The 60,948-nt window shown below is 46.7% G+C and overlaps 1 protein-coding gene across 1 annotated transcript; it reads right to left on the reverse strand.

Moving 5' to 3' along the window:
• Positions 1-37,658: 37,658 nt before the first annotated feature.
• On the reverse strand, positions 37,659-55,203 carry LOC138353792 (fap1 adhesin-like). The gene is made up of 19 exons (XM_069307199.1): positions 55,084-55,203; positions 53,864-53,995; positions 52,736-53,008; positions 51,068-51,220; positions 50,579-50,710; positions 49,439-49,600; positions 46,889-47,020; positions 45,239-45,370; positions 43,784-43,915; positions 43,334-43,465; positions 42,941-43,075; positions 42,761-42,892; positions 41,993-42,124; positions 41,600-41,734; positions 40,622-40,813; positions 38,882-39,013; positions 38,432-38,683; positions 38,012-38,353; positions 37,659-37,877 (listed from the first exon to the last, which is right to left on the reverse strand). The coding sequence occupies exons 1-19, from the start codon at positions 55,201-55,203 to the stop codon at positions 37,659-37,661; spliced, it is 3,171 nt and encodes a 1,056-aa protein (XP_069163300.1).
• Between the last annotated feature and the right edge of the window lie 5,745 nt (positions 55,204-60,948).

Below are 60,948 nucleotides of genomic sequence, written 5' to 3' on the forward strand. Positions count from 1 at the left end.
TATTCTGTTTGGCAATAAATCCTCTAATCAGATAAATCTCAAAATAAACAATACCCAAATTTGTAACAAATTAGATGGCAAATTCCTTGGCGTTCTCATCGACCACAAGCTGAATTTCCAGGGTCACATTCTAAATATATCAAAAAAAGTTTCAAAAACTGTTGGCATTCTTTCCAAGATCAGATATTATGTACCCCGCCCTGCCCTGGTTACTCTCTATTACTCCCTCATCTATCCATACCTCAACTATGGTATTTGTGCTTGGGGTTCTACTACCCAAAATCATTTACGTCCTCTTATTACCCAACACAAAGCTGCTATTAGGACAATATCCAACTCTGGCCCCAGACATCACTCGGTACCCTTACTCAAATCTCTGAATATGTTAGATATTAAGTCACTGCACATTCTCTCTTGTGTATTATACATATATAAAATGCTGAACTGTAATGCCAATCCTGACCTCAAAAGCTTCATTGAAGGTTGTAACAGAACCCATGAGCACCACACCAGGAATAAATACAGTTTTGATATTCCTAGAGTACGACTTAATCAAACTAGAAATGCTCTACAAATCAAGGGACCCAGAATGTGGAATGACCTTCCCAACCATGTTAAAGACAGTACCTCTCTCAACCAGTTTAAGATAAAAACTAAACACTACCTAATAAATTCCCTGTAACCCACCTCACTCCTTTATTGTCAACCCATGTCTGTTATTTTATTTTTAATATTTTTTTTTTTAATCAACACTGTCAACCTATTGTATTTGTGCTGCTTTTTCAGTCATGTTCCCCCTTTTTTTTTATCTTTATTTGTATTTGTTCTCAACACTTTTTATTCTTTATGCTCAATTAGTATTAAGTTCTAGATATTAATGTTTTTCTTGCCCGAAACGCATTGCGTAATAGTGGCTTTAGGCATTGTATGTACTAGCTCTATCTATATATCAATCCATTAATGTAACATCACTTGTATGTATGTACCTTACCTGAATACCTGAAAACGCTTTGCGTAATAGGGGCTTTAGACATTGTATGTACTAGCCAAAGAATCTGCCTTTAAAGGAGCCGTTGAGTGTAACCTTGGATTGTCAATGAGCAATCTGAGAGCAGCAGTACACCGAGAACTTCAACAAGATCTTGTAGATCTGAGGCAAAGTGAAAATGACACCAGTAATTCCATCTATCATCATACTATCATGCAAGAGGAGCCACACATCTATGGATCATCCAATAAAGTCAGCAGACTTCTAGATGTTAATACTGCTCGGCTGAGACTCGGTTACAAGTATCTCTAGGAATTCTCATTATCTGCTGATGTAGACCTGACCAAATGTAAACTGTGTCAACAAAATTATTCGCACACTCTCCGTCACTATGTGATGGAGTGCGAAAAGATACGTGAATTTAGAGACAATTCAATAACCAATGTTCCAGCGATGTATCAATGTTTCATTCAAAATGATCTGCTACCAGAAACTTTAGCCAAATATCCCCAGTTTGCTAACTGTAGGTAGTAACTGAGTGATTTTAACCTATCCACCGCTGCCCACTGGATGGGGGGCGGTGTGCAGGACAAACATAAAAATTGTGACACTAGCTCTCCACATATGTCAGTTGCTTAATTTAGAACCTGTACTTGAGGTCGATCCCGAACCCATTGTTGATGTGACGACTTATATTGAATTTTGTAACTAGCTCGTCAAGATTGTAACTTGCTTAGCTAAATGAATTGTGGGGTTCAGTCCCTGAGCCCATTATGTGCCTCTGTAACCCTTTCCACTATCGCCAACAAGATGGGTATGGGGTGCATACTAAATGAACTAAACTAACTCTATCTATAAATCCATCGATGTTTGTATCTCATCTTGTATGTACTTTACCTGAATAAACATTTGATTTGATTTGATTGATTTGATATAGACCAATATCAAACCTACCCATACCATCAAAAATATTTGAAACAATTATCTACAAACATCTTTACTCCAACCTCGTAAAATTGGACATACTCAGCCCCTGTCAGTTTGGTTTCCGCTCCCAAAAGAGTACCAACGATGCAATTATTAGTCTCCTTGATATAATTTACTCAACCCTTGACAAAAATGAGTTTCCGATTGGACTCTTCATTGACCTGAGAAAGGCTTTTGATACTGTTAATCACAACTACCTCTTGCGTAAACTCCATCATTATGGAATCCGAGGCCATGCTGTGGACTATATCCAATCCTATCTCAGTGAAAGAAACCAATCTGTAGCCATCAATGATATAACCTCTCCCACTCTACAAATAACCGTTGGAGTGCCAAAGAGCAGCATCTTGGAACCTCTCCTATTTCTTATATACATCAATGATCTGCCTAATGTCTATAACATTCTTAAAACAGAACAGGGTTTGCACTTTGTTATTATTCTGATAGCAGATTTTTGCTGATGATACTACCCTCATCTACTCTAACCTCAACCCACACACACTAATTAATGTTGTTAATAATGAACTAAAAAAAGTCCACTTATGGATGTCAACCAACAAACTAACACTTAACATAGAAAAGAACTACTACATCTTATTTGGAAACAAATCAACTAATGCAATTCAGCTTCAGCTAGACAATGTTAACGTTAGTAATAAAAATGATGGAAAGTTTCTTGGCCTATTCCTAGACAAGAGACTCAACTTCAGCACCCACATACAACACATAACTAAGAAAGTCTCTAAAACAGTTGGTATACTCTCCAAAATCAAATATTATGTACCTAACTCTGCTCTTATCTCACTATATTATGCACCTATCTATCCCTATCTTAATTATGGTATCTGTGCATGGGGTTCAACCACTACAAACCACCTCAAGTCCATCATCACCCAGCAAAAATCTGCTATCAGAATAATAACAAATTCTGCTTTCAGACAACACTCAGCCCCCTTGTTTAACTCCCTTAACATGCTAAACATAAACTCACTCCATATATTCTCTTGTGTCAACTACATTTACAAAACCCTGTTCTTAAATGCAAACCCTGCTCTGAAACTCTCCCTGGACAGATGTAATAAGACCCATTATCACCACACCAGAAATAAATATATCTTTGATATCCCCAGAGTAAAACTTAATGTGTGTAAACACTCTATGCAAATAAAGGGACCCAGTCTATGGAACTCACTCCCCAATGAATTGAAAAGCTGTCCAACTTTTGCGTCATTCAAAAAAAAAAAAAAATTAAAAAGTACCTAATTTCATCTTCATAGTTTCCTACCTTTGCTTTAAAATTGCTCTGCCTTTCCTTTCCAAAGATTTTTTATTTTTATTCTTTTTATTTTTGTCATCTTTGTTGTTGACATTTTTTGTTTTTTACTCCTAATTATATGTTCTTAGTTAATCCCCTTGTCACTAAACCTAGGGTTCTTTATTACCCTGTTATATTTAAAGTAACTTGGAATTTGTTTCCTAGTAATCATTTATTGGAATTAATTAATAGTATAATTGTTTATATAAGCATCTACCTCAGTATCATAGTAAAATCTTCCACATAAATATAATCTCACCCTGTTCATTTTTCACTTAGATTTATATTAGAGTAAATTTCTAGATTCACTTAGATCTATATGTAATTTTTTTTAAATTATCTATTTGTGCTCACTTTGTTGTCTTAGGTTCATACTAATTATAGAATTTTAACTAACCATTACTAAGCTAATTACCTTTAAGATAATTTTACTTTATAATTATTATTTTTTATTTTACATTTATATTGTCAGTCTTCACTGATTTTTTGTTTTTCTTCTTTTATCTAACTTCTGTGTCCTTCCAAGCTATCTATTGGATCTTTATTTTACTTCTAATTTGTTACTATTTTATGTGTATTTGCTAATATTCTTGTGTTTTGCTATAATTACTTTGTTTTTACAGCAGATTTAGTATTTATCTGTTTCTGTAACTGCTTGTCTTATTGTATCGTGATCCCTCTGCATCTCTATGCACACTGATATTGATCTTGATCAAAATCTTCTGTCTCATATCTACACCAACCAGCACATTGATCATCATTATTGCAAGTATTTCACAGCACACCAGGCAAAAAACAAACTCCAAAATAGCACCTGTCTATCAGTTTACAACCAAAATGTTAGATCACTTGGTAAACATTTTGACGATATAAATGCATTACTCACAGCACTAGGTACTAACTTATCGTTCATTATTTTAACAGAAACTTGGCTAAATAAAGACAATACCCAACGCTACAACTTAGCTGGTTATAAAGCCATTCATAACTGTAGGCCTAATAAAAAAGGTGGTGGCACAGCTATATATTACCAAGATACATTTATATGCAACAGTGTCATTAGTGATAGAGATGACTACTGTGAATATACTTTTGCTCAGTTTACAATTAAATCCTTTAAATCCTCTTTGACTATTGGAGCCATCTACAGATTTCCCAATACTAACATAGCTTCTTTCTCAGACAACCTAAGGAATCTTATTATAAACAACAATCTCAACAAAAACCACATCATTCTGGGAGGAGACTTTAATATTGACCCGGGTCAACAAAATTGCTCTCAAGTTGACTATTTCCTTAACAGCATGAACTCCTGTATGCTAATCCCCACAATCACCAAACCTACCCGAGTCACTCAAACATCAGCCACTACCTTGGATCACATATGGACACACATAACAGCTCCCCTTGTATCTGGTATAATCTACGACAGAACAACTGACCACTATCCTACCTTTCTTATAGCGAACATGGACATAACACCACCAAAAAGCAAGAAACTTTCATTTAGACTACACAGTGAATCAGCTTTAGTCAATCTTGCAAATGCACTTCACAATATTAACTGAGATTCTGAATTCAATAATACCCAGGAAATAAATTCATTAGCTGACCTCTTCCTCTCCAGAACTAGAAGCCTCTACAACCTTCATTGTCCCCTTCTTACCAAGCAAGTAACTGACAAAAGATTAAACAATCCATGGCTCACAAGTGGCATTCTCAACTCAATCAACAAGAAACATGAATATGAAAAGAAACTTAGGATTGGCCTAGTCTCAAAGGAAGTAGCTAAAAGGTACTCATCAATGCTTACCAGTATCAAAAGAAAGGCAAAAACTTTCATATTATGTGAATATATTCAATGAAGCAAAAGGCAACATGAAAAGCACATGAAAAACAATCTCTAGTATCCTAGGAACTAAACAACACTCACATAACCAAATAAAACTTTATAAGGATGGGTATACACCGTCAACTGATTTAGAAATGGCAAATTAATTTAATAGTTTCTTTTCATCGGTTGGTGCTAACCTTGCCAGTAAAATCCCACAGACTCAGACACATATTAACACATATCTCTCAGGCAGCTATCCAAACTCTCTTCTCCTTTCACCAATCAGCCCGGCAGATGTTGTGTCCATCATACATTCTCTAAAAACCAAGGCAGGGAACACCAGTGAAATTCCGTCCATTGTATACAAGAGCGCCTCCCATGCCCTTGCCCCACCCATAGCTCTACTGTTCAACAAATCTATAGTGTCACACCTTCCCTGATATCCTTAAAAAAACAAGAGTAACGCCAATCCATAAAGGAGGCAATCCGGCGGACATAAACAATTATAGACCAATATCAAATCTACCCATTTTATCAAAATTATTTGAAAAAATTATCTTCAAACAGCTCAATTCCTACCTCGTAAAATTCGACATACCTAGCCCCTGCCAGTTTGGCTTCCGGTCCCAAAAGAGCACCAATGATGCAATCATTAGTCTCCTTGACGTAATCTACTCAGCCCTTGACAAAAATGAGTTTCCGATTGGACTCTTCATTGACCTAAGAAAAGCCTTTGATACTGTTAATCACAACTACCTCTTACTTAAACTCCAGCATTATGGAATCCGAGGCCTTCCACTTGACTACATCCGATCCTATCTTAGTGACAGACACCAATGTGTAACCATCAATGATACAACTTCTTCCACTCTACCAATAACCGTTGGAGTGCCACAGGGCAGCATCCTAGGACCTCTTCTATTTCTTATATATATCAATGATCTGCCTAATGTCTCTAATATTCTTAAACATATATTGTTTGCTGATGATACTACCCTCATCTATTCAGACCCCAACCCACATACACTAAATAATGTTGTGAATAATGAATTAAAAAAAGTCCACTTATGGATGTCAACTAACAAACTAACATTAAACATAGAAAAGACCTACTACATCTTATTTGGAAGCAAATCATCGAATGCAATTCAGCTACAGATAGACAACATTAACATCAGTAATAACAATGATGGAAAGTTTCTTGGCCTATTCCTAGACAAGAGACTCAACTTCGGCACCCACATTCAACACATAACTAAGAAAGTCTCTAAAACGGTTGGTATACTCTCTAAAATAAGATGTTATGTTCCTATCTCTGCTCTCCTCTCACTATATTATGCACTAATCTACCCCTATCTTAATTATGGAATCTGTGCATGGGGGTCTACCACTGCAAACCACCTTAAGCCCATCATCACCCAGCAAAAATCTGCTATCAGAATAATAACTAACTCTGCTTTCAGACAACACTCAGCTCCCTTGTTTAAATCCCTAAACTTGCTAAATATTAACTCCCTCCACACATTCTCTTGTGTCAACTACATTTGCAAAACCCTATTCTTAAATGCAAACCATGCTCTGAAACTCTCCCTGGACAGATGTAATAGGACCCATTATCACCACACCAGAAATAAATATCTCTTTGATATCTCCAGGGTCAAACTTAATCTGTGTAAACACTCTATGCAAATTAAGGGACCTAGTCTATGGAACTCACTCCCTAGTGAATTGAAAAGCTGTCAAACTTTTGTCTCATTTAAAAACAAAAACATAAAGTACCTAATTTCATCTTCGTAGTTTCCTACACTGAGCTTTAAATTTGCTCTGTATCTAGTGTTACCCAATCTCCCAATCTTTATGTATTTATCCCAAACAACTTTATCATTGTGTTCATTGCTGTCTTCTTTTATGTGCTAGTCATATGCTGTATTGTGCCTACTAATTTTTGTCAACTACCATTCAAGCTGTCATTGCAATCAATCTGAGCTACCTATGTGCTTTAATATACCTACAATTTTCTCTCATCTTTTTTTTTTTTTTTTTTTTTGCTGTATGTTATCATTTTTATAAATTTTGCAAGTATTTACCTACTTAAAATTTTCTAAGATTAAGGACCTGCCCGAAACGCTGCGTGTACTAGTGGCTTTACAAGATTGTAATTACTATGCTATGTATCCTCACAATCCTAATGTACCTTCTTGTATATATATAAATAAATAAATAAATAAAAAAATAAATAAATAAGTGTTACCCGTTACCGCACATCGGAGAAACCGGTATTGAAAAGTGAATATTCTTTTCACTGTCCTGACCTTAATTTTCTATGTACGTATTTCACTTTTGTACCAATGTGTTCGCAATAGAATGTTCTAGAAGAACATATGTATAAAATGTCATACAAGAATGCATTAGATCGGCACCAAATAAAGAAACTTCGTCGATTATACTCGACGTGTCAACAATACAATAGTATTACCACGAAGATACAAGACAATGCTGTTCTCCCAAATAGGCTATGTGGCTGTTAGAGAAAACGTAAATTTTATGTCAAACATTTTCATACTATCCCGAAGTCGATCGGATCAGAATTTAATTTTATAGATGGGGGGCGGTGTGCAGGACAAACATATAAATTTTGACACTAGCTCTCCACATATGTCAGTTGCTTAATTTAGAACCTGTACTTGAGGTCGATCTCGAACCCATTGTTGATGTGATGACTTATATAGAATTTTGTAACTAATTCATCAAGATTGTACCTTGCTTAGCTAAATGAATTGTGGGGTTTAGTCCCTGAGCCCATTATGTGCCTCTGTAACCCTTTCCACTACCGCCCACAAGATGGGTATGGGGTGCATAATAAATGAACTAAACTAGAAATATTTGTTCGTCAGACATAAAAATGTCACCTGCAGATTTTCAAGATTTTCAAGGGGAGGAACCTACCTTGAGGTTACCTTGAGGTGCTTCCGGGGCTTAGCGTCCCCGCGGCCCGGTCGTCGACCAGGCCTCCTGGTTGCCAGACTGATCAACCAGGCTGTTGGACGCGGCTGCTCGCAGCCTGACGTACGAGTCACAGCCTGGTTGATCAGGTATCCTTTGGAGGAAAGTGTTAAGGATATCAGGGAAGGTATGACTCTCTAGAGATTTATTGAACAGCAAAGCTATGGGTGGCGCAAGGGCATGGGAGGCATAATTCTTGTATACCATGGACGGTATATCACTAATATTCCCAGCTTTGGTTGTTAGTGAGTGAATGATGGACACAACATCTGTAGGGCTGACTGGTGAAAGAAAAAGATAGTTTGCGCAGCTGCCTGAAAGATATGTGAACAACATATTGTCCAAGGTGTTGTCTCTGCCTTACCATTTACCTAATGTTCTCTCATTCATATAATTTCCTCAGTAATCAGTCAAGTCTCCATGCACTTATGCAAGCATCTACCTCAGTATCATTGTAAAATATTACTCTTAAATCTAATTTTACCCTATTCTTTTTTAAAATTTAAATTTAATTGTTCTGATTTATGTCATTAATTGAAATTAATTATTGATCTCATTTTGTTCCCTTAATTAAGTTCATACTAATTATAGGTTAAAGACCTAAGCTAAATATAAATAATTATCTAAGATTATTTTACTTTACAATCATCATTTGTCAATTTTGTATATATTCATATTGAGAGTCTACTGTTTTTTTTTTTTTGTTCTCTCCACCAACCTTGTGTATCCTTCATGGCTATCTTGTGATCTTTATTCTACTTCTAATTGTTTCAATTCTTTTGTTTACTTGCATTTATTATTGTGTTTTGCTATAATTATTCTCTAATTATAGCAGAATTTGTATTTATGTAAGCATTTACCTCAGTGTCTTAGTAAAATCTTGCAAATAAATATAATCTTTCCCTGTTATTTTTGTTTTTGCTTATAATTTATAAATTTTATTGTAATTTGATTTATACACAATTTATTTTAATTATTTACTGAGCTCATTTTTTTTCTAAAGTTCATACTAATTATAGGTTCACAACTAAGCTTTATTAAATAATTGATTTTTAAGATTATCTTTACATTACGATTATTATTTGTCTCTTTTTTTTTGCTATATATTATTCTTGTCAGTCTACTTTTTTTTCTTCTCTCTTGACCTAACTACTGTATCCTTCCTGGCTATCTACGGGAATCTTTGCTCTACTTCTAATTATTTCTATTTTTTGTGTATCTACGTTTATTGTTGTGTTTTGCTACAATTACTTTCTATTTACAGCAGTTTTGGTACTTAACTGTTCCTGTAATTGCTTATCTTATTGTATCGTGACATTATTGTATCTATATGCTAATTGATATTGATCCTGATCAAAATCTTCTGTCCCATACCCACACAAATCAGCACATTGATCATCATTATTGCAGGTATTACACAGCAAATCTTGCAAAAAACAAACTCTTAAATATGACCTGCTTATCAGTTTACAACCAAAATGTTAGGTCACTTGGTAAACATTTTGATGATATAAATGCACTACTCACAGCACTAGGTACTAAATTATCATTCATCATTTTAACAGAAACTTGGCTAAGTAAAGACTATACCCAACTCTACAATTTAGCTGGTTTTAAAGCCATTCATAACTGCAGGCCTAATAAAAAAGGTGGCGGTACAGCAATATATTACAAGATACCTTCACTTGCAATAGTGTCATTAGTGATAGAGACGACTATTGTGAATATACCTTTGCCAAGTTCTCCAGTAAATCCCTTAAATCCTCCCTGATAATCGGTGCCATCTATAGATTTCCTAATACCAACATAGCTTTATTCTCTGACAATGTAAGGAATCTTATCATAAATAACAATCTCAACAAAAATCACATCATTCTGGGAGGTGATTTCAATATTGACCTGGGTCTTCAAAACAACCCTCAAGTTGACTATTTCCGTAACAGCATGCACTCCTGTATGCTAATCCCCACAATCACCAAGCCCACCCGAGTCACTCAAACATCTGCCACTACCCTGGATCACCTATGGACTAATATAACAGCTCCCCTTACATCTGGGGTAATTTATGACAGAACAACTGACCACTATCCTACTTTCCTCATAGCAAACATTGACACATCACCACCAGAAACCAAAAAACTTTCATTCAGGCTACATAGTGAATCAGCTTTAGGCAATCTCTCTAATGCACTCCACAATATTAACTGGGAATCTGAATTTAATAATTCACAGGATATAAACTCATCAACTAACCTCTTTCTCTCCAAAACTCTAAGCCTCTACAACACTTACTGTCCCCTCCTTACCAAACAAGTAACTGATAAAAGAAAAAATAACCCGTGGCTCACAAGTGGCATAATTAAATCAATCAACAAAAAACATGAATACGAAAAGAAATTTAGGAGTGGCCTAGTTTCAATGGAAGTAGTTAAAAGGTACTCGTCAGTGCTTACCAGTATCATAAGAAAAGCAAAACTTTCATATTATGAGACTAGATTCAAAGAAGCAAAAGGCAACATGAAAAGCACATGGAATACCATCTCTAACATCCTGGGAACTAAACAACACTCCCACAACCAGATAACACTCTCTAAGGATGGCCTTACACTGTCATCTGACTTAGAAATGGCGAATGAATTTAATAGCTTCTTTTCATCGATTGGTGCTAACCTTGCAAGTAAAATCCCACAGACTCAGACACATATCAACACATCTCTCAGGCAGCTATCCAAACTCTCTTCTCCTCTCACCAGTCAGCCCGTCAGATGTTGTGTCCATCATACACTCACTAAAAACCAAAGCTGGGAACATCAGTGAAATCCCATCCATTGTATACAAGAGCGCCTCCCATGCCCTTGCGCCACCTATAGCTCTGCTGTTCAACAAATCCCTTGAGTGTCATACCTTCCCTGATATACTTAAAAAAGCAAGAGTAACGCCAGTTCATAAAGGAGGTAATCCGTCAGACATAAACAACTATAGACCAATATCGAACCTACCCATACTATCAAAAATATTTGAAAAAATTATCTACAAACAGCTCTACTCCTATCTCGTAAAATTCGACAGTCTTAGCCCCTGTCAGTTTGGATTCCGCTCTCAAAAGAGTACCAACGATGCAATTATTAGTCTCCTTGATATAATTTATTCAGCTCTTGACAAAAATGAGTTTCCAATTGGACTCTTCATTGACCTGAGAAAGGCCTTTGATACTGTTAATCACGATTACCTCTTAAGTAAACTCCATCATTATGGAATCCGAGGCCATGCACTGGACTATATCCAATCCTATCTTAGTGATAGACACCAATGTGTAGCCATTAATAATATAATCTCTCCCATTCTACCAATAACTGTTGGAGTGCCACAGGGCAGCATCTTGGGACCTCTTCTTTTTCTTATATACATTAATGATCTGCCTAATGTCTCTAACATTCTGAAACCTATTTTGTTTGCTGATGATACTACCCTCATCTACTCCAACCCCAACCCACATACACTAAATGGTGTTGTTAATAATGAACTAAAAAAAGTCCACTTATGGATGTCAACCAACAAACTAACACTTAACATAGAAAAGACCTACTACATCCTATTTGGAAGCAAATCTACAAATGCAATTCAGCTTCAGATTGACAATGTAAACATTAGCAATAAAAATGATGGAAAGTTTCTTGGCATATTCCTAGACAAGAGACTCAACTTCAGTACCCACATACAACACATAACTAAGAAAGTCTCTAAAACAGTTGGTATACTCTCCAAAATCAGATATTATGTTCCTAACTCTGCTCTCATCTCTCTATATTATACACTAATCTATCCCTATCTCAACTATGGTATCTGTGCATGGGGTTCAACCACTGCAAACCACCTCAAGTCCATCATCACCCAGCAAAAATCTGCTATCAGAATAATATCAAATTCTGCTTTCAGACAACACTCAGCCCCCTTGTTTAACTCCCTAAACATGCTAAACATAATCTCACTCCACAAATTCTCTTGTGTCAACTACATTTACAAAACCCTGTTCTTAAATGCAAATCCTTGTCTGAAACTCTCCCTGGACAGATGTAATAGGACCCATTATCACCACACCAGAAATAAATATCTCTTTGATATCCCCAGAGTCAAACTTAATTTGTGTAAACACTCTATGCAAATAAAGGGACCCAGTTTATGGAACTCACTCCCTATTGAATTGAAAAGCTGTCCAACTTTTGCATCATTCAAAAACAATACTAAAAAGTACCTAATTTCATCTTCATAGTTTTTTACCTTTTACTTTAAAACTGCACTGTATCTATTGCTACCCAATCTCCCAATCTTTATGTACCCAATCTGAACATCTTTAACATCGCGATCATTGCTGTCTTCTTATATGTACTGTCAATCTGCTGTATGGTGTCTATTAATCTTGTTTAAATTACCAATCAAGCTGTCAATGTAATCAATCAGAGCTTTAATATACCAATGTGCTTTAATATACTTACTAATCTCTCGCATCTCATTTTTTTTCTTGCAATGTATTTGTTATCATTTTATTAATTCTGATAGAATTTACCTACTTAAAATTTTCTGTTAGAATAAGGACCTGCCCGAAAAGCAGCGCGTACTGGTGGCTTTACAAGAGTGCAATTACTGTACCATGCTATGTATTCTCACAAACCCAATGCACCTTCTTGTATATAAATAAATAAATAAATAAATAAATAAATAAATAAATAAATAAATAAATAAATAAATAAATAAATAAATAAATAATTAAATAAACATGTGTCTGAGTCTGAGGGATTTTTCTGGCAAGGTTAGGACCAACCGATGAAAAGAAGCTTTTAAATTCAGTTGCCGTTTCTTGATCTGTTGCAGGTGTATAAACATTCTTGGAGATTTTTATCTGATTATGTGAATGTTGTTTAGATCCTAGGATGTTATAGATGGCTCTTCGTGTGCTTTTCATGTTGCCTTTTGCTTCTTTGAATCTACTCTCAAAATAGCAAAGTTTTGCTTTTCTCATTATACTAGTAAACAGTGACGAGTACTTCTTAACTACTTCCTTTGCAGCTAGGCCAATCCTTTTTTCACATTCATGTTTCTTGTCGATTACTCCGAGTATGCCATTTGTGAGCCAGGAATTGTTTATCCTTTTGTCAGTTAATTGCTTGGTGAGGAGAGGACAATGAGTATTGTATAGACTTAGAATTTTGGAAAGGAAGAGGTTAATTAATGAATTTATATCCTGAGTATTATTAAAATCAAATTCTCAGTTTATATTTTAGATTGCATTTGTGAGATTGCCTTAAGGTAAGTTTCTTGTTAGCTGGTGGTGTTATTTACATGATCGCTACGAGGAGGGTAGGATATTTTTATGTATTATAAGGTATTTTCTTGTTCAATAAGCATACATGAGCATGAATACTTATTTATTTATTTATTCATTTATGTGCAAGAAGGTACATTCGGGGGGGGGGGGGGGGGGGATTAAGAGAGTACGTAGCAATGAAGATTTAACATTCTTGTAAAGCCACAAGCACGCATACCGTTTTGGGCAGGTCCATATATCTAATACATAATTTTAACTAGGTAATATCAGCAGAATTGGCAAAAAATGTTTACAGATACATTGTAAGAAAATTTGACACAATATACAAATATTAGAGTAATACTCAATAATGACAAAGATTAGTAGGAACATTAGGGTAAGATAGGGTTATCAACTGGTTCACTGAAGCACAATTTGAGGATCATTTCAAGGAATAATGCAATAAACTATGCACTCAATATAACAACCATGTTACAGGTGATAACAATAATGACAAAGGTAAAGATAGAATGGCCTAGGTATATATTTTGGGGGGATTTAGTAGCACTAGATTCAGTGTGAGTTTCAAGCACTAGGTCGGAAACTATGAAGGTAAGTTTCTTGTTATCTGGTGGTGTCATGTCCATGTTTGCTATGAGGAAGGTAGGATAATGGTCTGTAAATTTCAAATTCAAATTCAAAATTTTTATTCAGGTAAAAGTACATACATAGAAGATGAGTTATAAACCTAAAGTTGGATTTACAGATAGAGCTAGTACATACAATTCTTAAAGCCACTAATATGCATAGCGTTTCGGGCAAGATGTGGGGGAAAAATCACTTAGACTAAAACTTAATAGCAATTGAGAATAACGTATAAATTGTGTTGAAAAAAAGAATAAAAAAAGAAGGGGGAACATAGCAAAAATCAGCAATTTTAAAAATTGGTCAACAAACGGCATTGTTTAAAATAGCAAGACATGGGTTGCCATTTAGGGGGTAAAGCAGGTTACATGGAGTTTATTAGGTAGTACTTAGTTTTTATCTTAAACTGGTTGAGAGAGGTACAGCCGTTGACGTGATTGGGAGGGTCATTCCCCATTCTGGGTCCCTTGAGCTGTAGAGCATTTCTAGTTTGGTTAAGTCGTACTCTTGGAATATCAAATAGGTACTTGTTTCTGGTGTAGAGCCCATGGGATCTGTTACAACCTTCTAAGAAGCTTTTAAGGTCAGGATTGACATTACAGTTCAAAATTTTAAATATATAGAGTACACATGAGATGATGTGCAGTGATTTAATATCTAACATAATCAAAGATTTGAGTAAAAGTACCGAACGCTGTCTGGGTTAGATATTGTTCAAATAGCAGATATGTGTTGAATAATTAAAGAACGTAAATGATTTTGGGTAGTAGAACCCCAAGCACAAATGCCATAAGTGAGATTGGGATAGATGAGAGAGTAATAGAGCGTCACCAGGGCAGGGCGAGGTAAATAATATCTGATCTTAGAAAGAATGCCAACACCTTCAGAAACTTTTTTTATATATATGTCGAATGTGCCCTGGAAATTCAGCTTGTTATCGATGAGAACACCACGAAATTTGCCATCTACTTTGATGCTAATTTAGATATTGTTTATGCATAGATTAATGTGGTTTGAGGATTTATTACCAAACAAAATATAGAAAGTTTTGTCAATGTTAAGGGTGAGTTTGTTAACAGTTAGCCAAAGATGGACATTATTTAGCTCAATATTCACCGTGACATTTTGAGCAAGCGGGTCAGGACTGGAGAAAATGAAGGTTGTGTCATCAGCAAATAAGATTGGTATGAAGTGTTGAGAGGCATTTGGAAGGTCATTAATGTAGATGAGAAGATGGAGATGTAGATGAGATGGAGATGTAGATGAGTGTTGGAGAAACATCTCTAACATTCTTAAACCTATATTGTTTGCTGATGATACTACCATAATCTACTCAGACCCCAACCCCACATAAAATAAATAATGTTGTGAATAATGAATTAAAAAAGTTCACTTATGGATGTCAACCAGCAAACTCACTAAACATAGAAAAGACCTGCTACATCTTATGTGGGAGCTAAGCAACAAAAACAAATCAGCTTCAGGAAGACAATGTTAACATCAGCAATAAAAATGATGGAAAGTTTCTTGGCCTATACCGAGATAAGAGACTCAACTTCTGCACCCACATACAACACACAACTAAGAAAGTCTCTAAAACAGTTGGTATACTCTCAAAAATAAGTTATTTTGTACCTAACTCTGCTCCCTTCTCACTATACTATGCACAAATCTATCCCTATCTTACTTATGGTATCTGTGCATGGGGTTCAACCACTGCAAACCAACTCAAATCCATCATCACCCAGCAAAAATCTGATATCAGAACAAAAACAAACGCTACTTTCAGACAACACTCAGCCCCGTGTTTAAATTCCTAAATATGCTAAACATAAATTCACTCCACAACCCTGTCCTTAAATGCAAATCATGCTCTGAAACTCTCCCTGGACAGATGGAATAGGACCCATACTCACCACACCAGAAATTAATATCTCTTTGCTATCCCCAGAGTTAAACTTAATTCGTGTAAACTCTCTATGCAAATAATGGGACCTCGTCTATGGGACTCACTCCCTAATGAATTGAAAAGTTTCCAACTTTTGCCTTATTCAAAAACAAAAATAAAGAGTACCTCATTTCATCTTCATAGTTTAATACCTTGTGCTTTAAACTCGCACTGTATCTAGTGCTACCCAATCCTCCAATATATTTGTAACTAAGCCATACAACTTTACCATTGTTATCGTTGCTATCATCTTATATATGCTATCAATATGCTTTATTGTGAATACTAATCATAGTCAAATTATCTATCAATTTATCAATGCTATCATTCAAATAAAATAATAAATAAAATAAATAAAATAAAATGTTTATTTAGGTAAGGTACATACATACAATAAATTTTTACAAAGATTGGTTGACTTATAGGTAGAGCTAGTACATACAATGCCTAAAGCCACTATTACGCAAAGCGTTTCGGGCATGATAAACTTAAATGACAAGCTTAATACTAATTGAGCATAATGAGTAGAATGAAAACAAGAAATGAAAACATAGATGAAAAAGCAGCACAAATACAATAATGTCGACAAACAGCGCTCTTTAAAAAAAACAGACATTGGTTGACAATAGAAGGGTAAGGTAGGTTACAGGGAATTTATTAGGTATAGCTTTGTTTTTAACTTAAACTGGTTGAGAGAGGTACAGTCTTTAACATGGTTGGGAAGGTCATTCCACATTCTGGGCCCCTTGATTTGTAGAGCATTTCTAGTTTGATTAAGTCGTACTCTAGGAATATCAAAACTGTATTTGTTTCTGGTGTGGTGCTCATGGGTTCTGTTACAACCTTCTGTGAAGCTTTTGAGATCAGGATTGACATTATAGTTTAGCGTTTTATATATGTATAATACACATGAGAGAATGTGCAGTGACTTAATGTCTAACATATTCAGAGATTTGAGTAGGGGGTAGTATTTCTAGGGAGTAGAAATCTATCAATGTGCTTTAATATACCTACTAATTTCTCTCAAATTTGTCTTGCAATGTACCTGTTAACATTCTAAAGCATTTTTGCTTGAATTTACCTACATAATATTATCTTTTACATTAAGGACCTGCCAGAAACGCTGTGCGTACTAGTGGCTTTACAAGAATGCATACAGAATGTTATGTACTCCCACAAATCCTATGTACCTTCTTGTATATATATATATAAAATAAATAATTAATCATGTAATGATTCTGCATGTAATAATCTCTCGTGTAAACGCTGACAGAGGCACTGGCACTGTTGAACAAAATTCGGGTTAATTTCCTCTTCACCCAACACTACATGGCCTAGCTGCTGCTCATCAAGGGATAAATGCATGGAAACCTAATATGCCTTAGATCACAGTGACCTTCAACAGTAATCAACCGCAAATTACAAATTTCTATTGTGCATTCCTCTCTACGACCTCGCTGTCAGACGTACACCATACGCTTAACCCAACTCAACCACCAATTACCACGAGTCTACCACTGTAAACATGACCAAACATGGCTACAAACAAGATAGCGGTGCCTCTGGCTCATCTTCCTTGATATCAAGAGACCAGACTGAGACAATAGCAATACCGGGTTCGTCCCCAATGTTGATAAACACAGCGTCTGGCTCCTCCATGCCGCCGCCGTTAAGGAAACAACTGACAGCTCAGGCTATGGAATTCACTCAGTCTATGCTTCCCTTTACAAACTTCAAACCCCTGCGAGGTAACCCATGGCTGAGGAAACTATACAACCTAGAGCTCCAGCAATCTGAAGCAGTTGAGGCCCTCCAAACCACAGTCTCTCGTCAACAACAAACAATAGACCGCCTCCTTAAAATTCAGTCCTCGTCGAGCAACGATAAAGCAATTCATACAAGCAATACTTCAGTATTGCTTGTATGTATAAGTACATACAAGAATACTTCAGTATATACCTTGAATACTTCAGTATAAGTATTCAAGGAATACTTATACTGAAGTATAGAGTTACAACCGTAGGTTGGATTACCTGCAGAGACATACATATGTGTTCTAGGACTGATAGGGTGTTTGAACATTGTTGTATATCAAGGAATATTTATGCTGATATTTATGTTATTATAGCTATAGGCTGAATTGCCTGCAAATATTTATGTTCTAGAGTTGGAAGTGCCATATCATATTGTACTGCATGATGTAACCATTTGGTGAGGCTGATAGTGCAACCTTGTGTTATAAGACTTGACCTACTTGATGAGATTGGTAGTATTAGGTGGTGAGTCAGGAGTTAGGATACCACTTGATGAGCAGAAGATAGAGTCCTAACGGTATTGGAGTGCGACCTGACTACAGTAGTATAGTGTTGGATATATATATATATATATATATATATATATATATATATATATATATATATATATATATATATATATATATATATATATATATATATATATATATATTATATAATTTGCTGGTGTTTGCCCTTGTCCTAGTGAGGCTTACCAGAAAGTAGGTAAGAGAGAGAGAGAAAGAACCAAGAACCACAGCTGTTGACAGGGTAGAACGGAATAATAAAATGTCAAAGGGGATCTTTTTCTTGAGATGATTTCGGTTTTTTTTTTTTTTAGTGTCCCCGCGGCCCGGTCCTCGACCAGGCCTCCACCCCCAGGAAGCAGCCCGTGACAGCTGACTAACACCGAGGTACCTATTATACTGCTAGGTAACAGGGGCATAGGGTGAAAGAAACTCTGCCCATTGTTTCTCGCCGGTGCCTGGGATCGAACCCAGGACCACAGGATCACAACTCCTGCGTGCTGTCCGCTCGCCCGGCCGGCTCCGACCGCTCCCGGACCGGCTCCTATGGTATGTCCATAGAACCGGCTCCTATGGTATGTCCATAGATTGAAGAGATCATATCGCATAAGGAGAGAGTGGGAGTCACAGCGGCTCGAGTGGGTGTGTGCACGTGACAACGAGGCTAAGTATTCAAGCCGCATCCCCTAAATGTGTGACGTTGAGCCCCTCTCCCAGTGCCCGAAGCGCCCGAGGTGATCTGGTAAAGTATACCAGTATAAAGTATAAAGTAAAGTAAAGCACTCTACCGAGTTTTTGGGTTGGTTTGTCCATAAAGAAGGACCAAAATCAACACCATTCCTATAATACTGGACAGCTATGTCATGCCACTCATAGTGTGGGATGGTCATGTTATAATAATAATAACTCACTGTGTCAGAGGACAGGCAACCAGAGTGTACTCATGCACGTTAAGCTAATATGGAGGTTCCCCCCAACAAGGTCGAATTACTGACTCCGTCCAGTATGCAGGCCTGGATGCTTGGTGAACAGACTCATTAGGTGATAGGAGATGCGCCCAACCACTGCTGTTCCGCCTGAGATTCGAATCCGGAATTTTACAATGATAGCCGAGAACGAACCTTACTGTACTACTACAGCCCCTCTTCACAAACAAAGGTCAAAGTCCATTCCATGCACCCGCCATACCCCCATGTTTATAAATGAAAAACGGTTTACTCACGACTCAACTAATGATGTCCAAACACTTCCGGAACAATTGCTTCCCTGACGACTTTTGTTCAAACCACAACGTTGTGAATGTTTCACCCACGTACTACATATACAAATAATATCCAACGGAACCTAAACACCTAACCTAACCAATGCTTAAATATGCACAATATGCTAATATATAACTATTAATTTATGTTTGAGAAACTCCCTATTTTGAATGAACATCATGTTATTACTGATGAATGCGTCTTTGGGGGTCGACCACTGGATGGAATGGACTTTAGTCTTAGGACGGGGTAACTACCGGGACCCTAAAGCAAGCACTGCACGGGTATGTCATACTACAGTGTGGGACGGTCACGTTAAAGCAAGCACTGGATTAGAATATCATGTCACACATAGTGTGGGACGGTCACGTTATTGCACGCACAGGATTGGACTAACATGCCACATATAGCGTGGGACGGTCACGTTATGGGAATCACAGAAGTGGAATATCATGCTACACAAAATAATAATAATAATTTGTATTTACAAGAAGATACAATGGGTTTGTGAGATTACATAAAATTGGTATTTTTACATTCATGCAAAGCCACTAATACGCATAGCGTTTCGGCCACATCCTTAATCTCACATATCAGGTAAGACGAAAAGGTACATTGAAGCAAAATTTTATATCAACATATACCTGCAATATAACATAGTGTAGAACGGTCACATTATGGCAAGCACTGCACGGGTGACCACGGGGAATAGCCTTCCCTTGGAAATGCATAACAATACATAAGACAATAAATAATTTTTCATGTTATTTGTATAAAAAAACCTGTCCATATTCAGTTTACATCCAGGTAAATTTCTCAATGAATTAGATGATTCAAAGTATATTAAAGTTACTCCCGTCAAATAATAATAGATATATAAATTCGCTTACTGATGAAACTTAAGCTTTACTGTGAATATTTCATAATTTTCTAAATAATTATCAAAATTCTTTTAATGTTATATTTATAATTAAAAATTAAAAAAAGTAATTATAAAGTGAAATTAAATAATGAATAACTTTTTATAATCTTGTATAATGTGTTTTGCAGAATAAATAATATATAAAACAATCTAAGTCACTGACAAACTTCGTTTGATAATTAATAAAACATGTAGATACGTATATTATTTTTACTGCCATGTATTTGGCATAATATTCAGTAAATTATTAATTAGGTTTTACAAGGTCTAGGTTCAAAGTAAATAAATGTAGTGAGAACATTAAGTACATCTCAAAAGAATAGAGTCCATTAGACAAAAAGATAGGTTGTTATGCCCACTCATCCACTTGTGCACCTCTATCATGTCACTCCTAATTCTTCGCCTTTCTAGATAAATCAAATTAGGCTTTGTCATTATGACAGGTTTCTAATTTGCTGGATTAACTTTGTCATCCAACGCTGGATGCTTTCTAGTGAATTTATATATATTCTATGGGATGGGGACCAAAAATGAACTCCATAATATAAATGGTTGCCAAACAAGAGCAAGATATAGCTGAAGAACAACACCAGGTGTTTTATTACTAACGCTTCGAAAATAAATCCCAGTGTCCTATTTGCCTTATTACAAACATTTATGTAATGATTTTTGGTTTTAAATTCTTACTATTCATGACTCACAGATCCCTTTCGCAATCTTAACCCCATCTACCTCGTATCATGTAACTCTATTATGTATACCTAGCCTGTTTTCGCATGCATTATTAATTTCTTCCCACCTTAGACTCGGTTATTAGTATCTATGGGAATTTTCATTACCTGCAAACTGACATGTTATCTTGAGTGAGCTTGTGAGAATGAATATTGGTGGTCGGCTTCCTTGTTGGATCAGAGATTACTTATCTAACAGGAAGTCTTCTGTATTTCTCTAGGGGCATAGGAGTGTAACAAAAGACTTCGAACTAGGCACCCTACAGGGAGGTGTCCATGTGGGGTGGCATAGATGGTAATGAAAAGGCAGACCCACTAGCAAAAACTGCCACTGCTCTACCTCTTGTACAGATTAAAATACCTCCAAGTTTTTAACAGATTAAGGAGTAAATTAAGAAGAAAATACTCCCAACTATCAAAAGTCGCCAAAGAGCCAAAGAAAGATCCACTGCGACGTGGAACGAACAAGCCACTGGGTACTCCTCTTTCAAACCTGGAAAATAGATATCCAGAGATATTGCAGTAGCGATACACAGACTCAGACTTGGTTACAGGTGCTGTTGGGAGGTATTAGTAGGCATCCATCAGTCTCAGGAGACTATGTGCTTGCTCTCTGGTTGTCGGTCTGGAGTGGCCTCTCCAGGGCTCAAAGCCAGGGTAGGTTGATACGGAGAAAAAGCTGTTACCCAAGCAGCAGGTCCCCTCTCCCCACGGTGCCGAAAGTCTCCAATGGAAAAGCAAACGCCAATACGATTGGTTCCAGCACCGTCGCAGGAACTGTGAGCTCCGGAGTTGACTTCGAAGTTGGTGAAAGAAGGCACAGGAACTCCAAACCAAGAGACGACGTGGTCGGGGCCGGAGAAGAACCACCTCATCAAGGGCAAGAATGACCCCAGCCTCCTGAAGCAGAGCCTGGGCCGCACGAGCCCCAGGAAGTGGACATCCCAGTCCCGCACCTACGGGTTCCAGACAGTGATCGTCACAGCTCTCTTTCACCCGAGGCCGGCTTCTTTCAAGACCAAGCAGAAGGAAGAGTGATAATTATTATATACAGAAATTATTATTATAATAATGATTATAATAATAATATATATATAATTAATAATTATCACTCTTCCTTTTGCTTGGCCTTTAAGGAAGCCGACCTTGGGATAAAGAGGGTTGACTATCTCAACCCGCTCAATAAACCCGAGGTAATAAACCCAATAGTTAAAGAATGACATATCTATGGAACAGATGCAGAGGCGCCAATCTTACACTACTTATTGGAATGTGAAGCAACTGAAGCCCTGCGCATCAAACTCAACATTCAGCCAACAAGAGAAGCTGCATTAGATGCAAAATCCACAACATCTACAATGGTTAGAAACGCAGATGAAATATGGGACTCACTAGTGAACACTGTGCATCTGTATCCGCTACCAAGATAATATTTTTAAAACAAGACTAAAACCAGTGCGCTAAAACAGAAGCTGAAAAGAAACTGGGGATAAGGAGGAAACTCCACCTCCATATGTAATTTTGATCCTAATATCATAGTTACAAGGTTATCGTGAATAACCGAACTCAATTACGGGCTCACTATAGCCTATTCTACATAGACATTTCGTTCTGAGTAGCTAAATATAAAACAACAGCAACAGCAACAACGATCATAGAACAGCTAGATAAAGTGTGGGACAGTTACATTATGGCAAACACTGCACAGCTATGTCATGTCACATATAGCGTGGGACAGTCACATTATGGCAAACACTGGACGGATATGTCATGTCATATATAGCGTGGGACAGTTATATTATGGCAAACACTGGACAGTTATGTCATGTCACATATAGAGTAGGATAGTCACGCTATGGAAAACACTGGACAGCTATGTCATGTCACATATAGCGGGGACAGTTACATTATGGCAAACACTGGACAGATATGTCATGTCACATATAGCGGGGACAGTTACATTATGGCAAACACTGGACAGATATGTCATGTCACATATAGCGTAGGACAGTCACGTTATGGCAAACACTAGACAGCTATGTCATGCCACTCATAGTGTGGGATGGTCATGTTATAATAATAATAATAACTCACTGTGTCAGGGGACAGGCAACCAGAGTGTATTCATGCACGTTAGGCTTATATTTAGGTTCCTCCCCCCCCCCAACAAGGTCGAATTACTGACTCAGTTCAGTTGAACAGACGCATTAGGTGATAGGAAATGCGCCCAATCCCTGTTGTTCCGCCTGTGATTCGAAAACGGAATTTTACAATGATAGCTGAGAACGAACCTTACTGTACTACCTCAGCCCCTCCTCACAAACAAAGGTCAAATCCATTCCATGCACCCGCCATACCCCTTGTTTATAAATGTAAAACGGTTTACTCCCGACTCAACTAATGATGTCCAAACACTTCCGGAATAAATGCTTCCCTGACGACTTTTGTTCAAACCACAACGTTGTGAATGTTTCACCCACGTACTACAAATACAAATAATATCCAACGGAACCTAAACACTTAACCTAACCAATGCTTAAATATGCACAATATGCTAATATATAACAATATTAATTTATGTTTGAGAAACTCCCTATTTTGAATGAACATCATGTTATTATTGATGAATGCGTCTATGGGGGTCGACCGCTGGATGGAATGGACTTTAGTCTTACGATGGGTTAACTACAGGGACCCTAAAGCAAGCACTGCACGGGTATGTCATACTACAGTGTGGGACGGTCACGTTAAAACAAGCACTGGATTAGAATATCATGTCACACATAGTGTGGGACGGTCACGTTATGGCACGCACAGGATTGGACTAACATGCCACATATAGCGTGGGACGGTCACGTTATGGGAATCACAGAAGTGGAATATCATGCTACACAAAATAATAATAATAATTTGTATTTACAAGAAGATACAATGGGTTGTGAGATTACATAAAATTGGTATTTTTACATTCATGCAAAGCCACTAATACGCATAGTGTTTCGGCCACATCCTTAATCTCACATATCAGGTAAGACGAAAAGGTACATTGAAGCAAAATTTTATATCAACATATACCTGCAATATAACATAGTGTAGAACGGTCACATTATGGCAAGCACTGCATGGATGACCACGGGGAATAGCCTTCCCTTGGAAATGCATAACTATACATAAGACATTAAATAATTTTTCATGTTATTTGTATAAAAAAACCTGTCCATATTCAGTTTACATCCAGGTAAATTTCTCAATGAATTAGATGATTCAAAGTATATTAAAGTTACTCCCGTCAAATAATAATAGATATATAAATTCGCTTACTGATGAAACTTAAGCTTTACTGTGAATATTTCATAATTTTCTAAATAATTATCAAAACTCTTTTAATGTTATATTTATAATTAAAAATTAAAAGAAGTAATTATAAATTCAAATTAAATCATGAATAACTTTTTATAATCTTGTATAATGTGTTTTGCAGAATAAATAATATATAAAACAATCTAAGTCACTGACAAACTTCGCTTGATAATTAATAAAACATGTAGATACGTATATTATTTTTACTGCCATGTATTTGGCATAATATTCAGCAATTTATTAATTAGGTTTTACAAGGTCTAGGTTCAAAGTAAATAAATGTAGTGAGAACATTAAGTACATCTCAAAAGGATAGAGCCCATTAGACAAAAAGATAGGTTGTTATGCCCACTCATTAACTTGTACACCTCTATCTTGTCACTCCTAATTCTTCGCCTTTCTAGATAAATCAAATTAAGCTTTGTCATTATGACAGGTTTCTAATTTGCTGGATTAACTTTGTCATCCAACGCTGGACGCTTTCTAGTGAATTTATATATATTCTATGGAATGGGGACCAAAAATGAACTCCATAATATAAATGGTTGCCAAACAAGAGCAAGATATAGCTGAAGAACACCAGGTGTTTTATTACTAACGCTTCGAAAATAAATCCCAGTGTCCTATTTGCCTTATTACAAACATTTATGCAATGATTTTTGGTTTTAAATTCTTACTATTCATAACTCACAGATCCCTTTCGCAATCTTAACACCATCTAGCTCATATCATGTAACTCTATTATGTATACCTAGCCTGTTTTCGCATGTATTATTAATTTCTTCCCACCTTAGACTCGGTTATTAGTATCTATGGGAATTTTCATTACCTGCAAACCGACATGTTATCTTGAGTGAGCTTGTGAGAATGAATATTGGTGGTCGGCTTCCTTGTTGGATCAGAGATTACTTATCTAACAGGAAGTCTTCTGTATTTCTCTAGGGGCATAGGAGTGTAACAAAAGACTTCGAACTAGGCACCCTACAGGGAGGTGTCCATGTGGGGTGGCATAGATGGTAATGAAAAGGCAGACCCACTAGCAAAAACTGCCACTGCTCTACCTGTTGTACAGAATAAAATACCTCCAAGTTTTTAACAGATTAAGGAGTAAATCAAGAAGAAAATACTCCCAACTATCAAAAGTCGCCAAAGAGCCAAAGGAAGATCCACTGCGACGTGGAACGAACAAGCCACTGGGTACTCCTCTTTCAAACCTGGAAAATAGATATCCAGAGATATTGCAGTAGCGATACACAGACTCAGACTTGGTTACAGGTGCTTTTGGGAGGTAGTAGTAGGCATCCATCAGTCTCAGGAGACTATGTGCTTGCTCTCTGGTTGTCGGTCTGGAGTGGCCTCTCCAGGGCTCAAAGCCAGGGTAGGTTGATACGGAGAAAAAGCTGTTACCCAAGCAGCAGGTCCCCTCTCCCCACGGCGCCGAAAGTCTCCAATGGAAAAGCAAACGCCAATACGATTGGTTCCAGCACCGTCGCAGGAACTGTGAGCTCCGGAGTTGACTTCGAAGTTGGTGAAAGAAGGCACAGGAACTCCAAAGCAAGAGACGACGTGGTCGGGGCCGGAGAAGAACCACCTCATCAAGGGCAAGAATGACCCCAGCCTCCTGAAGCAGAGCCTGGGCCGCACGAGCCCCAGGAGGTGGACATCCCAGTCCCGCACCTACGGGTTCCAGACAGAGATCGTCACAGCTCTCTTTCACCCGAGGCCGGCTTCTTTCAAGACCAAGCAGAAGGAAGAGTGATAATTATTATATACAGAAATTATTATTATAATAATTATTATAAAAATAATATATATATAATTAATAATTATCACTCTTCCTTTTGCTTGGCCTTTAACCCTTGGACTGCTCACCTATTTTCGGCAAAAACGTCTTGGTGCAATTGTCAAGGACATATTTTTGTTATTTTTACAAATGTTCAGGTAAATTTAATGTCAAAATGTTTCCAAAGTCAACTATTTCCATTTCAAAACACAAATAGTAATGAAAACATTAAAAAACATTAAAATATAGCCAAATTAAAAAACAAAAAGCACAACTCTCTAAGCGCCTAAAGGCGCTTTGCGCAGTGCAGTGGTTAAGGAAGCCGACCTTGGGTGAAAGGGGGTTGACTATCTCAACCCGCTCAATAAACCCGAGGTAATAAACCCAATAGTTAAAGAATGTCATATCTATGGAACAGATGCAGAGGCTCCAATATTACACTACTTATTGGAATGTGAAGCAACTGAAGCCCTGCGCATCAAACTCAACATTCAGCCAAGAAGAGAATCTGCATTAGATGCAAAATCCACAGCATCTACAATGGTTAGAAACGCAGATGAAATATGGGACTCACTAGTGAACACTGTGCATCTGTATCCGCTACCAAGATAATATTTTTAAAAGAAGACTAAAACCAGTGCGCTAAAAGAGCTGAAAAGAAACTGGGGAAAAGGAGGAAACTCCACCTCCATATACAATTTTGATCCTAATATCATAGTTACAAGGTTATCGTGAATAACCGAACTCAATTACGGGCTCACTATAGCCCATGCTACATGGACATTTCGTTCTGAGTAGCTAAATATAAAACAACAACAACAACAAAAACAACGGCCATAGAACAGCTAGATAAAGTGTAGGACAGTTACATTATGGCAAACACTGCACAGCTATGTCATGTCACATATAGCGGGGAGAGTCACATTATGGCAAACACTGGACAGCTATGTCATGTCATATATAGCGTGGGACAGTTACATTATGGCAAACACTGGACAGATATGTCATGTCATATATAGCGTGGGACAGTTATATTATGGAAAACACTGGACAGCTATGTCATGTCACATATAGCGGGGACAGTTACATTATGGCAAATGCCGGACAGCTATGTCATGTCACATATAGCGGGGACAGTTACATTATGGCAAATGCCGGACAGCTATGTCATGTCACATATAGCGTGGGACAGTCACATTATGGCAAACACTGGACTGATATGTCATGTCATATATAGCGTGGGACAGTTATATTATGGCAAACACTGGACAGTTATGTCATGTCACATATAGCGTGGGACAGTCACATTATGGCAAACACTGGACAGATATGTCATGTCATAAATAGCGTAGGACATTCAGGTTATGACAAACAATAGACAGCTATGTCATGCCACTCATAGTGTGGGATGGTCATGTTATAATAATAATAATAACTCACTGTGTCAGGGGACAGGCAACCAGAGTGTATTCATGCACGTTAGGCTTATATTTAGGTTCCTCCCCCCCCAACAAGGTCGAATTACTGACTCAGTTCAGTTGAACAGACGCATTAGGTGATAGGAAATGCGCCCAATCCCTGTTGTTCCGCCTGAGATTCGAAAACGGAATTTTACAATGATAGCTGAGAACGAACCTTACTGTACTACCTCAGCCTCTACTCACAAACAAAGGTCAAATCCATTCCATGCACCCGCCATACCCCCTTGTTTATAAATGAAAAACGGTTTACTCCAGACTCAACTAATGATGTCCAAACACTTCCGGAATAAATGCTTCCCTGACGACTTTTGTTCAAACCACAACGTTGTGAATGTTTCACCCACGTACTACAAATACAAATAATATCCAACGGAACTTAAACACCTAACCTAACCTAACCAATGCTTAAATATGCACAATATGCTAATATATAACAATATTAATTTATGTTTGAGAAACTCCCTATTTTGAATGAACATCATGTTATTATTGATGAATGCGTCTATGGGGGTCGACCGCTGGATGGAATGGACTTTAGTCTTACGATGGGTTAACTACAGGGACCCTAAAGCAAGCACTGCACGGGTATGTCATACTACACAGTGTGGGACGGTCACGTTAAAACAAGCACTGGATTAGAATATCAAGTCAAACATAGTGTGGGACGGTCACGTTATGGCACGCACAGGATTGGACTAACATGCCACATATAGCGTGGGACGGTCACGTTATGGGAATCACAGAAGTGGAATATCATGCTACACAAAATAATAATAATAATTTGTATTTACAAGAAGATACAATGGGTTTGTGAGATTACATAAAATTGGTATTTTTACATTCATGCAAAGCCACTAATACGCATAGCGTTTCGGCCACATCCTTAATCTCACATATCAGGTAAGACGAAAAGGTACATTGAAGCAAAATTTTATATCAACATATACCTGCAATATAACATAGTGTAGAACGGTCACATTATGGCAAGCACTGCATGGATGACCACGGGGAATAGCCTTCCCTTGGAAATGCATAACTATACATAAGACATTAAATAATTTTTCATGTTATTTGTATAAAAAAACCTGTCCATATTCAGTTTACATCCAGGTAAATTTCTCAATGAATTAGATGATTCAAAGTATATTAAAGTTACTCCCGTCAAATAATAATAGATATATAAATTCGCTTGCTGATGAAACTTAAGCTTTACTGTGAATATTTCATAATTTTCTAAATAATTCTCAAAATTCTTTTAATGTTATATTTATAATTAAAAATTAAAAAAAGTAATTATAAAATGAAATTAAATAATGAATATCTTTTTATAATCTTGTATAATGTGTTTTGCAGAATAAATAATATATAAAACAATCTAAGGCACTGACAAACTTCGCTTGATAATTAATAAAACATGTAGATACGTATATTATTTTTACTGCCATGTATTTGGCATAATATTCAGTAATTTATTAATTAGGTTTTACAAGGTCTAGGTTCAAAGTAAATAAATGTAGTGAGAACATTAAGTACATCTCAAAAGGATAGAGCCCATTAGACAAAAAGATAGGTTGTTATGCCCACTCATTAACTTGTACACCTCAATCTTGTCACTCCTAATTCTTCGCCTTTCTAGATAAATCAAATTAAGCTTTGTCATTATGACAGGTTTCTAATTTGCTGGATTAACTTTGTCATCCAACGCTGGATGCTTTCTAGTGAATTTATATATATTCTATGGAATGGGGACCAAAAATGAACTCCATAATATAAATGGTTGCCAAACAAGAGCAAGATATAGCTGAAGAACACCAGGTGTTTTATTACTAACGCTTCGAAAATAAATCCCAGTGTCCTATTTGCCTTATTACAAACATTTATGCAATGATTTTTGGTTTTAAATTCTTACTATTCATAACTCACAGATCCCTTTCGCAATCTTAACACCATCTAGCTCATATCATGTAACTCTGTTATGTATACCTAGCCTGCTTTCGCATGAATTATTAATTTCTTCCCACCTTAGACTCGATTATTAGTATCTATGGGAATTTTCATTACCTGCAAACCGACATGTTATCTTGAGTGAGCTTGTGAGAAGGAATATTGGTGGTCGGCTTCCTTGTTGGATCAAGATTACTTATCCAACAGGAAGTCTTCTGTATTTTTCTAGGGGCATAGGAGTGTAACAAGAGACTTCGAACTAGGCACCCTACAGGGAGGTGTCCCTGTGGAGTGGCATAGATGGTAATGCCACCATCTATGGCATAGATGGTAATGAAAAGGCAGACCCACTAGCAAAAACTGCCAATGCACTACCTGTTGTACTGATTAAAATACCTCCAAGTTTTTAACAGATTAAGGAGGAAATCAAGAAGAAAATACTCCCAACTATTAAAAGTCGCCACAGAGCCAAAGGAAGATCCACTGCGACGTGGAACGAACAAGCCACTGTGTACTCCTCTTTCAAACCTGGCAAATAGATATCCAGAGATATTGCAGTTGCGATACACAGACTCAGACTTGGTTACAGGTGCTGTTGGGAGGTAGTAGTAGGCATCCATCAGTCTCAGGAGACTATGTGCTTGCTCTCTGGTTGTCGGTCTGGAGTGGCCTCTCCAGGGCTCAAAGCCAGGGTAGGTTGATACGGAGAAAAAGCTGTTACCCAAGCAGCAGGTCCCCTCTCCCCACGGCGCCGAAAGTCTCCAATGGAAAAGCAAACGCCAATACGATTGGTTCCAGCACCGTCGCAGGAACTGTGAGCTCAGGAGTTGACTTCGAAGATGGTGAAAGAATGCACGGGAACACCAAACCAAGAGACGCCGTGGTCGGGACCGGAGAAGAACCACCTCATCAAGGGCAAGAATGACCCCAGCCTCCTGAAGCAGAGCCTCGGCCGCACGAGCCCTAGGAGGTGGACATCTCAGTCCCGCACCTACGGGTTCCAGACAGAGATCGTCATAGCCCTGTTTCACCCGGAATCGGATTCCTTCAAGACCAAGCAGAAGGAAGAGTGATAATTATTATATACAGAAATTATTATTATAATAATTATTATAATAATAATATATATAATTAATAATTGTCACTCTTCCTTTTGCTTGGCCTTTAAGGAAGCCGACCTTGGGATAAAGAGGGTTGACTATCTCAACCCGCTCAATAAACCCGAGGTAATAAACCCAATAGTTAAAGAATGTCATATCTATGGAACAGATGCAGAGGCGCCAATCTTACTCTACTTATTGGAATGTGAAGCAACTGAAGCCCTGCGCATCAAACTCAACATTCAGCCAACAAGAGAAGCTGCATTAGATGCAAAATCCACAGCATCTACAATGGTTAGAAACGCAGATGAAATATGGGACTCACTAGTGAACACTGTGCATCTGTATCCGCTACCAAGATAATATTTTTAAAACAAGACTAAAACCAGTGCGCTAAAACAGCTGAAAAGAAACTGCGGAAAAGGAGGAAACTCCACCTCCATATGTAATTTTGACCCTAATATCATAGTTACAAGGTTATCGTGAATAACCGAACTCAATTACGGGCTCACTATAGCCTATTCTACATAGACATTTCGTTCTGAGTAGCTAAAAATAAAACAACAGCAACAGCAACAACGGTCATAGAACAGCTAGATAAAGTGTGGGACAGTTACATTATGGCAAACACTGCACAGCTATGTCATGTCACATATAGCGTGGGACAGTCACTTTATGGCAAACACTGGACAGATATGTCATGTCATATATAGCGTGGGACAGTTACATTATGGCAAACACTGGACAGCTATGTCATGTCACATATAGAGTAGGATAGTCACGCTATGGCAAACACTGGACAGCTATGTCATGTCACATATAGCGTGGGACAGTCACATTATGGCAAACACTGGACAGCTATGTCATGTCACATATAGCATGGGACAGTTACACTATGGCAAACGCTGGACAGCTATGTCATGTCACATATAGCGTGGGACAGTCACTTTATGGCAAACACTGGACAGATATGTCATGTCATATATAGCGTGGGACAGTTACATTATGGCAAACACTGGACAGCTATGTCATGTCACATATAGATAGGATAGTCACGCTATGGCAAACGCTGGACAGCTATGCCATGTTACATATAGCGTGGGACAGTCACTTTATGGCAAACACTGGACAGATATGTCATGTCATATATAGCGTGGGACAGTTACATTATGGCAAACACTGGACAGCTATGTCATGTCACATATAGAGTAGGATAGTCACGCTATGGCAAACGCTGGACAGCTATGTCATGTCACATATAGCGTGGGACAGTCACTTTATGGCAAACACTGGACAGATATGTCATGTCATATATAGCGTGGGACAGTTACATTATGGCAAACACTGGACAGCTATGTCATGTCACATATAGAGTAGGATAGTCACGCTATGGCAAACGCTGGACAGCTATGCCATGTTACATATAGCGTGGGACAGTCACTTTATGGCAAACACTGGACAGATATGTCATGTCATATATAGCGTGGGACAGTTACATTATGGCAAACACTGGACAGCTATGTCATGTCACATATAGAGTAGGATAGTCACGCTATGGCAAACGCTGGACAGCTATGCCATGTTACATATAGCGTGGGACAGTCACTTTATGGCAAACACTGGACAGATATGTCATGTCATATATAGCGTGGGACAGTTACATTATGGCAAACACTGGACAGCTATGTCATGTCACATATAGAGTAGGATAGTCACGCTATGGCAAACGCTGGACAGCTATGCCATGTTACATATAGCGTGGGACAGTCACTTTATGGCAAACACTGGACAGATATGTCATGTCATATATAGCGTGGGACAGTTACATTATGGCAAACACTAGACAGCTATGTCATGCCACGCATGGTGTAGGATGGTCATGTTATAATAATAATAATAACTCACTGTGTCAGGGGACAGGCAACCAGAGTGTACTCATGCACGTTAGGCTTGTATGGAGGTTCCCTCCCCAACAAGGTCGAATTACTGACTCAGTTCAGGATGCAAGCCTGGATGTTAGGTGAACAGACGCCTTACGTGATAGGAAATGCGCCCAACCCCTGCTGTGCCGCCTGAGATTCGAACCCGGAATTTTACAATGATAGCTGAGAACGAACCTTACTGTACTACCTCAGCCCGTCCTCACAAACAAAGGTCAAATCCATTCCATGCACCCGCCATACCCCATGTTTATAAATGAAAAACGGTTTACTCCCGACTCAACTAATGATGTCCAAACACTTCCGGCATTAGTGCTTCCCTGACGACTTTTGTTCAAACCACAACGTTGTGAATGCTTCACCCACGTACTACATATACAAATAATATCCAACGGAACCTAAACACCTAACCTAACCTAACCAATCTTTAAATATGCCTAATATGCTAATATATAACAATATTAATTTATGTTTGAGAACATTCCTATTTTGAATGAACAACATTTTATTATTGATGAATGCGTCTATGGGGGTCGACCGCTGGATGGAATTGACTTTAGTCTTAGGACGGGTTAACTACCGGGACCCTAAAGCAAGCACCGCACGGGTATGTCATACTACACAGTGTGGGACGGTCACGTTAATTAAAGCAAGCACTGGATTAGAATATCATGTTACACATAGTGTGGGACGGTCACGTTATGGCACGCACAGGATTGGACTATCATGCCACATATAGCGTGGGACGGTCACGTTATGGGAATCACAGCAGTGGGATATCAAGCCACACAAAATAATAATAATAATTTGTATTTACAAGAAGATACAATGGGTTTGTGAGATTACATAAAATTGGTATTTTTAAAATTCATGCAAAGCCACTAATACGCATAGTGTTTCGGCAACGTCCATTATCTCACATATCAGGTAAGATGAAAAGGTACATTGTAGCAAAATTTTATATAAACATATAACTGCATTATAACATAGTGTTAAACGGTCACATTATGACAAGCACTGCACGGGTGACCACGGGGAATAGCCTTCCCTTGGACATGTATAACTATAAATAAGACATTAAATAATTTTTCATGTTATTTGTATAAAAAAACCTGTCCATATTCAGTTTACATCCAGGTAAATTTCTCAATGAATTAGATGATTCAAAGTATATTAAAGTTACTCCCGTCAAATAAAAATAAATATATAAATTCGCTTCCTGATGAAACTTAAGCTTTACTGCGAATATTTCATAATTTTCTAAATAAATATCAAAATTCTTTTACTGTTATATTTGTAATTCAAAATTTAAAAATATAATTAAAAATTGAAAATAAATAATAAATAACTTTTTATAATCTTGTATAATGTGTTTTGCTTAATAAATAATATATAAAACAATCTAAGGCATTGACAAACTTCGCTTGACAATTAATTAAACATATAAATATATATACTATTTTTACTGCCACATATTTGGCATAATATTCAGTAATTTATTAATTAGGTTTCACAAGGTCTGTTTCAAAGTAAGTAAATGTAGTAAGTACATCTCAAAAGGATAGAGGTTGTTATGCCCACTCATCCACTTGTACACCTCTATCTTGTCACCCCTAATTCTTCGCCTTTCTAGATAAATCAAATTAAGCTTTGTCATTATGACAGGTTTCTAATTTGCTGGATTAACTTTATCATCCAACGCTGGACGCTTTCTAGTGAATTTATATATATTCTATGGGATGGGGACCAAAAATGAACTCCATAATATAAATGGTTGCCTAACAAGAGCAAGATATAGCTGAAGAACAACACCAGGTGTATTATTACTAACGCTTCGAAAATAAATCCCAGTGTCCTATGTGCCTTATTACGAACATTTATGTAATGATTTTTTATTTTAAATTCTTACTATTCATAACCCCCAGATCCCTTTCGCAATCTTTACACCATCTAGCTCATATCATGAGTAGTGAGTTTACTAAGCTGGACACACTCATGAGTGGGTAGTGAGTTTACCAGGCTGGACACGTACTCATGAGTATGTAGTGAGTTTACCAAGCTGGACACACGTATGAGAGTGTAGTGAGTTTACCAAGCTGGACACACTCATGAGTAGTGAGTTTACTAAGCTGGACACGCTTATGAGAGTGTAGTGAGTTTACCAGGCTGGACACACTCATGGGTGTGTAGTGAGTTTACCAGGCTGGACACACTCCTGAGTGTGTAGTGAGTTTACCAGGCTGGACACACTCATGAGTGGGTAGTGAGTTTACCAACCTGGACACGTACTCATGAGTATATAGTGAGTTTACCAAGCTGGACACGTACTCATGAGTATATAGTGAGTTTACCAGGCTGGACACACTCATGAGTGTGTAGTGAGTTTACCAGGCTGGACACACTCATCAGTTTGTAGTGAGTTTACCAGGCTGGACACACTCATGAGTATATAGTGAGTTTACCAAGCTGGACACGTACTCATGAGTATATAGTGAGTTTACCAAGCTGGACACACTCATGAGTATATAGTGAGTTTACCAAGCTGGACAAGTACTCATGAGTATGTAGTGAGTTTACCAGGCTGGACACAGACTCATGAGTATGTAGTGAGTTTACCAAGCTGGACACGTACTCATGAGTTTGTAGTGAGTTTACCAAACTGGACACGTACTCATGAGTATATAGTGAGTTTACCAGGCTGGACACACTCATAAGTGTGTAGAGAGTTTACCAGGCTGGACACACTCATAAGTGTGTAGTGAGTTTACCAAGCTGGACACACTCATGAGTATATAGTGAGTTTACCAAGCTGGACTCACTCATGAGTATATAGTGAGTTTTCTAAGCTGGACACACTCATGAGTGTGTTTAGTGAGTTTACCAGGCTGGACACGTACTCATGAGTATGTAGTGTGTTTACCAAGCTGGACTCACTCATGAGTATATAGTGAGTTTACTAAGCTGGACACACTCATGAGTATATAGTGAGTTTACTAAGCTGGACACACTCATGAGTGTGTTTAGTGAGTTTACCAGGCTGGACACGTACTCATGAGTGAGTAGTGAGTTTACCAAGCTGGACACGGTTACACACATAGTGAAATTAACATGTATAATGTGCTAATATTCCCTATATAATAAAGGGCAGGTAACTATCAGGAGGAAAGCGCCAAGCCGTTAAACTATATATCAGTGGGAAAGATAAGGATTAGGGATGGGACGGGGGGGGGGGGAAGGGTGTAGGTATAAATATTACTTCACTTTCCAACTGTGTTCTTTATCCATAAAAAAATCCTGACATTCAGAATAATTTCCTCCGTAGCTTTGCTACTATTACCGCCTCTCTCGGTCTCGCTTCTTGCAGGTCGGCGTTCAATCCCCGACCGTCCACAAGTGGTTGGGCACCATTCCTTTCCCCCCGTCCCATCCTAAATCCTTATATCCTGATTCCTTCCAAGTGCTATATAGTCGTATTGGCTTGATAATCGTTTTTCCTTCATAATTTTCTTTCTTCTTTCATTGGCTTAAAAAGATATCACATATACGATGAGTGATATCTTGTCTATTACCCTTTATATATGTGATATCATTGTACGTAAGTGAAAGAGAAAGAGGAAGAGAGAGAGAATAGACGATAATAGCAAACTCTGAAGGTAGTTAACCTGACTATCAGAATTTCTTTTCAGGGATAAAGAAAACAGTTGGAAAGTGAACTAAAAGTTAAACCTGTACCGGAATTATAGGGACTGAAGAACAAGTAACTGACACTCAGCGAAGACCAGACTGCTTCCCAGCACGCAACATGAGAGAACACTGTCTGAAACATGAGAGAACACTGTGTGAAACATGAGAGAACACTGTCTGAAACATGAGAACACTGTCTGAAACATGAGAACACTGTCTGAAACATGAGAGAACACTGAAACATGAGAGAACACTGTCTGAAACATGAGAGAACACTGAAACATGAGAGAACACTGTCTGAAACGTCCCGACCGGTGAGCGACCCGACCGGCGAGAGACCCGACCGGCGAGACCCCCTCCCGGCGAGTTCCCCCTCCCAGCGAGTTCCCCTCCCAGCGAATCCCCCTCCCAGCGAGTTCCCCTCCCAGCGAGTTCTCCTCCCGGCGAGTCCCCCTCCCAGCGAGTTCCCCTCCCAGCGAGTCCCCTTCCCAGCAAGTTCCCCTCCCAGCGAGTTCCCCTCCCGGCGAGTCCCCCTCCCAGCGAGTTCCCCTCCCAGCGAGTTCCCCTCCCGGCGAGTCCCCCTCGCCGGCCGGGACGCCCGCCGGTCGGGAAGCCCGCCGGCCGGGACGCCCGCCGGTCGGGAAGCCCGCCGGTCGGGACGCCCGCTGGTCGGGACGCCAGCCGGTCGGGAAGCCCGCCGGTCGGGAAGCCCGCTGGGAGGGGGACTCGCCGGGAGGGGGACTCGCTGGGAGGGGGACTCGCCGGGAGGGGAACTCGCTGGGAGGGGAACTCGCTGGGAGGGGGACTCGCTGGGAGGGGAACTCGCTGGAAGGGGGACTAGCTGGGAGGGGGACTCGCCGGGAGGGGAACTCGCTGGAAGGGGAACTCGCTGGGAGGGGGACTCGCTGGGAGGGGAACTCGCTGGGAGGGGGACTCACTGGGAGGGGGTCTCGCTGGGAGAGGGACTCGCTGGGAGGGGGACTCGCCGGGAGGGGAACTCGCTGGGAGGGGAACTCGCTGGGAGAGGGACTCGCCGGGAGGGGGACTCGCTGGGAGGGAAACTCGCTGGGACAGGGACACGCCGGGAGGGGGACGCGCTGGGAGGGGGACTACCAGGTCGTAGTCGTCTCCTCGGTGATGGAGCTCACCTCAGGTACTTCCTCGGTGATGGAGCTCAACTGGGGTACTTCCACGGTGATTGAGCTCACCTCGGGTACTTCCACGGTAATGGAGCTCACCTGGGGTACTTCCTCGGTAATGGAGCTCACCTCCTGTACTTCCTCGGTGATGGAGCTCACCTGGGGTACTTCCTCGGTGATGGAGCTCACCTGGGGTACTTTCTCTGTGATGGAGCTCACCTGGGGTACTTTCTCGGTGATGGAGCTCACCTGGGGTACTTCCTCGGTGAGGGAGCTCACCTGGGGTACTTCCTCGGTGATGGAGCTCACCTGGAGTACTTCACCTGAGGTACTTCCTCGGTGATGCAGCTCACCACGGGTACTTCCTCGGTGATGGAGCTCACCTCGGGTACTTCCTCGGTGATGAAGCTCACCTCAGGTACTTCCTCGGTGATGCAGGTCACCTCGGGTACTTCCTCGGTGATAAAGCTCACCTCAGGTACTTCCTCGGTGATGCAGGTCACCCCGGGTACTTCGTCGGTGAAGAAGCTCACCTCAGGTACTTCCTCGGTGATGAAGCTCACCTCAGGTACTTCCTCAGTGAGGCAGGTCACCCCGGGTACTTCCTCGGTGATGAAGCTCACCTCAGGTACTTCCTCGGTGATGCAGGTCACCCCGGGTACTTCCTCGGTGATGAAGCTCACCTCAGGTACTTTCTCGGTGATGGAGCTCACCTGGGGTACTTCCACGGTGATGGAGCTCACCTCAGGTACTTCCTCGGTGATGCAGGTCACCTCGGGTACTTCCTTGGTGATACAGCTCACCTCAGGTACTTCCTCGGTGATGCAGGTCACCCCGGGTACTTCCTCGGTGAAGAAGCTCACCTCAGGTACTTCCTCGGTGATGAAGCTCACCTCAGGTACTTCCTCAGTGAGGCAGGTCACCCCGGGTACTTCCTCGGTGATGAAGCTCACCTCAGGTACTTCCTCGGTGATGCAGGTCACCCCGGGTACTTCCTCGGTGATGAAGCTAACCTCAGGTACTTCCTCGGTGATGGAGCTCACCTGGGGTACTTCCACGGTGATGGAGCTCACCTCACGTTCTTCCTCGGTGATGGAGCTCACCTGGGGTACTTCCACGGTGATGGAGCTCACCTCACGTTCTTCCTCGGTGATGGAGCTCACCTGGCGTACTTCCACGGTGATGGAGCTCACCTCACGTTCTTCCTCGGTGATGGAGCTCACCTGGCGTACTTCCACGGTGATGGAGCTCACATGGGGTACTACCACGGTGATGGAGATCACCTCACGTTCTTCCTCGGTGATGGAGCTCACCGGAGGTACTTCCTCGGTGATGGAGCTCACCGGAGGTACTTCCTCGGTGATGGAGCTCACCTCGGGTACTTCCTCGGTGATGGAGCCCACCTCGGGTTCTTCCTCGGTGATGGAGCCCACCTCGGGTACTTCCTCGGTGATGGAGCTCACCTCGGGTACTTCCTCGGTGATGGAGCCCACCTCGGGTACTTCCTCGGTGATGGAGCTCACCTCGGGTACTTCCTCGGTGATGGAGCCCACCTCGGGTTCTTCCTCGGTGATGGAGCCCACCTCGGGTACTTCTTCGGTGATGGAGCCCACCTCGGGTTCCTCCTCGGTGATGGAGCCCACCTCGGATACTTCCTCGGTGATGGAGCCCACCTCGGGAACTTCCTCGGTGATGGAGCCCACCTCGGGTTCTTCCTCGGTGATGGAGCCCACCTCGGGTACTTCCTCGGTGATGGAGCCCACCTCGGGTACTTCTTCGGTGATGGAGCCCACCTCGGGTACTTCCTCGGTGATGGAGCCCACCTCGGGTACTTCCTCGGTGATGGAGCCCACCTCGGGATCTTCCTCGGTGATGGAGCCCACCTCGGGTTCTTCCTCGGTGATGGAGCCCACCTCGGGTACTTCCTCGGTGATGGAGCCCACCTCGGGTACTTCCTCGGTGATGGAGCCCACCTCGGGTACTTCCTCGGTGATGGAGCCCACCTCGGGTACTTCCTCGGTGATGGAGCCCACCTCGGGTTCTTCCTCGGTGATGGAGCCCACCTCGGGTACTTCCTCGGTGATGGAGCCCACCTCGGGTACTTCCTCGGTGATGGAGCTCACCTCGGGTACTTCCTCGGTGATGGAGCCCACCTCGGGTACTTCCTCGGTGATGGAGCCCACCTCGGGTACTTCCTCGGTGATGGAGCCCACCTCGGGTTCTTCCTCGGTGATGGAGCCCACCTCGGGTACTTCCTCGGTGATGGAGCCCACCTCGGGTACTTCCTCGGTGATGGAGCTCACCTCGGGTACTTCCTCGGTGATGGAGCCCACCTCGGGTACTTCCTCGGTGATGGAGCCCACCTCGGGTTCTTCCTCGGTGATGGAGCCCACCTCGGGTTCTTCCTCGGTGATGGAGCCCACCTCGGATTCTTCCTCGGTGATGGAGCTTACCTCGGGTTCTTCCTCGGTGATGGAGCCCACCTCGGGTTCTTCCTCGGTGATGGAGCCCACCTCGGGTTCTTCCTCGGCGATGGAGCCCACCTCGGGTTCTTCCTCGGCGATGGAGCCCACCTCGGGTTCTTCCTCGGTGATGGACGCCACCTCGGGTTCTTCCTCGGTGATGGAGCCCACCTCGGGTACTTCCTCGGTGATGGACGCCACCTCGGGTTCTTCCTCGGTGATGGAGCCCACCTCGGGTACTTCCTCGGTGATGGAGCTCACCTCGGGTTCTTCCTCGGTGATGTAGCTCACCTCGGGTACTTCCTCGGTGATGGAGCCTACCTCGGGTACTTCCTGGGTGATGGAGCCCACCACGGGTTCTTCCTCGGTGATGGAGCCCACCTCGGGTTCTTCCTCGGCGATGGACGCCACCTCGGGTTCTTCCTCGGTGATGGAGCCCACTTCGGGTACTTCCTCGGTGATGGAGCTCACCTCGGGTTCTTCCTCGGTGATGTAGCTCACCTCGGGTACTTCCTCGGTGATGGTGCCTACCTCGGGAACTTCCTGGGTGATGGAGCCCACCTCGGGTTCTTCCTCGGTGATGGAGCCCACCTCGGGATCTTCCTCGGTTATTGAGCCCACCTCGGGTACTTCCTCGGTGATGGAGCTCACCTCGGGTACTTCCTCGGTGATGGAGCCCACCTCGGGTTCTTCCTCGGTGATGGAGCCCTCCTCGGGTTCTTCCTCGGTGATGGAGCCCACCTCGGGTTCTTCCTCGGTGATGGAGCCCACCTCGGGTTCTTCCTCGGCGATGGAGCCCACCTCGGGTTCTTCCTCGGTGATGAAGCCCACCTCGGGTACTTCCTCGGTGATGGAGCCCACCTCGGGTTCTTCCTCAGTGATGGAGCCCACCTCGGGTTCTTCCTCGGTGATGGAGCCCACCTCGGGTTCTTCCTCGGTGATGGAGCCCACCTCGGGTTCTTCCTCGGTGATGGAGGCCACCTCGGCTACTTCCTCGGTGATGGAGCCCACCTCGGGTACTTCCTCGGTGATGGAGCCCAACTCGGGTACTTCCTCGGTGATGGAGCCCACCTCGGGTTCTTCCTCGGTGATGGATCCCACCTCGGGTTCTTCCTCGGTGATGGAGCCCACCTCGGGTACTTCCTCGGTGATGGAGCCCACCTCGGGTACTTCCTCGGTGATGGAGCCCACCTCAGGTTCTTCCTCGGTGATGGAGCCCACCTCGGGTACGGAGCCCACCTCGGGTACTTCCTCGGTGATGGAGCCCACCTCGGGTTCTTCCTCGGTGATGGAGCCCATCTCGGGGTCTTCCTCGGTGATGGAGCCCACCTCGGGTTCTTCCTCGGCGATGGAGCTCACCTCTGGTACTTCCTCGGTGATGGAGCCCACCTCGGGTTCTTCCTCGGTGATGGAGCCCACCTCGGCTACTTCCTCGGTAATGGAGCCCACCTCGGGTACTTCCTCGGTGATGGAGCCCACCTCGGGTTCTTCCTCGGTGATGGAGCCCACGTCCTCGGGTACTTCTTCGGTGATGGAGCCCACCTCGGCTACTTCCTCGGTAATGGAGCCCACCTCGGGTACTTCCTCGGGGATGGAGCCCACCTCGGGTACTTCCTCGGTGATCGAGCCCACCTCGGGTACTTCCTCGGTGAAGGAGCCCACCTCGGGTTCTTCCTCGGTGATGGACCTCACCTCGGGTACTTCCTCGGTGATAGAGCTCACCTCGGGTACTTCCTCGGTGATGGAGCTCACCTCGGGTACTTCCTCGGTGATGGAGCCCACCTCGGGTACTTCCTCGGTGATGGAGCCCACCTCGAGTTCTTCCTCGGTGATGGAGCTCACCTCGGGTACTTCCTCGGTGATGGAGCTCACCTCGGGTACTTCCTCGGTGATGGAGCTCACCCCGGATACTTCCTCGGTGAAGGAGCCCACCTCGGGTACTTCCTCGGTGATGGAGCCCACCTCGGGATCTTCCTCGGTGATGGAGCCCACCTCGGGTTCTTCCTCGGTGATGGAGCTCACCTCGGGTACTTCCTCGGTGATGGAGCCCACCTCGGGTTCTTCCTCGGTGATGGAGCCCTCCTCGGGTTCTTCCTCGGTGATGGAGCCCACCTCGGGTTCTTCCTCGGTGATGGAGCCCACCTCGGGTTCTTCCTCGGCGATGGAGCCCACCTCGGGTTCTTCCTCGGTGATGAAGCCCACCTCGGGTACTTCCTCGGTGATGGAGCCCACCTCGGGTTCTTCCTCAGTGATGGAGCCCACCTCGGGTTCTTCCTCGGTGATGGAGCCCACCTCGGGTTCTTCCTCGGTGATGGAGCCCACCTCGGGTTCTTCCTCGGTGATGGAGGCCACCTCGGCTACTTCCTCGGTGATGGAGCCCACCTCGGGTACTTCCTCGGTGATGGAGCCCAACTCGGGTACTTCCTCGGTGATGGAGCCCACCTCGGGTTCTTCCTCGGTGATGGATCCCACCTCGGGTTCTTCCTCGGTGATGGAGCCCACCTCGGGTACTTCCTCGGTGATGGAGCCCACCTCGGGTACTTCCTCGGTGATGGAGCCCACCTCAGGTTCTTCCTCGGTGATGGAGCCCACCTCGGGTACGGAGCCCACCTCGGGTACTTCCTCGGTGATGGAGCCCACCTCGGGTTCTTCCTCGGTGATGGAGCCCATCTCGGGGTCTTCCTCGGCGATGGAGCTCACCTCTGGTACTTCCTCGGTGATGGAGCCCACCTCGGGTTCTTCCTCGGTGATGGAGCCCACCTCGGCTACTTCCTCGGTAATGGAGCCCACCTCGGGTACTTCCTCGGTGATGGAGCCCACCTCGGGTTCTTCCTCGGTGATGGAGCCCACGTCCTCGGGTACTTCTTCGGTGATGGAGCCCACCTCGGCTACTTCCTCGGTAATGGAGCCCACCTCGGGTACTTCCTCGGGGATGGAGCCCACCTCGGGTACTTCCTCGGTGATCGAGCCCACCTCGGGTACTTCCTCGGTGAAGGAGCCCACCTCGGGTTCTTCCTCGGTGATGGACCTCACCTCGGGTACTTCCTCGGTGATAGAGCTCACCTCGGGTACTTCCTCGGTGATGGAGCTCACCTCGGGTACTTCCTCGGTGATGGAGCCCACCTCGGGTACTTCCTCGGTGATGGAGCCCACCTCGGGTTCTTCCTCGGTGATGGAGCTCACCTCGGGTACTTCCTCGGTGATGGAGCTCACCTCGGGTACTTCCTCGGTGATGGAGCTCACCCCGGATACTTCCTCGGTGAAGGAGCCCACCTCGGGTACTTCCTCGGTGATGGAGCCCACCTCGGGTTCTTCCTCGGTGATGGACCTCACCTCGGGTACTTCCTCGGTGATGGACCTCACCTCGGGTACTTCCTCGGTGATGGAGTCCACCTCGGGTACTTCCTCGGTGATGGAGCCCACCTCGGGTACTTCCTCGGTGATGGAGCCCACCTCGGGTACTTCCTCGGTGATGGAGCCCACCTCGGGTACTTCCTCGGTGATGGAGCTCACCTCGGGTACTTCCTCGGTGATGGAGCTCACCTCGGGTACTTCCTCGGTGATGGAGTCCACCTCGGGTACTTCCTCGGTGATGGAGCCCACCTCGGGTACTTCCTCGGTGATGGAGCCCACCTCGGCTACTTCCTCGGTAATGGAGCCCACCTCGGGTTCTTCCTCGGTGATGGAGCCCACCTCGGCAACTTCCTCGGTAATGGAGCCCACCTCGGGTACTTCCTCGGTGATGGAGCCCACCTCGGGTTCTTCCTCGGTGATGGAGCCCACCTCGGGTACTTCTTCGGTGATGGAGCCCACCTCGGGTACTTCCTCGGTGATGGAGCCCACCTCGGGTACTTCCTCGGTGATGAACCGAGGAAGTTCACAAATTACATGTAATTAAATTATTTATCAATTCAATCCTGCTGGTTAGAGTGTCTTCCATGAATCTATATCATGATCATATGATACAATCATGACGTCTACATGATAGAATACAATGTATCATGTCTGTATCATGCATCATGACGTCTGATCATGATACAATACAATGATTGTATCATGATGACATGATACAATCTCACTGAACACGGCGGCTACTGCTACACGTGATGACAAGATCGGCTTTAGTTTAATCCAACTCTTTGAGTTTCTATTCATCTGTAAAGCTGTTATGTTGATGAACGAAGAACACCAACAAGCGTACTTCATACGGTCATGAAACCGCCAGTTCGGGATCGTTGAGACACTCAGTGATTTACTCGATGATTTACACGGTGATTTACACGGTGATTTACACGGTGTTCATATTTTACATAATTTTTGTTTTGTTGCTTGTTGGAAGGTCTTCGTGGCATTCTGGTCTTCACGTGTTGACGGAGGCGCGAACACAGCTCCACTCATCACCAGCTCTGACCTGAAACACTTAACTATTATTAACAATGCTGTAGAGAGCATTTAGGCACTGTGGTTTGTTATGAATCACGGACAAGTGAAAGTGAAGGGGAGTGAAAGGCTAGCAAAATATATTCCAGTTTACTGGTGTCACGGAATCACCCATTCTCTAAAGCCTTCAAGGGGTAACTGTTGTATGTTAACTTGTGTGTCGGATTTCCGACAATTGGAAATCAGGATTATTTCTCATTTCACGCCCATGGGTGGCATGGGGCTCGAACCTGACCCAATGTGACCATTCCCGGACACAAACCAGTCACCCAGCAAAGTATCTTGATCGCTGGGCCTCCCATATCTCCTCTCCATAGTTATATTTTGATACAAAAAAAAAAATGAAACAAAACTTTGAAACTCGGTGATGGAACTCGCCTCGGGTACTTCCACGGTGATGGAGCTCACCTCACGTTCTTCCTAGGTGATGGAGCTCACCTGAGGTACTTCCACGGTGATGGAGCTCACCTAACGTTCTTCCTCAGTGATGGAGCTCACCTCACGTTCTTCCTCGGTGATAGAGCTCACCTGGGGTACTTCCACGGTGATGGAGCTCACCTCACGTTCTTCCTCGGTGATGGAGCTCACCTAGGGTACTTCCACGGTGATGGAGCTCACCTCACGTTCTTCCTCGGCGATGGAGCTCACCTCGGGTACTTCCTCGGTGATGAAGCTCACCTCAGGTACTTCCTCGGTGATGCAGGTCATCTCGGGTACTTCCTTGGTGATAAAGCTCACCTCAGGTACTTCCTCGGTGATGCAGGTCACCTCGGGTACTTCCTCGGTGATGAAGCTCACCTCAGGTACTTCCTCGGTGATGCAGGTCACCTCACGTTCTTCCTCGGTGATGGAGCTCACCTGGGGTACTTCCACGGTGATGGAGCTCACCTCACGTTCTTCCTCGGTGATGGAGCTCACCTGGGGTACTTCCACGGTGATGGAGCTCACCTCACGTTCTTCCTCGGTGATGGAGCTCACCTGGGGTACTTCCACGGTGATGGAGCTCACCTCATGTTCTTCCTCGGTGATGGAGCTCACCTGGGGTACTTCCACGGTGATGGAGCTCACCTCACGTTCTTCCTCGGTGATGGAGCTCACCTGGGGTACTTCCACGGTGATGGAGGTCACCTCACGTTCTTCCTCGGTGATGGAGCTCACCTGGCGTACTTCCACGGTGATGGAGCTCACCTGGGGTATTACCACGGTGATGGAGATCACCTCACGTTCTTCCTCGGTGATGGAGCTCACCTCACGTTCTTCCTCGGTGATGGAGCTCACCTCACGTTCTTCCTCGGTGATGGAGCTCACCTGGGGTACTTCCTCGGTGATGGAGCCCACCTCGGGTTCTTCCTCGGTGATGGAGCTCACCTCACGTTCTTCCTCGGTGATGGAGCTCACCTGGGGTACTTCCACGGTGATGGAACTCACCTCACGTTCTTCCTCGGTGATGGAGCTCACCTGGGGTACTTCCTCGGTGATGGAGCCCACCTCGGGTTCTTCCTCGGTGATGGAGCTCACCTCGGGTTCTTCCTCGGTGATGGAGCCCACCTCGGGTACTTCCTCGGTGATGGAGCCCACCTCGGGTTCTTCCTCGGTGATGGAGCTCACCTCTGCTTCTTCCTCGGTGATGGAGCCCACCTCGGGTACTTCCTCGGTGATGGAGCCCACCTCGGGTACTTCCTCGGTGATGGAGCCCACCTCGGGTACTTCATCGGTGATGGAGCCCACCTCGGGTTCTTCCTCGGTGATGGAGCCCACCTCGGGTTCTTCCTCGGTGATGGAGCCCACCTCGGGTACTTCCTCGGTGATGGAGCCCACCTCGGGTACTTCCTCGGTGATGGAGCTCACCTCGGGTACTTCTTCGGTGATGGAGCCCACCTCGGGTTCTTCCTCGGTGATGGAGCCCACCTCGGGTTCTTCCTCGGTGATGGAGCCCACCTCGGGTACTTCCTCGGTGATGGAGCCCACCTCGGGTTCTTCCTCGGTGATGGAGCTCACCTCGGGTTCTTCCTCGGTGATGGAGCCCACCTCGGGTACTTCCTCGGTGATGGAGCCCACCTCGGGTACTTCCTCGGTGATGGAGCTCATCTCGGGTACTTCCTCGGTGATGGAGCCCACCTCGGGTTCTTCCTCGGCGATGGAGCCCACCTCGGGTTCTTCCTCGGTGATGGAGCCCACCTCGGGTACTTCCTCGGTGATGGAGCTCATCTCGGGTACTTCCTCGGTGATGGAGCCCACCTCGGGTTCTTCCTCGGCGATGGAGCCCACCTCGGGTTCTTCCTCGATGATGGAGCCCACCTCGGGTACTTCCTCGGTGATGGAGCCCACCTCGGGTACTTCCTCGGTGATAGAGCCCACCTCGGGAACTTCCTCGGTGATGGAGCCCACCTCGGGTTCTTCCTCGGTGATGGAACCCACCTCGGGTTCTTCCTCGGTGATGGATCCCACCTCGGGTTCTTCCTCGGTGATGGAGCCCACCTCGGCTACTTCCTCGGTGATGGAGCCTACCTCGGGTTCTTCCTCGGTGATGGAGCTCACCTCGGGTTCTTCCTCGGTGATGGAGCCCACCTCGGGTTCTTCCTCGGTGATGGAGCCCACCTCGGGTACTTCCTCGGTGATGGAGCCCACCTCGGGTTCTTCCTCGGTGATGGAACCCACCTCGGGTACTTCCTCGGTGATGGAGCCCACCTCGGGTACTTCCTCGGTGATGGAGCCCACCTAGGGTACTTCCTCGGTGATGGAGCCCACCTCGGGTACTTCCTCGGTGATGGAGCCCACCTCGGGTTCTTCCTCGGTGATGGAACCCACCTCGGGTTCTTCCTCGGTGATGGATCCCACCTCGGGTTCTTCCTCGGTGATGGAGCCCACCTCGGCTACTTCCTCGGTGATGGAGCCTACCTCGGGTTCTTCCTCGGTGATGGAGCCCACCTCGGGTTCTTCCTCGGTGATGGAGCCCACCTCGGGTTCTTCCTCGGTGATGGAGCCCACCTCGGGTACTTCCTCGGTGGTGGAGCTCACCTCGGGTACTTCCTCGGTGATGGAGCTCACCTCGGGTACTTCCTCGGTGATGGAGCCCACCTCGGGTTCTTCCTCGGTGATGTAGCCCACCTCGGGTTCTTCCTCGGTGATGGAGCCCACCTCGGCTACTTCCTCGGTGATGGAGCCCACCTCGGCTACTTCCTCGGTGATGGAGCCCACCTCGAGTACTTCCTCGGTGATGGAGCTCACCTCGGGTACTTCCTCCGTGATGGAGCCCACCTCGGGTACTTCCTCGGTGATGGAGCTCACCTCGGGAACTTCCTCGGTGATGGAGCTCACCTCGGGTTCTTCCTCGGTGATGGAGCCCACCTCGGGTTCTTCCTGGGTGATGGAGCCTACCTCGGGTTCTTCCTCGGTGATGGAGCCCACCTCGGGTTCTTCCTCGGCGATGGAGCCCACCTCGGGTTCTTCCTCGGTGATGGAGCCCACCTCGGCTACTTCCTCGGTGATGGAGCCCACCTCGGGTACTTCCTCGGTGATAGAGCCCACCTCGGGTACTTCCTCGGTGATGGAGCCCACCTCGGGTACTTCCTCGGTGATGGAGCCCACCTCGGGTACTTCCTCGGTGATGGAGCCCACCTCGGGTACTTCCTCGGTGATGGAGCCCACCTCGGGTTCTTCCTCGGTGATGGAGCCCACCTCGGCTACTTCCTCGGTGATAGAGTCCACCTCGGCTACTTCCTCGGTGATGGAGCCCACCTCGGCTACTTCCTCGGTGATAGAGTCCACCTCGGCTACTTCCTCGGTGATGGAGCCCACCTCGGGAACTTCCTCGGTGATGGAGCCCACCTCGGGTTCTTCCTCGGTGATGGAGCCCACCTCGGCTACTTCCTCGGTGATGGAGCCCACCTCGGCTACTTCCTCGGTGATGGAGCCCACCTCGGGTACTTCCTCGGTGATGGAGCTCACCTCGGGTACTTCCTCGGTGACGGAGCCCACCTCGGGTACTTCCTCGGTGACGGAGACTACCTCGGGTACTTCCTCGGTGATGGAGCCCACCTCGGCTACTTCCTCGGTGATGGAGCCCACCTCGGGTACTTCCTCGGTGATGGAGCTCACCTCGGGTACTTCCTCGGTGATGGAGCCCACCTCGGGTACTTCCTCGGTGATGGAGCTCACCTCGGGTACTTCCTCGGTGATGGAGCTCACCTCGGGTTCTTCCTCGGTGATGGAGCCCACCTCGGGTTCTTCCTGGGTGATGGAGCCCACCTCGGGTTCTTCCTCGGTGATGGAGCCCACCTCGGGTTCTTCCTCGGCGATGGAGCCCACCTCGAGTTCTTCCTCGGTGATGGAGCCCACCTCGGCTACTTCCTCGGTGATGGAGCCCACCTCGGCTACTTCCTCGGTGATGGAGCCCACCTCGGGTACTTCCTCGGTGATGGAGCCCACCTCGGGTACTTCCTCGGTGATGGAGCCCACCTCGGGTACTTCCTCGGTGATGGAGCCCACCTCGGGTACTTCCTCGGTGATGGAGCCCACCTCGGGTTCTTCCTCGGTGATGGAGCCCACCTCGGCTACTTCCTCGGTGATGGAGCCCACCTCGGCTACTTCCTCGGTGATGGAGCCCACCTCGGGTACTTCCTCGGTGATGGAGCTCACCTCGGGTACTTCCTCGGTGACGGAGCCCACCTCGGGTACTTCCTCGGTGACGGAGCCCACCTCGGGTACTTCCTCGGTGATGGAGCCCACCTCGGGTTCTTCCTCGGTGATGGAGCCCACCTCGGGTTCTTCCTCGGTGATGGAGCTCACCTCGGGTTCTTCCTCGGTGATGGAGCCCACCTCGGGTACTTCCTCGGTGATGGAGCCCACCTCGGGTACTTCCTCGGTGATGGAGCCCACCTCGGGTACTTCCTCGGTGATGGAGCCCACCTCGGGTTTTTCCTCATTGATGGAGCCCACCTTGGGTTCTTCCTCGGCGATGGAGCCCACCTCGGGTTCTTCCTCGGTGATGGAGCCCACCTCGGGTACTTCCTCGGTGATGGAGCCCACCTCGGGTACTTCCTCGGTGATTGAGCCCACCTCGGGTTCTTCCTCGGTGATGGAGCCCACCTCGGGTTCTTCCTCGGCGATGGAGCCCACCTCGGGTACTTCCTCGGTGATGGAGCCCACCTCGGGTACTTCCTCGGTGATGGAGCACACCTCGGGTACTTCCTCGGTGATGGAGCCCACCTCGGGTACTTCCTCGGTGATGGAGCCCACCTCGGGTTCTTCCTCGGTGATGGAGCCCACCTCGGGTTCTTCCTCGGTGATGGAGCCCACCTCGGGTTCTTCCTCGGCGATGGAGGCCACCTCGGGTTCTTCCTCAGTGATGGAGCCCACCAAGGCTACTTCCTCGGTTATGGAGCCCACCTCGGCTACTTCCTCGGTAATGGAGCCCACCTCGGGTTCTTCCTCGGTGATGGAGCTCACCTCGGGTTCTTCCTCGGTGATGGAGCCCACCTCGGCTACTTCCTCGGCGATGGAGCCCACCTCGGCTACTTCTTCGGTGATGGAGCCCACCTCGGGTACTTCCTCGGTGATGGAGCTCACCTCGGGTACTTCCTCAGTGATGGAGCCCACCTCGGGTACTTCCTCAGTGATGGAGCTCACCTCGGGTACTTCCTCGGTGATGGAGCTCACCTCGGGTTCTTCCTCGGTGATGGAGCCCACCTCGGGTTCTTCCTCAGTGATGGAGCCCACCTCGGGTTCTTCCTCGGTGATGGAGCCCACCTCGGGTTCTTCCTCGGTGATGGAGCCCACCTCGAGTTCTTCCTCGGCGATGGAGCCCACCTCGGGTTCTTCCTCGGTGATGGAGCCCACCTCGGCTACTTCCTCGGTGATGGAGCCCACCTCGGGTACTTCCTCGGTGATGGAGCCCACCTCGGGTACTTCCTCGGTGATGGAGCCCACCTCGGGTACTTCCTCGGTGATGGAGCCCACCTCGGGTACTTCCTCGGTGATGGAGCCCACCTCGGGTACTTCCTCGGTGATGGAGCCCACCTCGGGTTTTTCCTCGGTGATGGAGCCCACCTTGGGTTCTTCCTCGACGATGGAGCCCACCTCGGGTTCTTCCTCGGTGATGGAGCCCACCTCGGGTACTTCCTCGGTGATGGAGCCCACCTCGGGTACTTCCTCGGTGATGGAGCCCACCTCGGGTTCTTCCTCGGTGATGGAGCCCACCTCGGGTTCTTCCTCGGCGATGGAGCCCACCTCGGGTACTTCCTCGGTAATGGAGCACACCTCGGGTACTTCCTCGGTGATGGAGCTCACCTCGGGTACTTCCTCGGTGATGGAGCCCACCTCGGGTACTTCCTCGGTGATGGAGCCCACCTCGGGTTCTTCCTCGGTGATGGAGCCCATCTCGGGTTCTTCCTCGGTGATGGAGACCACCTCGGGTTCTTCCTCGGCGATGGAGCCCACCTCGGGTTCTTCCTCGGTGATGGAGCCCACCTCGGCTACTTCCTCGGTGATGGAGCCCACCAAGGCTACTTCCTCGGTGATGGAGCCCACCTCGGCTACTTCCTCGGTAATGGAGCCCACCGCGGGTTCTTCCTCGGTGATGGAGCTCACCTCGGGTTCTTCCTCGGTGATGGAGCCCACCTCGGCTACTTCCTCGGCGATGGAGCCCACCTCGGCTACTTCTTCGGTGATGGAGCCCACCTCGGGTACTTCCTCGGTGATGGAGCTCACCTCGGGTACTTCCTCGGTGATGGAGCCCACCTCGGGTACTTCCTCAGTGATGGAGCTCACCTCGGGTACTTCCTCGGTGATGGAGCTCACCTCGGGTTCTTCCTCGGTGATGGAGCCCACCTCGGGTTCTTCCTCAGTGATGGAGCCCACCTCGGGTTCTTCCTCGGTGATGGAGCCCACCTCGAGTTCTTCCTCGGCGATGGAGCCCACCTCGGGTTCTTCCTCGGTGATGGAGCCCACCTCGGCTACTTCCTCGGTGATGGAGCCCACCTCGGGTACTTCCTCGGTGATGGAGCCCACCTCGGGTACTTCCTCAGTGATGGAGCCCACCTCGGGTACTTCCTCGGTGATGGAGCCCACCTCGGGTACTTCCTCGGTGATGGAGCCCACCTCGGGTACTTCCTCGGTGATGGAGCCCACCTCGGGTTCTTCCTCGGTGATGGAGCCCACCTCGGCTACTTCCTCGGTGATGGAGCCCACCTCGGCTACTTCCTCGGTGATGGAGCCCACCTCGGGTACTTCCTCGGTGATGGAGCCCACCTCGGGTTCTTCCTCGGTGATGGAGCCCACCTCGGCTACTTCCTCGGTGATGGAGCCCACCTCGGCTACTTCCTCGGTGATGGAGCCCACCTCGGGTACTTCCTCGGTGATGGAGCTCACCTCGGGTACTTCCTCGGTGACGGAGCCCACCTCGGGTACTTCCTCGGTGACGGAGCCCACCTCGGGTACTTCCTCGGTGATGGAGCCCACCTCGGCTACTTCCTCGGTGATGGAGCCCACCTCGGGTACTTCCTCGGTGATGGAGCTCACCTCGGGTACTTCCTCGGTGATGGAGCCCACCTCGGGTACTTCCTCGGTGATGGAGCTCACCTCGGGTACTTCCTCGGTGATGGAGCTCACCTCGGGTTCTTCCTCGGTGATGGAGCCCACCTCGGGTTCTTCCTGGGTGATGGAGCCCACCTCGGGTTCTTCCTCGGTGATGGAGCCCACCTCGGGTTCTTCCTCGGCGATGGAGCCCACCTCGGGTTCTTCCTCGGTGATGGAGCCCACCTCGGCTACTTCCTCGGTGATGGAGCCCACCTCGGGTACTTCCTCGGTGATGGAGCCCACCTCGGGTACTTCCTCGGTGATGGAGCCCACCTCGGGTACGGAGCCCACCTCGGGTACTTCCTCGGTGATGGAGCCCACCTCGGGTACTTCCTCAGTGATGGAGCCCACCTCGGGTTCTTCCTCGGTGATGGAGCCCACCTCGGGTTCTTCCTCGGTGACGGAGCCCACCTCGGCTACTTCCTCAGTGATGGAGCCCACCTCGGCTACTTCCTCGGTGATGGAGCCCACCTCGGGTACTTCCTCGGTGATGGAGCTCACCTCGGGTACTTCCTCGGTGACGGAGCCCACCTCGGGTACTTCCTCGGTAACGGAGCCCACCTCGGGTACTTCCTCGGTGATGGAGCCCACCTCGGGTTCTCCCTCGGTGATGGAGCCCACCTCGGGTTCTTCCTCGGTGGTGGAGCTCTCCTCGGGTTCTTCCTCGGTGATGGAGCCCACCTCGGGTACTTCCTCGGTGATGGAGCCCACCTCGGGTACTTCCTCGGTGATGGAGCCCACCTCGGGTTTTTCCTCGGTGATGGAGCCCACCTTGGGTTCTTCCTCTGCGATGGAGCCCACCTCGGGTTCTTCCTCGGTGATGGAGCCCACCTCGGGTACTTCCTCGGTGATGGAGCCCACCACGGGTACTTCCTCGGTGGAGCCCACCTCGGGTTCTTCCTCGGTGATGGAGCCCACCTCGGGTTCTTCCTCGGCGATGGAGCCCACCTCGGGTACTTCCTCGGTGATGGAGCACACCTCGGGTACTTCCTCGGTGATGGAGCTCACCTCGGGTACTTCCTCGGTGATGGAGCCCACCTCGGGTACTTCCTCGGTGATGGAGCCCACCTCGGGTTCTTCCTCGGTGATGGAGCCCACCTAGGGTTCTTCCTCGGTGATGGAGACCACCTCGGCTACTTCCTCGGTGATGGAGCCCACCTCGGGTACTTCCTCGGTGATGGAGACCACCTCGGGTTCTTTGTCAGCGATGGAGCCCACCTCGGGTTCTTCCTCGGTGATGGAGCCCACCTCGGCTACTTCCTCGGTGATGGAGACCACCTCGGGTTCTTCCTCGGCGATGGAGCCCACCTCGGCTACTTCCTCGGTGATGGAGACCACCTCGGGTTCTTCCTCGGTGATGGAGACCACCTCGGGTTCTTCCTCGGCGATGGAGCCCACCTCGGGTTCTTCCTCGGTGATGGAGACCACCTCGGCTACTTCCTCGGTGATGGAGCCCACCTCGGGTACTTCCTCGGTGATGGAGACCACCTCGGGTTCTTTGTCGGCGATGGAGCCCACCTCGGGTTCTTCCTCGGTGATGGAGCCCACCTCGGCTACTTCCTCGGTGATGGAGACCACCTCGGGTTCTTCCTCGGCGATGGAGCCCACCTCGGGTTCTTCCTCGGTGATGGAGCCCACCTCGGCTACTTCCTCGGTGATGGGTCCCACCTCGGGTACTTCCTCGGTGATGGAGCCCACCTCGGGTACTTCCTCGGTGATGGAGCCCACCTCGGGTTCTTCCTCGGTGATGGAGCCCACCTCGGGGTCTTCCTCGGGGATGGAGCCCACCTCGGGTTCTTCCCCGGTGATGGAGCCCACCTCGGGTTCTTCCTCGGTGATGGAGCCCACCTCGGGTACTTCCTCGGTAATGGAGCCCACCTCGGGTACTTCCTCGGTGATGGAGCCCACCTCGGGTACTTCCTCGGTGATGAACCGAGGAAGTTCACAAATTACATGTAATTAAATTATTTATCAATTCAATCCTGCTGGTTAGAGTGTCTTCCATGAATCTGTATCATGATCATATGATACAATCATGACGTCTACATGATAGAATTCAATGTATCATGTCTGTATCATGCATCATGACGTCTGATCATGATACAATACAATGATTGTATCATGATGACATGATACAATCTCACTGAACACGGCGGCTACTGCTACACGTGATGACACGATCGGCTTTAGTTTAATCCAACTCTTTGAGTTTCTATTCATTTGTAAAGCTGTTATGTTGATGAACGAAGAAAAACAAGCGTACTTCATACGGTGATGAAACCGCCAGTTCGGGATCATTGAGACACTCAGTGATTTACTCGATGATTTACACGGTGATTTACACGGTGTTCATATTTTAAATTATTTTGATTTTTTTGCTTGTTGGAAGGTCTTCGTGGCATTCTGGTGCTTCACGTGTTGACGGAGGCGCGAACACAGCTCCACTCATCACCAGCTCTGACCTGAAACACTTTACTATTATTAACAATGCTCAAACAAGACCCCGCAAGAGAAGATTCCGTCACGGAATCACCCATTCTCTAAAGCCTTCAAGGGGTAACTGTTGTATGTTAACTTGTGTGTCGGATTTCCGACAATTGGAAATCAGGATTATTTCTCATTTCACGCCAATGGGTGGCATGGGGCTCGAACCTGACCCAATGTGACCATTCCGGACACAAACCAGTCACCCAGCAAAGTTTCTTGATCGCTGGGCCTCCCATATCTCCTCTCCATAGTTATATTTTGATACAAAAAAATAATGAAACAAAACTTTGAAACTCGGTGATGGAACTCGCCTCGGGTACTTCCACGGTGATGGAGCTCACCTCACGTTCTTCCTAGGTGATGGAGCTCACCTGAGGTACTTCCACGGTGACGGAGCTCACCTAACGTTCTTCCTCAGTGATGGAGCTCACCTCACGTTCTTCCTCGGTGATAGAGCTCTCCTGGGGTACTTCCTCGGTGATGGAGCTCACCTCACGTTCTTCCTCGGTGATGGAGCTCACCTCACGTTCTTCCTCGGTGATGGAGCTCATCACCGGACGCCAGTGACCAGACCGGACGCCACTGGTGGTCGGTCTGGTCACGAACCGACAAAATTGGTGTCACCTCAGGCCGACAATGGGCCAGGACGCCACTGGTGGCGGTTTTGGTAATGAATTATTTGAATGATACTCTATACTTCAAATGAAATACGTCCCGACCGGTGAGCGACCCGACCTGGCGAGCGACCCCGACCGGCGAGACCCCCTCCCTGCGAGTCCCCCTCCCGGCGAGTTCCCCTCCCGGCGAGTTCCCCTCCCGACGAGTCCCCCTCCCGGCGAGTTCCCCTCCCGGCGAGTTCCCCTCCCGGCGAGTTCCCCTCCCGGCGAGTCCCCTCCCAGCGAGTCCCCCTCCCAGCGAGTCCCCCTCCCAGCGAGGCCCCCTCGCCGGTCGGGACGCCCGCCGGTCGGGAAGCCCGCCGGTCGGGACGCCCGCCGGTCGGGAAGCCTGCCGGTCGGGACGCCCGCCGGTCGGGACGCCCGCCGGCCGGGACACCCGCCGGTCGGGACGCCCGCCGGTCGGGACGCCCGCCGGTCGGGAAGCCCGCCGGTCGGGAAGCCCGCCGGTCGGGACGCCCGCCGGTCGGGAAGCCCGCCGGGAGGGGGACTCGCTGGGAGGGGGACTCGCCGGGAGGGGGACTCGCTGGGAGGGGGACTCGCTGGGAGGGGGACTCGCTGGGAGAGGGACTCGCTGGGAGGGGGACTCGCCAGGAGGGGGACTCGCTGGGAGAGGGACTCGCCGGGAGGGGGACTCGCTGGGAGGGGGACTACCACGTCGTAGTCGTCTCCTCGGTGATGGAGCTCACCTCAGGTACTTCCTCGGTGATGGAGCTCAACTGGGGTACTTCCACGGTGATGGAGCTCACCTCGGGTACTTCCTCGGTGATGGAGCTCACCTCGGGTACTTCCTCGGTGATGGAGCTCAACTGGAGTACTTCACCTGAGGTACTTTCCTCTGTGATGAAGCTCACCTCAGGTACTTCCTCGGTGATGGAGCTCACCTCGGGTACTTCCTCGGTGATGGAGCTCACCTCAGGTACTTCCTCGGTGATGGAGCTCACCTCGGGTACTTCCTCGGTGATGAAGCTCACCTCAGGTACTTCCTCGGTGATGGAGCTCACCTCGGGTACTTCCTCGGTGATGGAGCTCACCTCAGGTACTTCCTCGGTGATGGAGCTCACCTGGAGTACTTCACCTGAGGTACTTCCTCGGTGATGAAGCTCACCTCGGGTACTTCCTCGGTGATGAAGCTCACCTCAGGTACTTCCTCGGTGATGCAGGTCACCTCAGGTACTTCCTCGGTGATGGAGCTCACCTCGGGTACTTTCCTGGGTGATAAAGCTCACCTCAGGTACTTCCTCGGTGATGCAGGTCACCTCGGGTACTTCCTCGGTGATGAAGCTCACCTCAGGTACTTCCTCGGTGATGCAGGTCACCCCGGGTACTTCCTCGGTGATGAAGCTCACCTCAGGTACTTCCTCGGTGATGCAGGTCACCCCGGGTACTTCCTCGGTGATGAAGCTCACCTCAGGTACTTCCTCAGTGATGCAGGTTCACCTCACGTTCTTCCTCGGTGATGGAGCTCACCTGGGGTACTTCCACGGTGATGGAGCTCACCTCACGTTCTTCCTCGGTGATGGAGCTCACCTGGGGTACTTCCACGGTGATGGAGCTCACCTCACGTTCTTCCTCGGTGATGGAGCTGACCTGGGGTACTTCCACGGTGATGGAGGTCACCTCACGTTCTTCCTCGGTGAGGGAGCTCACCTGGCGTACTTCCACGGTGATGGAGCTCACCTGGGGTATTACCACGGTGATGGAGATCACCTCACGTTCTTCCTTGGTGATGGAGCTCACCTCACGTTCTTCCTCGGTGATGGAGCTCACCTGGGGTACTTCCTCGGTGATGGAGCCCACCTCGGGTTCTTCCTCGGTGATGGAGCCCACCTCGGGTACTTCCTCGGTGATGGAGCCCACCTCGGGTACTTCCTCGGTGATGGAGCTCACCTCGGGTACTTCTTCGGTGATGGAGCCCACCTCGGGTTCTTCCTCGGTGATGGAGCCCACCTCGGGTACTTCCTCGGTGATGGAGCCCACCTCGGGTTCTTCCTCGGTGATGGAGCTCACCTCGGGTTCTTCCTCGGTGATGGAGCCCACCTCGGGTACTTCCTCGGTGATGGAGCTCACCTCGGGTTACTTCCTCGGTGATGGAGCCCACCTCGGGTACTTCCTCGGTGATGGAGCTCATCTCGGGTACTTCCTCGGTGATGGAGCCCACCTCGGGTTCTTCCTCGGTGATGGAGCCTACCTCGGGTTCTTCCTCGGTGATGGAGCCCACCTCGGGTTCTTCCTCGGTGATGGAGCCCACCTCGGGCTACTTCCTCGGTGATGGAGCCCACCTCGGGTTCTTCCTCGGTGATGGAGCCCACCTCGGGTACTTCCTCGGTGATGGAGCCCACCTCGGGTTCTTCCTCGGTGATGGAGCCCACCTCGGGTTCTTCCTCGGTGATGGAGCCCACCTCGGGTTCTTCCTCGGTGATGGAGCCCACCTCGGCTACTTCCTCGGTGATGGAGCCCACCTCGGGTTCTTCCTCGGTGATGGAGCCCACCTCGGGTACTTCCTCGGTGATGGAGCTCACCTCGGGTACTTCCTCGGTGATGGAGCTCACCTCGGGTTCTTCCACGGTGATGGAGCCCACCTCGGCTACTTCCTCGGTGATGGAGCCCACCTCGGCTACTTCCTCGGTGATGGAGCCCACCTCGGGTTCTTCCTCGGTGATGGAGCCCACCTCGGGTTCTTCCTCGGTGATGGAGCCCACCTCGGCTACTTCCTCGGTGATGGAGCCCACCTCGGCTACTTCCTCGGTGATGGAGCCCACCTCGGCTACTTCCTCGGTGATGGAGCCCACCTCGGCTACTTCCTCGGTGATGGAGCTCACCTCGGCTACTTCCTCGGTGATGGAGCTCACCTCGGGTACTTCCTCGGTGATGGAGCTCACCTCGGGTACTTCCTCGGTGATGGGAGCTCACCTCGGGTTATTCCTCGGTGATGGAGCTCACCTCGGGTTCTTCCTCGGTGATGGAGCCCAACTCGGGTTCTTCCTGGGTGATGGAGCCCACCTCGGCTACTTCCTCGGTAATGGAGCCCACCTCGGCTACTTCCTCGGTGATGGAGCCCCACCTCGGGTACTTCCTCGGTGATGGAGCCCACCTCGGCTACTTCCTCGGTGATGGAGCCCACCTCGGCTACTTCCTCGGTGATGGAGCCCCACCTCGGGTTCTTCCTCGGTGATGGAGCCCACCTCGGCTACTTCCTCGGTGATGGAGCCCACCTCGGGTACTTCCTCGGTGATGGAGCCCACCTCGGCTACTTCCTCGGTGATGGAGCCCACCTCGGGTTCTTCCTCGGTGAGGGAGCCCACCTCGGCTACTTCCTCGGTGATGGAGCCCACCTCGGCTACTTCCTCGGTGATGGAGCCCACCTCGGGTTCTTCCTCGGTGATGGAGCCCACCTCGGCTACTTCCTCGGTGATGGAGCCCACCTCGGCTACTTCCTCGGTGATGGAGCCCACCTCGGCTACTTCCTCGGTGATGGAGCCCACCTCGGTGATGGAGCCCACCTCGGGTACTTCCTCGGTGATGGAGCCCACCTCGGGTACTTCCTCGGTGATGGAGCCCACCTCGGGTACTTCCTCGGTGATGGAGCCCACCTCGGGTACTTCCTCGGTGATGGAGCCCACCTCGGGTACTTCCTCGGTGATGGAGCCCACCTCGGGTACTTCCTCGGTGATTGAGCCCACCTCGGGTACTTCCTCGGTGATGGAGCCCACCTCGGGTACTTCCTCGGTGATGGAGCCCACCTCGGGTACTTCCTCGGTGATGGAGCCCACCTCGGGTTCTTCCTCGGTGATGGAGCCCACCTCGGCTACTTCCTCGGTGATGGAGCCCACCTCGGGTTCTTCCTCGGTGATGGAGCTCACCTCGGGTTCTTCCTCGGTGATGGAGCCCACCTCGGCTACTTCCTCGGTGATGGAGCCCACCTCGGGTTCTTCCTCGGTGATGGAGCTCACCTCGGGTACTTCCTCGGTGATGGAGCTCACCTCGGGTACTTCCTCGGTGATGGAGCCCACCTCGGGTTCTTCCTCGGTGATGGAGCCCACCTCGGGTTCTTCCTCGGTGATGGAGCCCACCTCGGGTTCTTCCTCGGTGATGGAGCTCACCTCGGTTCTTCCTCGGTGATGGAGCTCACCTCGGGTACTTCCTCGGTGATGGAGCCCACCTCGGGTTCTTCCTCGGCGATGGAGCCCACCTCGGGTACTTCCTCGGTGATGGAGCCCACCTTCGGGTTCTTCCTCGGTGATGGAGCCCACCTCGGGTTCTTCCTCGGTGATGGAGCCCACCTCGGGTACTTCCTCGGTGATGGAGCCCACCCTCGGGTTCTTCCTCGGTGATGGAGCCCACCTCGGGTACTTCCTCGGTGATGGAGCCCACCTCGGGTTCTTCCTCGGTGATGGAGCCCACCTCGGGTACTTCCTCGGTGATGGAGCTCACCTCGGGTACTTCCTCGGTGATGGAACTCACCTCGGGTACTTCCTCGGTGATTGAGCCCACCTCGGGTACTTCCTCGGTGATGGAGCCCACCTCGGGTACTTCCTCGGTGATGGAGCCCACCTCGGGTACTTCTCGGTGATGGAGCCCACCTCGGGTACTTCCTCGGTGATGGAGCCCACCTCGGGTTCTTCCTCGGTGATGGAGCCCACCTCGGGTACTTCCTCGGTGATGGAGCCCACCTCGGGTTCTTCCTCGGTGATGGAGCCCACCTCGGGTTCTTCCTCGGTGATGGAGCCCACCTCGGGTACTTCCTCGGTGATGGAGCCCACCTCGGGTTCTTCCTCGGTGATGGAGCCCACCTCGGGTACTTCCTCGGTGTTGGAGCCCACCTCGGGTTCTTCCTCGGTGATGGAGCCCACCTCGGGTTCTTCCTCGGTGAGGGAGCCCACCTCGGGTACTTCCTCGGTGATGGAGCCCACCTCGGGTTCTTCCTCGGAGATGGAGCCCACCTCGGGTACTTCCTCGGTGATGGAGCCCACCTCGGGTTCTTCCTCGGTGATGGAGCCCACCTCGGGTACTTCCTCGGTGATGGAGCCCACCTCGGGTTCTTCCTCGGTGATGGAGCCCACCTCGGGTTCTTCCTCGGTGATGGAGCCCACCTCGGGTTCTTCCTCGGTGATGGAGCCCACCTCGGGTTCTTCCTCGGTGATGGAGCCCACCTCGGGTACTTCCTCGGTGATGGAGCCCACCTCGGGTTCTTCCTCGGCGATGGAGCCCACCTCGGGTTCTTCCTCGGCTGATGGAGCCCACCTCGGGTTCTTCCTCGGCGATGGAGCCCACCTCGGGTACTTCCTCGGTGATGGAGCCCACCTCGGGTTCTTCCTCGGTGATGGAGCCCACCTCGGGTTCTTCCTCGGTGATGGAGCCCACCTCGGGTTCTTCCTCGGTGATGGAGCCCACCTCGGGTTCTTCCTCGGCGATGGAGCCCACCTCGGGTACTTCCTCGGCGATGGAGCCCACCTCGGTACTTCCTCGGCGATGGAGCCCACCTCGGGCTACTTCCTCGGTGATGGAGCCCACCTCGGGTTACTTCCTCGGTGATGGAGCCCACCTCGGGTACTTCCTCGGTGATGGAGCCCACCTCGGGTTCTTCCTCGGTGATGGAGCCCACCTCGGGTACTTCCTCGG

The sequence above is a fragment of the Procambarus clarkii genome, chromosome 59, assembly GCF_040958095.1.
Source record: "Procambarus clarkii isolate CNS0578487 chromosome 59, FALCON_Pclarkii_2.0, whole genome shotgun sequence".
Taxonomy (NCBI): domain Eukaryota; kingdom Metazoa; phylum Arthropoda; class Malacostraca; order Decapoda; family Cambaridae; genus Procambarus; species Procambarus clarkii.

What these genes read in the sequence shown, in the direction of transcription:
- LOC138353792 (XM_069307199.1), bottom strand. Translation starts at nt 55,203, where the DNA reads ATGAGCTCCATCACCGAGGAAGAACGTGAGGTGAGCTCCATCACCGAG. An exon ending in TGGGCTCCATCACCGAGGAA is followed by an intron (nt 51,221 to 52,735) that starts GTACCCGAGGTG and finishes TCCATCGCCGAG; the next exon opens with GAAGTAGCCGAGGTGGGCTC. An exon ending in TCACCGAGGAAGTACCCGAG is followed by an intron (nt 47,021 to 49,438) that starts GTGGGCTCCATC and finishes TCCATCACCGAG; the next exon opens with GAAGAACCCGAGGTGGGTTC.